We start from the raw sequence: 51162 nt of genomic DNA, 5'->3' as shown, positions 1-51162 counted from the left end.
TTCACATTTCACTGTGTTTTGGCTTTGCTTGTTTTTAACTTTTTGTGAGGTAGAACAACAATCTGGTTTTTGGAGAGACGTTAATCATGAGAGCTAAGTTCACATTCCTACTGATCAGTATTGTCTCCTGATCTCACCTCCATAGAGCCTCCTCATTTTGTCCATAAAGGAGCAGCGTTGGGTCAAATGAAACGTGTTCCATAAAGAACTGTTCCCAGCATGACACATTTTCCATAAGGCTTGTTGCCAGATTCCAGGGCAGAGAAGTTAAGGTAGAAAAGGAAAGACAGATCCTTTCATACAAAGACAGCATTTAAATACGGGGTCAGATTTGCCCCTGCTTAGCAATCTCTGGCAACCCCTCTCCTATTGAAATGACCTCTTTTCATCAGAACTCGGCATTAAAATGATCCCTTTTCATCAGAAAATTACTTACAAATAAAGTAAATGTCCTATGCATCTAAAAGATTCCCATGAAATTTCAGTGATTGGCTTCAAGTGCAGAGAAAACACGTGCAAAAGGCAAAAGCAACCACAGAGGTGAGGCTCCAACCATTGTCGGCAGTGCCGGGATGGAACCCCCTGAGTGTGGACTGAAAGGCTCCTTTGCTTTTACTTTTACAACAGTCACCCCTTCCAACTAATTCAGACAGCAAGGAAGAGAACTGTTTCTTCTGACTTAACTCTGGTCAAGAAGGAAAAGTTATTTGGTGATACAGTGATGGGAGAGAGCGACCATGCCACTGTAGACGACTCCTTCCTAATCATCAAGAAAGTCACTATAAGCACAATCAGACTTATATTTAAGCTTTAGAAGGGCTGCTTTAAAAAAAAAAAAAAAGTTTAAGAAAAAGTAGGTCAGAGCCCACACATAGGCACTCAAAAAAAGAAGAAGTTTAAGAGGGGAGGAATATTGAAGTATGAAACTCTGACAAGGGAGCCACAAGCGAGCCCTGGGAGGAGGGAGAGGGATCCCACTTAATGATCCCAGAGGGGCTGTGCTGGAGCTCTGAAAATGGACTTAGAAAGAACAGAACAACAATGAAAGGCGAGCCCAGGAACCAGGAAGGTAAGAGTCTCTGGACCAATAAGAGCAGCATCTCAAAGCTAAAGCGAAGAAGAGTGACTTGAGGCTTATTTTAAAAAAAACAAAAAAGAGCTAAGGGCAAATAAGGAGAATTTTAATGTTTAATACTATGTCTCAAACAAGAATAAAGGAAGCAATCAGGGCAGATAAAGAAAGCAGAATTACTCAAGTCTTGTTTTTCTTACATCTTTTCAATGAGGAAAACTGTGGTAGGTCAAGAATGGATAGATTAAATATTGTTAAGAAAAAGCTGAATCCTAATATAGGCTGAAAGATGGTAAGATAGCAAGTGGCAGGTTTTGGTGCTAGCAAATATATTCTGGGATACTGAAAGAACTTGCGCTGTGATTGTTGATAACCTTAGGAAGTAGAGAGGTGCCCAAACAGTGGAAATGAGCAGCTATTACCCCTCTGTCTGAAAGGGCCGCGGGGGGCCTGGCCTCTTGTGAGCTTCCCCTCTCGGAGGGTCAGTGTAGCACCAGTGAGGAGAGGGTTGCTGCTCTGCACAGAGGCCAGATCAGATCATCTGAAGCCTCCATCCCAACTGAGGAGCTGCCTGAACCAAATGCCACCAACTATTTTTTTAAACTGAGATATAATTGACATATTAACATTATATTAGTTTCAGGTGTATAACATAACAATTTGATAAATGTGTACATTGCAAAATGATCACCACAATAAATCTAGTTAACACCCATCACTATATACAGTTACCAATTTTTTTTCTTCTGATGAGAACTTTTAAGATCTATTCTCTTAGCAACTTTCCAATATGCAATACAGTATTATTAACAAAAGTCACCGTGCTGAACATTAGAGCCCCAGGATTTATTTATTTTATAACTGGAAGTTTGTACCTTTTGACCACCTTCACCCATTTTGTCTACCCTCCACCCCCTGCGTCTGTTCAATGGGTCTATGAGTTCAGTTTTGTTTTCGTTTTTAGATTCCACATATAAGTGAGATCATACAGTATTTGTCTTTCTCTGACTTATTTCACTTAGTATAATGCCTTCAAGGTCCATCATCTTGTCAAAATGGTATAATTGCCTTCTCTTTTATGGCTGAATAACATTCCATTGTATATACCACATCTTTGGCCGCTTATCCATCGATGGACACTTAGGCTGCTTCCATGTCTTGGCTATGGTAAATAACGGTACGATGAACATGCAGGTGCAGATGTCTTTTCAAGTCGTGTTTTCTTTTCCTTTGGGTATATACCCAAAAGTGGAATAGCTGAATCATATGGAAGCTCTATTTTTAATTTTTTGAGGAACTTCCATACTGCTTTCCACAGTAACTGCACAGCTTACATTCCAACTGAGAGTGCACAGGGGTTCCCTTTTCTCCACATCCTCGCCAACACTGGTTATTTCTTGTCTTTTTGATAATAACCATTCTAACAGGTGTGAGGTGATATCTCGTTGTGGTTTTTATTTGCATTTCCCTGATGAGTAGTGATGTTGAGCACCTTTTCACGTACCTGTTGGCCATTTGGATGTCTTCTTTGGAAAAATGTCTATTCAGTTCCTCTGCCCATTTTTTATCAGATTATTTGTTTTTTTGCTGTTGAGTTGTATGAGTTCTTTATATCATTTGGATACTAACCTCTTATCTGATATATGGCTTGCAAAATTTTCTCCTATTCTGTAGGTTGCCTTTTAGTTTTGTTGTTGGTTTCCTTTGCTGTGCAGAAGCTTTTAAGTTTGGCATAGTCTCACTTGTTGATTTTTGCTTTTGTTGTGCTTTCAGTGTCATATCCAGAAAATCATGGCCGAGACCACTGTCCAAGAGCTTCTTCCCTACATTTTCTTCTAGGAGTTTTATGGCATCAGGTCTTATGTTTAAGTCTTCGATACATTTTGAGTAAATTTCTGTGAGTGGTGTAAGATAGGGGCCAGTTTCATTGTTCTGCACGTGTTCATCCAGTTTTCTCAGCACTATTTGTTGCGAAGATTACCCTCCCCTATTAGGTATTCTTGGCTCCCTTGTTGAATATGAGTTGACTGGTTATGTGAGGGTTTAATTCTGGGTACTCTATTGTGTTCCATTGGTCCATACGTCTATTTTTATGCCACTACCATACTGTTTTTATTACTATAGCTTTGTAGTATAGTGTGAAATCAGGAAGTGTGATACTTCCGGCTTTGTTCCTTTTCCTCAAGATTGCTTTGACTATTCGGGGTCTTTTGTGGTTCCATACAAATTTTAGGATCCTTTTTTCTATTTCTTGAACATTATTTCTTTCAGTGCTCATGAAAACCTTCTCCAGTAGGTTCTATTATTCTTATTTATCCAATTAAGATCTAACCCAAAGAGAGGTCACATAATTTGTAAGGTCAAACATATAGTACAAACCAGAGCCAGCATTCAAATTCACATTTGTCTGACTACAAAATCCACACTCTTAATCATTAAATGTGCTTCTCGCATAGCTCTTATTCCGGGCTTTAGCTAAGCCTGTTGAATTGTTATATCATCTTCAGCCTTCAATCAAATTCAGCACATCAAAGTAACACCTAACTTTGCATATTGCTTTACCATTTCCAAAGCATTTTTACATCCCTCATTGATTTCAGCTGATGCTCTGAATCGATCTGCAGAAATCTGAGCAACATTTACTTCCTGCTTGGACCAGAGGCTGTGAACACGGGTGTTAGTTCAATAAGCCTGAGTTAAAATGCCACCTCTAACAAGGTCTGCATGACCTTGCATGACAACCTGAATCGGTCTGGGTCACAGGTGTCTTGTAGGTAAGTTAGTATATTAATACATATGCGTGTTATGTACTTTGTTCAGTTATTGGCAATAGTAAGTACTCAGGAAATATAAGTGCCTAGATATAGTTCTTTTGTAATTATATTCCAAAGGGCAGATAACGTGTAAGTTGACCACAGTAATTCTGCAACAAGGTATCTACCTGTGGAAAATGAAAACGTACTTCCATGCAAAGATTGGTACACAAATGTTCATGGCAGTTTTATTCATGATAGGCAAAAATTGGAAGCAATCCAAATATCCACCAGCTGGTAAATGGATAAACAAATGGCATATCCCAACAATGGAATACTACTTAGCAACAAAAGTGAGAGAACTACAATATAATCACTAACATAGATAAATCTTCAAAATATTGTACTGAGTCAAAGAAGCCAAATCCAAAAGCTACATGCCACTTGCATAACCTTCCCAAAAAGGTGAAATTATAGGAACAGAAAATACATTAGTGTTCACAAGCCTATTGGGATGGAGGAAAAGGAATTACTATCAAGGAATGTGAAGAAACTTTTGTAGTGATGAACGTATTCTATATCTTGATTGTGGTGGTGTTTATATGATTGTACACATTTTCCAAAATGCACTGAACTGTATACCTGTAAACAGATGAATTTTATTGTATGCAAATTCTACCTCTGATAAATAAATAAATAAAAACTTAAATTCAATATTAGGTACCACTTATCACCACCCAAGCTGTCTAAAATTTAAAAAGACATAATACCAAGTGTTTGTAAGGATATGGAGCAACCAGAAGGCCCATACACCACTGATGGGAACATAAATTGATACTATCACATTGAGAAACTTTTGGCCTTGTCTACTAAATCAAAGATATACAACTTATGACTCAGCAATCCATTTACAAACATGTGTCCAAGAGAAATGTAGGCACAAAAATGTTCATGGAAGCCAAATGTATATGCACCTCAAACGTCCATCAACATAAGAACAGATTAATAACTTATGGCACATTCTTCACCATAATTCTGTATGGATACCATACAGAAATGAAGTTCATCCACAACCACTCCCAACAACATGGATGAATTTTACAAATATAATCCGAGCTAAAAAGTCACATTCAACACAACAACAAAAAGAGGAGAAGCACGTAGGGCTTAAGAGCCCACCCACCATGTCCTGCCTGGTCAAAATGTAATTGCAAGAGGCACCTTCACACCTCTCCCACATGGCTGAAGAGCAGCCAGGCTATTACTGAGCAGCTGTCCTGTGTGCAGGGAACAGTTCCTAACCTCCCTGTTTGGCTTCTGCAGGACTGGGAAGGCCAGGACAGGGAGCAGCAGAAAATAGGGACAGAGAAATTGAGCATCAGCATTAAGGCCAGAGGACAGGGAATACCACCAAAGTAGAGGGAAAAAGGATGGATGCTGCAGCCAGTTTGGGGTTTGAGACACTGGGGGAATGTGCCTAAGTCTAAAATGGAGTTTGAGAGCATAAGGAGGGTTGAAGTAGATCTTCAGAGAATGGGCAGTGTACAGAAGCCAAACACAGACTCCGAGTGGCAAAGCGCTCAAGTCCAAAGTCACGTGTAGCTGGCAGAGTCAGAGCTCCAGTGCATAGGTGTCTCACTCCAATGGCCCTGCTCTTTACCATAAGGAGGTCCTAGTACGTGGAGAAAGCTGTAAGTCACCCAGAACCCTGCACTGCCCTCAGGAGGCACTCTCAGAGCTACCTGCACACAGCATTATCAATTTACCTGAGCAGAGTCCAGACCCCCGCACCTGGCAACAGCTCAGTCCACTAGTCAGGGGTAAAAGCCTGGATGTGGAATCTGAGAAAACTTGGTTTAACACTTTTGAGATCAGGGCAAATTATTTCCTGTCTCTGAGTGTCAGTTTCCTCATCTCTACAATGTAGGTAGTAGTACTTCCCAAAGTATTTTAAGGATTAGATGCCAGGATGGAGGTAAAGTTGGGCACAGATTAAGCACCATAAGTGGTGCCTATTGACTGTGGGTTCCATTTCTCTCCTCTAATGCCTGCTTCCTCTGGGGAAACAGACTTGCTCAGCCTGAGCCAAAAGGTGTGCTGACCGATGACCTCCCCTGCACTTTTCCTTGCCTCCTTTCTGTTTGTCTGTTACTAATTAGCTCTTCCACCTCTCAGTGTCCGCTCTGCCTCTGTCTTTATCACTGCCAGCTCTTTTTCTATCTCTTTCCTTGTCTTAAGGCCTTTCCCATTCCTCCCCTTTCAAACTTGACTCCTTTCTTCCTGCCTAGACTTTCTCAGGCTTCTCCCACCTTTCTTCTATTATCAGACTCTTCTCTAGGACATTCCCTTTCAACCACCTAGCATGAAGTATGTGCTGTGCTGCTATGTGCAAATCACAGTGAGGAATATGAAGATGAGTAAGGCACAGGCCTCAGTTCTCAGAGGCTCACCATCTTATGTGGGAGAGAGACACACATTCCCGCCCTCACCAGGCAATCCCTTTCACTTTCTCCTGGTCACCAGGTTATATGCCATTTGCCCAGCCTCTCGCCATTTTGTCATATGGCTACTCAAAATGTACCTGTCCTGTGTCACATTAACTTTTTACCCTTTCCAGGATCTTAACTAGCTAATATAATGAACCAATTTTCTGTAGCGTGCTCAAGAGACAGGGTTAGGTGAGAGGACCCAGTCTTCTCTGGGATCTTCTCACTTGTCCAAGGTAGAGATTACGGATTTTTAAAACAGCTTTATTCACAATAGTCAAGATATGGAACTAACCTAAATCTCCATCGACAGATGAATGGATAAAGAAAATGTGGTACATATACCTACAATGAAATATTATTCAGTCTTAAAAAGAACAAAATCCTGCCACATGCGACAACACAGATGAATCGAGCCAATCACAGAAGGACTGCATGATTCCACTATATGAGGAGCTAAAATAGTCCAACTCACAGAAGCAGAGAGTAGACCAGCAGTTGCCAGAGGCTGGGGGCAGGAGGAAATGGGGAGTTGTTATTCAGTAGATTTAAAAATCAGTTGTGGAAGATGAGTAAGTTCTAGAGAACTTCTGTACGACATTGTGCCTATAGTTAACAATACTATATTGTGGCCTTTAAAAACCTGTTAAAAGTGTAGCTATTATGTTCAGTGTTCTTACCATAAAAATAACAACAAATGAGGGATGAAGAAACTTCTGGAGCTGATGGATATGTCTATTACCTTGATTTTGGTAACAGTTTCATGGAGGTAGGCACGTGTCCAAATTCATCACATTATATACATTACATATGTGCAGCTTTTTGTATAACAATTATACTTCAATAAACCTGTTTTAAAAATCCGTACTCCTGCGTTGGACAAGTCATCTCCCAACTTGTTCATCAGATATCCACTGTCCTAAGTGCAGTCTGCTATCTTGGATTGGCTATTGAAACAGAAAAAAATGACATTAGTGGAAGAACTGTTGAAATCCAAACAACTGAAGATCAGTCACTAGTAATGTGCCGATGTGGGTTTCTTAGTTTTGGCAAACACAAACATACCTCGGTGACGGAAGCTGTTAACATTAGGAGAAACCGGATGAGGGGTCTACAGAAACACCCTGTGAGAAGCAGAGTGATTTTGCAACTGGGGCAAAGTTAAAGAGGCACAAAACCTGGTTTTCTATAGCACTGCTGTCCATAGGACTATAATGTGAGCCACAAGTGTAATTGTCAATCTTCTGGTAGCCGCATTAAAAAGAGTAAAAAGAAATAGATGAAATTAATATTAAAACATTTTATTGAACCTGATACATTCAAAATGTTATCATTTAAAGTGTAATCAATACTCAAAATTATTAATTGGATATTTTACCTTTTTTGTATCAAGGCTTCAAGATCCCAAGTATGTTTTCCACTCAGAGCACATCCATTATTTTGGTCTAGCCACATGTCAAGGCTTAAGCCTGGTGCCAAGGCCTTCCTTAAAAATGCTAAATGTTAAAAACTTCAGAACAGAAGTAAATGTGTTTCTAAATGTCTGTGTCACATTCCTCAGTTACTCCTGGTACACAGAGTTTACAACAGCTTTAGCTCCCTTTTTGTCGTAATCGTTGTAAGCTGTGTCGGGCAGGCAGGCGTGGTGACAACGCAGTCTTGCTTCAAACAGACTTGGGTCAGACCCCTGACAGCATTACCAAGTGGACTTGGGAACATTATTTAGCCTCTCTGAGCCTCAGTTTTGTCCTCTATAAAATGAGAATAATAATATCTAATAAGAATAATATCTATCTCAAAATTGTGAAAATTAAGTGAGATAATCCACATAAAGTACTTCATGCAGCACTGACTGATGTAAAAGCAAGCATTTGATAAATGCTGTTATTCTGTTATTATCCGGCTGACTAGAAACCGTCTTCTCTGATGCCTTTTAGACATCTAAGTGGAGGTATTCAGCAGGCAGTTAAGCGTATGAGAAAAAAATCAGGACTGAGTAATCCCCAAAGAAGATGCAGTCTAGGCCTTTTTTGCGCTCTAGGAGCCAGTGCAAGATACCACATTGCATTTAGGACAGTTATTAGTTAATGGATAAATCTTAGTTCCTCTATGGAGGTTGCACAGGACAGGAATGTTTGATGGACAAGCTGGGAGATGACAAGTTTATGTGTTTTGGATATAAATGTATAGAAGTTAAGAGCTCAAGGGAATAAGATGTTTTTACCCAGTCTATTCTTATGAACATGCTGACACAAATCAAGTGACAGTAGAATTTGACAACCAGACCTGGAAACGTCTTCCTGTGTGAATTATGCTCGAGGTAGAGTTGGGTGGGTACAGCTATCTGAAGTTTTGAAAAGCTTTCTTTACAAGGAGGCACATAGCAGAACAGCATTCTAGATCCCTTTTCTCAGGATTAAATCAGCTGGAGTGGCATCTGGAATTAAGTTTATAAGAGACAATCAATTTGCATCATAATGAAACACACAGCAGATGATAATAAATTTTACATTTCAAATTAAAACGTTTGTTCTCTGCTGGATGGCCCTCCCTCCTAACTTCCTGCCTTGCCTAAGGTCTCAACTTCAATGCCTTCTCGGAGAGATGTGTTCCAGCCGCCCTATCTCCCTCATGGGACCCTGTTCTTTTCCTTCATGGCTGTGGCAGACACTGCTGTCTACCGCCTTCCTTGTTGACTGACACCCCAGTTTTTGTCCAGGGCAGTGACGAGCTCAGCTAAAACGCAACATTTGTCAACCTTCCATGAGCGAGAGGCAGCTGCGCAGCGTGGTCCTGGCCCAGGAACTGAGGCAGAAGGCTGCTGAGGATTCCTGGGATGTGGTTGCTTTCTCTGCGTTAATTGCCACTGCTTCCTCCAGGTTGCTTTCATCTCCTCTGTGGAATGCAGAGGCTGGGCTTGGAGGTACAATAGCCCCTTAGGAACAAAAGACACAGGCTAATGATGGTGGATTAGGAAGAGGGAAGAGGGAAAGAGCCTGTGTCCCATGCCGTCTCTAACAGGAGATTATCTACCTAACATCACATGGCAAAGAAAAGGGCCTCATTTGTTTAAGCCACTGTCTTTAGAAGTTTCTATTATTTGCAGCCAAACAAACTTCAAACTAATATAAGTTTTTTCTCCATTTGTAAACATTCGTTTATTTATGCATTTACTTCTTCAATATCTGTCTTCTTCACTAGACCATGAGCTTCGTGAAGAAAGTTTTTGTTCACCACTGTGCACCCAGCACCTTGCACAATGCCTGGCATATAGATTTTTCAGAGAAAATTTTGGAAAGAATGAATGATACACAGCATGTGGAGTGAAACATTTATTACAACAAAATATCATTGACAGAAAAGTAAGAGAAACAGTAAAAGGCAGCAACACAGAAGCCTCAGCTACAGTGAGAATAAAAGCTGAGAGCAAGGAAGAGACAGCAGTGAGCATGGCTGATGCTGAGAAGGAAGCAAAAGCCTGAGTTCTTTCCAGTTTCTCTTTCTCTAAACTGCCCTTCTCATCACACTCAATACAGTGGACAACTGCAGCGTCTCCTGCTCCTGATTACCATAGCCAGTCATCACTCATCGCCGTTCAGACATTTATGCATACATTTCAAGAAATCTCTCCACCTAGTTTCCCTTTGCTGAAAATAACAGAGTGTCTTGGGCTGGTAGTCTATTTGTTACCAAGACAACAAGGACACACATGCTGCCCTGAGCTGTGCAGCAGAGCAACCTCTGTCCCTTGGTTCTGACAGAACTGCTGCAAACTGTGCCCGATCAAACCAGTTGTACCATTTTTCCTAGTAATGATGAGAAAGGTTCCCTGGGTCTTCATACAGGGAACATAACGGAACCATGGTTATGTAGCCAGGGGCACATCTGCTGTAATGGACTCGTGGCCCTCTCTAAGGAAAGGTACAACCACACAGTGTGTAGACACCTCCTCTTACACAGGGGTTGTCAGGTCTGTGACAGAGACTGCTGTTTATAACCCAATATACGATTCCTCCCTCTTTTGTTAGTAGCCAAACCCCTATTTTAGACAGGGGTGGAATGTGCCCTGTGGAGACACTACCCTTTCTAACCCCCCTTGCAGTAGAAGTGATCAATGGATCTAGGTCGTCTGGGACTCAAGGACGTGAAGAGGAGCACATCGCTAGCATGGGCCCTGGCCTGCCTTTACCCTGCTTTCTTCTGGTTTTCTGCTTGGACTATGGATTTGATATCTGGAAAGACAATAGCCATTTGGATGACTGGAACTTCAGGAACCATCTTGGACAAGAGAAAACTTCAAGAAGGGAAGCCACATATTAAGGAGGATGGACCCAAAATGTGGAACAAGCCTGGGCTCATAATGATACCATGGAGCTTCCATTCCAACCCTGGACTGTTGAACTCCTTCATATGAGGGAGAAATAAGTCTCTGTTACTTGCTGTGTAAGATACACTCCTAACTGTTACAAACTGTGGAATGAAAATCTCAAAATGCCAAAATTACCTTAGAAAATCCTTTAAATCCCCCATAAAACACACTAAAGTAGTGTGGCATGTGTCGTGAATGGGTTAAGGCATGGGGAGATGTTGAGCCTTTAATTCTTGGGGCCAGTCAAGAAAACAGACTAAATTAGGCTTTGTCCTTAGAAATTATCTACATTGCTTTCAGAGACTGTAATTCAGAAATTGAAAGTCATATGTTGTCTGAAACGAAAAATGCTGGGAAGCAGCAGTACATGTAGTCCCGGTGGCCGACAGCGACATGTGTGTATATGTGCATGTGTGTATGTGCGTATATGGAATTACTATGTAGGACTCCATCTTCACTTCTCACAGGCAATTTTGTGACTTTCACAGTATTGCTTAATGTTTCTTTATGACTTTTAATTAACGCTTCAATTTTTTTCAAGGCTGTTGAACAAGTCATCAGCACAGACATCCTGGCTACTGGAGCGGGAGGCCTGGGATGTCTTTAAAATCATTCTCACTTTCTCCCCATAGGTTTTGGATGAGCTAAATTTGATTACATCTGCATGGTATGTGTTTTGTTTGTTTGTTTGGGATTTTTTGTGAGGAAGATCGTCCCTGAGCTAACATCTGTGCCCATTCTCCTCTATTTTGAATGTGGGATGCCGCCACAGCACGGCTGGTGAGTGGTGTGTAGGTCTGCACCTTGGATCTGAACCCTCGAACCCCGGGCCACCAAAGTGGAGTGCACGAACTTAACCAGTACACCACCGGGCTGGCCTATGGTATGTGTTCTTTAAGTAGATTTGTGGGAAGAATTATAAATATGATTGAAATTGCTCTCTTTTTTCTTTCTTTTTCTCTTGCATTCAATTCAACACTATTATAAATTGAAAACTCTGAAAGGTCACTGCCTCCGCGTGGTTTTGTCAAGCTGTGGGTACGTGGAATGCTAAGAAGAATGGCAGGTGGGGAGGTTCCAGAACTCAGATTTTGCTAAGGAATGTTGCCATGTTGCTAAGCTATGTAGTGTATCTTAACAACCAGGGAGCCACCTAGGCTCCTTGGAGCAAGAGTGGGAGAAACTGGAGGGAGACAGCTATATTCTTTTGTAAGCAGTAGACTTTCGGCTGCTCTACCAATTAAAAATTCCCAACTCAAGTGCGAAGATTTAAGGAAATCAACAACAACTCAGTATAGACCCATTATGAGGCTTGGAGGGTATCAACACCCTTGAGTTCCTATCAACCAGAACACCTTCTTCTAAAACTGTCTTCAGGTATAATTTTAAATTCATCATTAAAATAATTTTCAAAAATTTTAGGTATAATTTAGTTTATGGACCTCAAGTTCATCTTCTTTTCAAGACTATGTAAAAGCCAAATAAGCCTGTTTTGAGGAAAAGGGGTGTCATCTTTTAAAATAAACCACCTACTTTTGAGGAGATCATACAAATGAAATATGCTGAGTTTGTGGGATAAAGACATTTACTCTGTAAAAACATTTAACTTTAATACTTATTGAGCATATACTGTGTGACAGGTACTGTCAGTGCAGAGGTGAAAAAATGGACTGGATCACTGTCTGCTTATTACATCCTATTGAGAGAAGCAGAAAATAAGCACAGAACTGTAAAAAATGATGGCAGGGAGTGACACAGGTCACTTTAAGCTACGAAGACAGCTTAAGGAGGGTGAGGACAGTGAGTGAGTGAGGCTGGGATGAGGGTGGGAACTACGTTAGAGAGGGTAAGGAAGCCTTCTGGAGAAAGTCTCCTTCAGAATAGCAATGAACGAAGGAAGGTAAGAGGCCACAGGAAGATCTGGGAGGCGTGGCTTCCAGGCTAGGGGACCAGCAAATGCACAGTGGTTCAGCACCCATCACCTAAATCATTGTCTTGACACCCGTTGGAGTTCAGAGTAATCTCAGCTGTGGATGGATCAGATATTGTGTTCTCCTTTTGTAAGCATATAGTTTTACATATGTGCTATTTGGCACTAAAAATATTAATATTTATTACAGATTTGCATAGTATTTTCTAAATAACAATGGCCAGAGTTAGGACTAAATAGATTAATAATGCTTTTAAAACCACCTGTTTTGAGAGTTTTGTGTCTGTAGTCTAAATAAAATTCAATAATTTGCTAATATATAGGTAGATTCAAGAGGCTGCAATAAAGAAAATATTGCTCCCAGAAGCGCTTACACGATTCCTTGAATGGTAAATGGTAAACCAGAATTTCCCACAGTTACCTCTATATGAGTTTTTCTTTTCCTCTTCAGAGTGAAAGCAGAGTTTTAGCATCACAGTTAAAATGGAATTATAAACAGAACTGGCCACTTTCACTCAGCGGGTCCTTAGAGTGTTCCTCTGAGTCAGGAGGCCTCAGCCTGGCTTTCTCAGCACACAGGTAGGTAAGCGAGACGCCAGGTTTTTACTAATAGTGGCTAAAATGTTCCAAATTGTTTAGTTTTTAAAAGGAATTAATACAAAAAAAGGTAAGTTCTATAACACTGCCTCCGGCATTTAGTTGCAATGCCATGTGCTTACCTGATTGCAAAGACGGGACTTAGAACCTGTTCGTACAGCTCTTCTGAGCGACAGATCTGACACTCTGTAGTTGTGATGACTGAAAGCTTTTTTTAGTATTTTGCTTCCGCACAATTTTGGGACACAATCTTTAAAATCTGAACATGTAGTGGGAATGTGTCTTTCACGTGAACGTCATCTGTCATGTGTATCATGGTGGGGAAAATGGGCTGAGAAATGCTGCTCTCTATTATGTAGCAAATACCTATTAAGCGAAAATACTGGAAACAAGTATGTGCTTTTTGTTTTCCTTTGTTTTGGGGGTTTTTACAAATAACCTATTATTTTTCACAAAACCATCCTTAGGCCCTAGTGAATAATCCACGGCACATTCGTAGAAGCACTGTAACTCCTTCAGTCTACAGAACCCATCCGTGGCCTACCGTGGCCAGCTTGGCACTGACCTGCCTCTCTGACATTGGCTTAGGAAAATGTTTAGTCACTTCAGCACAAAAGAAATGTTATTTCTGATTCTCCAATAAAGATAGTATTTATCTATCAATAAGTAAATTATTTATTGGTCTCCACTTCGATTAATTCATTATTTTAATAAGTTCTTTTCATATTTCTCTTCTCTTTTGGGAAAAAACTACCCTTTTGTATGAGAATGAATGATTCACTCATTTCTTCTGAGTTTATAAATCTTAAAAAGTTACAGAGAAAAATCAATGCTTGTTATAAACAGAAATCTTAATAGAGAAATATTATTCCAAATCAATTCATCGCATTTGAAAAGGTATCCATTAAAAGCACTGGGCAATGACTTATCAATCAATTAAAGAGTGTTGAAATCAATATAGGTAACAGATGGAAGAGAAAGATGTGGACAATTATTAATAGTAACCAAATAGTTCTGCTATTCTTCAAGCTTGAGGTAGCTTCTTTTTAATTAATGGACTTTATTTTTTAGAGCAGTTTTTAAGCTTACAGAAAAATTAAGCAGAAAGTACAGGGAGTTCCATACATCCTCCCTGCCCAGTTTTGCCTATTATTAACATCTTGCATGAGTGTGGTACATTTGTTACAATTGGTGAACTAATATTGTACACTATTATTAACCAAAGTCCATGGTTTGCATTAGAGTTCACTCTGTGTTGTACGGTTCTGTGGGTTTTGACAAATGCAGTGTCATGTATCCATTAGGACAGTATAGGACAGCATAGGAGAGGTTAGTTTCGCCGCCCTGAACCCCCTGTGCTCCACTATTCATTACTATCCAACTTCCCCTCTGGAATTCCGGCAACCACTGATCTTTTTACTGTCTCCATAGTTTTGCTTTTCCTAAAATGTCATATAGTTGGAGTCATACAGTATGTAGCCTTTTCAGATTGGCTTCTTTCACTTAGTAATATGCATTTAAGGTTCTGCCATGTCTTTTCATGGCTTGATATCTCACTTCTTTTTAGTGCTAAATAGTATTTCACTGTGTAGATGTACCACAGTTTATTTGTCCATTCATTCACCTATTGCAGAACACCATAGATGCTTCCAATATTTATCAATTATGAATAAACATTCATGTGTAAGTTTCTGACTGGACATAAGTTTTCAACTCCTTTAGGTAAACATCCAAGAGTACGATTGCTGGATTGTATGCTAAGACTACGTTTAGCTTCGTAAGAAATTGCCAATCTGTCTTACAAGGTTGCTATACCATTTTGCGTCCACACCAGCAATGACTAAGAGTTCCTTTTGCTCCACATTCTCTCCAGTATTTGACGTTGTCACTGCTTTGGATTTTAGTCATTCTAGTTGATGTATTAGTGGTATCTCGTTGTTTTAATTTGTAATTCTCTAATGACAAATGACGTTGAGTACCTTTTCACGTGCATGCTTTGCCATCAGATAATCTCTGATGAAGCGTTTGTTCAGATCTCTTGTCCAGTTTTTAATTGGGCTATTTGTTTTCTTACTGTTCAGTTTTAAGTGTTCTTTGTATATTTTGGATACAAGTCCTTCATCAGATATGTGTTTTGTGAATATTTTCTCTCATATTGGATTGTATTTTCATTCTTTAACAGTATCTTACACAGAGCAAAGCGCTTTGCTTCAGATTTGAGGTAGTTTTACTCTTCCATCCTTAGATCACTTGCTAGAACAATTCAAAGTACAACTTTGTCTTGAGTCATTCATTTACTTTATTTCTGATAATTTAAGTTTAAATCAGACTTTCAATAGCACATAATGTATATTTTTGATTTTGTAGAATTTTTAATGATATATGTGGGTAAAATATTTATATATCGCCTTTGTTCCTTTAACATTATTTTGAGACTTCCAAGAGAAACAATAAAAGCCATAACATCAGATTATTAAACTTTCTGTAATCCAAGAGTAAGCACTACAACTCCTTTTTAAATAAAAGAGCAAGATGAATTTCAGACTTCTAGGAGGCACTGCAATTTTCATAAGAGGAGGAAGAATTCTCTGCATTGTTTGCTGTTGACCTTTTTTAGCAGAATTTAAAGTGCATCAGTATCCTTCAAATTAGCCTAAGAGAGCTGATGTGAGAAAGACACACATAGTAGAATAGCTGAACATTCCAGCTGACACCTAAGTCAGTCCCATCAAGTTTCAGATGAGCAAATCAAAACCTAGGAAATAAAGCAATTTATCTATGATCACTTCGTTCATTAACGGCAACACTGGGACCATAAATCCCATTTTTTAATTCCAGCTCAGTGTCCTTTCCACTCCTCAGATTACCTCCCGTAACCTTTTCCTCCAGTACAGATAAAAAATGAATTTACTGACTTCCTTGTACAAAAGGTCCCACACAGAAAGAAGAATGAATAAGTCGAACGTTCGAGTTACACCAAGAGGTTAGAACCACCTCCTCATTCTTCATATGGAGCAATAAGAAAGCATAAAGCATACTTTTTATTGTTAGGTAATAGTATTTTCTGAACTCAAAATATTTGAGTATATTTTATTCAGCCTAAAATAATTTTAGAGTGTATGAAAATCAGATGTTTTGTGCCAACAGGGCTGGTAATTTACATACCATACACTCTGAATATATACCGTGAAAAATTTGAACACAGATTCTCTGGTCTAAAAAGATAGTCAATAAACTGCAAGTATCCGACCCAGCAAAATCTTGAGATCAATTTCTAGAATATGTACATATTTTGACACTACAAATTATTCTGACCAGAAAAGCTCCATACCATGGTTAGAAATAAAATGTATATTTCCCAATACTGCTATGATGAATAAGATTTCCACATAAGATAGAAAATATACAGCAAAAACCAGAAAAAACATCCTCCTTACATTTCAAGGATAGTATACCATCTTCAAGAAAGTTTAATTAGCTCTTTCCTATGTTCCTAACCCAGAAATTTTCTTTCTCACGTTTGTGAATTCCCTAAGAGCAGTAACATCATCTTTATCCCTTAAGCCTACGCCACTGTAGGTGTCAAATAAAAGATTGCTGAGTGATTGAGGGAAAATCATTAAATATTACTGAATATTGCAAATAACAACATGCCAAAGGTTCTCCAGTTTATCATCTGCAGACCCAATATCATTCTTTTGCTATTGGATTTTTTTTCTCCTTCTGGTTTTGCCACCTGCTCTGAGGATGATACAAATTTCAGATGCTGGTTTTCTTAAAGTACAATGTGAAAGGTCCTCATTTAAAGTTAATTTAATGTAAAGCACGTTTGTGGTGCTGTATTTTAAAGTTATTTTAATTTACTATGTCAAAACTGATGATAACCATGTTATGTACTTTTATGTTGGTAAGCCAACAAAGCGACCTTTAATGTAATTAAATATAAAACGTATTTTAAATTTCCCACAAATGTTTTGATTTTTCCAGGGAAAATTTTTCTGTCCCACCCATGCCTATGTTGATTTCAATGTTTACAAAAATTTGGTCTGAGAGTAAACTAGCCTCACGATGCTTTGACCGGAGAGATGGCTCAGTGCAAACAAAGGAGATGGAGAAATGTTGATGGGCAATGCCGAAGAACCCATCAGAACTCCTGCCATTCTGTTTTTCAGGGTCTGAGCACCTCTGGAAGGGATCAACAAGACAGACCCCAAGACCTTTTGTGGCAACAGTGGAGAGGGAGGAACCAACAGTCCATGAACATAAGCCTCAAATCCCCGATGTCTGCTCCCCAGTTTGAGAGCAAAGGCAGCCATATTATGGCTAGAAATGGAAGTTATTTTCTAGTCAGGCACACCCCTCATCCGAGAAGGGTCTGCCACATCAAAGGTAAGGTGGCGCAAGGTCCTGGAATGTCTCTTTCTTCTCTGCGTTTGGGCTACTTGATGGTTCTGGTGGGTAAACACAGAGGTACTATTCAAAATATTTAACCACTGGTGGGGCACAGGCATTGACTATTGGGACCAGATGCCATCATTGCAGCAAGAGCAGAGGCCTGCAGGCATCCCCTGTGCAAGGCATTAACCTGTGCATTAATCCTACTGGATTGTTAGGAAAGGGGCCTTGAGAGGCGCCAAAGGGGCCGCTCAGGGTGCTCAAGGCAGCAATTGACCATTTGGTATAAAAGTATTTCAATATTTCAGCAACCTGCATAGCCATGCTAGCATCTACATGCTAAGTATCAGCCCTGGAGAAGCAGACATTTTATCCTCCCTCCCTGTCTCTCTCTCTCCTTCTTTCTTTCTCCCCTCCCCTTCTTCCTTCCATCCTTCCTTCCTCCATCTTTCCCTCTTTCTCTCTCTCCTTCTCTCTTTCTTTCTTTCTTTCATATTTTTAGTTTCTGTAACACCTTATACTCCTAGGGTTTTTTCACCTACCTCTGAGGGTTCTCCATCCGAGATTTTTTTTGGGGGGAGGGGTGATTCTTCTGTAAATATTGGAGTCCCTCACAGCTCAGTCTTTGTCCACTTTCTCTCTTTAATCTATACTGTGACCCAAATCAAATTTACTCATTCACACGTTTCAAACACCAACTATATGCCAAATACTTTCAAATGTGTGTCTCAGACTCCGGCTCCTTTTCTAAAGTTCAAACCTCTATATTCAACTGCCTTCTGGGCCTATGCAGGAGGCTCTGGTGCTTCATGGGCACCTTGAATTTCGCTCTTTGAAACCGAACTCTTGATCTTCCCTCAAAAGTGTGGTTCTCCAACTAGTCTACCCCAACTAGTAAAAGGTACTATAAATTTGGGGCCCTTCTTTAATTCCTCCCTCTCCTTCCCTTCCCCTTGCAATACTTCACTTGATCTTGTCACTTTTTCTTCTAAATATTTTGTAAACGAAGTCACTTCTCTCCCGGCCACTATGACAGCTCCCTCCGAGGCCACTGCTCTCTCTTGCTCTGATTACTTTTGCAATCGGTAGCCTCCTAACTGCTCTACTTCTACCCTTGCCCTCATACAATCCAGTCTCCACAGAACAACAGAAAGATCATAGTAAAATGTAAGTTTAACTGTTGAAACACGCTCCTCAAAGCCCTTCAGAGGCTCCCATGCACCTAAGATAACATTGTGTACCTTGACATGGGCTAAAATGTCCCTTATGATGAGGCCTCGGCCTCTCGAGCCTCCTAAGCCTCCTCTCCTACCAATACCCTCCCCCCACATTATATACATGTCACGCTGGACTTTTCTAAGTGCCTTGACCATGTAAGAAGCCCTTTCCACCTCTGGATTTTCACTTGTACTGTTCCCTCTAGCCATAAAACTCTTTTTCCCATTATTTGTTATTTCTCATTTTTCAGGTATTGGTTTAAATGTCACTTAAAAGAGACATTCCAGGCTCCACATCCTCAGTCTAAATTAGATTTCCTTACAGCATATTTTCATAGTGCCCTACATTTTCTATGAGAGCCGTTGTCTTAGATCAGGTTCTCAGGAAATGGATTCTGGGATAGAGATTTGTGTGAAGGGGGTTTCCTGGGGACTGCTCTTGGGAACAATGTGTATAAAGAGGCAAGGGAAGCTGGATTGGGCAGAAGCAGAATTGCGATGCAGATACAATAGAGGCCTCAGTCAGTCCCGCAAGGAGCAGTGGATGGCTCTGGAGAGGTCTCAACTGAGGCAAGGGTGTCAGGTCTTTGAAACCCCCATCAACCACTCATTGGCCGAACTCCCAGTGTGGCCTGAGAGCTCCCTTCAGCGGAGAGCAATTCCCAGAGGGGGGCCTCAGCATGAGCCATCGGTAGCTGACACCACGGCAGGTAGGAGATGAGTGCCTTGGTCCTGAAGGCATGATCTAGGTGGGTGGAATGTGCACCACAGCATCCACTACAGCAAATATTGCAGCTTATGACTAAATATTTATTTTTATTTGATTACTATCAAATATCTTCCACTAAACCGTGAGCTCCTTGAAAGTAAGAGGTATGTCAGTTTTTCTCACCTCTTATTTCCATTTCCCAAGGAGTGACTGCCACCTGAGAGGTGCTAAACTCTTATGGAAGGAAAGACATTTAAATTACATCCAGATGAGATCGCAGAGCCACTAATAGGTTTTAAACAGATTTTGTATTCTACCTAAGCTATCTAGTAGTCGTGTGCCCTTGAACAAATGATTTCATTTTAAAAAATAATTCTAGCTGTATTAGAAAAAGTGGAAGAGGATCAGGGGCCTCACTAGAGGTTGGGAGATCAGATTAAAGACTCAGACATTCAAGTGAGAAGTTCTGAGGGATGGGAAGAGAGAAGAGCAGAGAACTGAAGATTGAACTTTGCAGGGAGAGCAAGAGGAAAGTCCAGACGAGCAGCACAGAGACAAGTGTCTGCTGGTTATGCGATAAACAAGATTCAGGAGAACGGCTGGGTGCCGTTCCTGGGTGTCCAAAGACAAATTCCTAAAGGAGATTAGGAAAATGAAGACCAAACAAGAGCAGACAGATGTTATAATAAAGAAGTCATAGATGGCCTTAGAATCTATTGTCTTGGCAAAATCTGAGGACAGGGTTTTTCATAAACCACATAAGAAAATCATTGCATTTAATTAGAATTGTCTTTTTTTTTCCTAAGAAGAAGCATAAATTTTTCTGACTTTGAATATTTGAAAGTACTTGATATATACCTCTTCCATATTTTTTTCACATTCTGCCTTGAATTATCTTATACCTGTAATATTGTATAAAACTGATGGTAGGCAAGGGACTGAGCTTTGTGTCTTCAAATTCCCTACAATGCCTACCACAAAGCCTTGCTCATGGTAATATATGTTGACAGAGAAACATATGTTCAACTGAATAGAGAATTGTCTTTGGCAATCTTTCAAGGATATCCACGCTAATTCTAGAAGCCTAGTAAATGGAATTGTATGAGAAAGAGGAGAGCAGCAGGCTGCTCTATTTTGACTATTAACAGCTACGCTAAATTCAACACGTGCTTTGAGCCTATGCTTAGCACAAGGACACTACAACTAGTTTCACTAGTTTTACCCCAAAGATAGTTCTTATAATCCATTTTACCAACACTCAAATGTTTAGTCTATGAGATCTAATGTTATTTTCATAAATAAATGCTTAAAATATTAAATCATCCATAAGTTTAGTCAGTCTAAGAAACACCAATTTAAAGTCTGCTATTTGTGGTAGGTATACGTACTTTGCTGAAGGACACAACATAAGTTAATTCCTGCTCACAATGTAGTTGGAAGAGACAGGAATACAAGGAAATAATTATAATGCAGTGTGATATGTGCAATGATATAAGTGTGTTGGAAGTTCAGATGCAGTACAGCGACAGGGAAATCATTGGAGGGTGACAGGGGTGCATTTCACAGAAGTTTCGATTGAGAGATACATATGATAAACATTAAGAAGAAAGAATCAGCAGAACTTGGACCTTTATTGGATTTGGGGGATGGAATAAGAAGTCAAGAATTACTACCAGGTTTTTAGGTTGGTTGACTGGGTGGACAGTGGATCAACCCATTAGTCCTGGGCATATAGGAGGGAGAACATATGTAAGAGATAAGACTCTAAACTTCATTTCAAGATTGCTGTACTTGATGTACTGATGGAACATTCAGGAGGAAAGGGCCAAGCAGAAAAATGGATATGAGGACTTAAAGCCTAAGGACTGGACGGGGCTATAAAATAGATTTGAAAGACAGGAGCAGAGAGGTTAAAACTATAATGCTATTGTCCAAGAACACAAAAACAACTCCAAAGAACTCTGACAAACACAGGGCTGGGTGGACACAGAAAATCCAGTGAAAGAGACAGAAAAGAATTGGCAGAGATGCTGGGGTAGAACCAGGAAAATGTTGTCTCTGAAAATGGACAGAAATGATTTTAAAGAAAGAAGGAACAGTAAACGAGGTCATCCATAGAAAGATCAATGCATATAAAAGATGAAAAATTTCCATTTAATTTACGAATTAGTGATCTCTACAAGTCTATTACATAGAATAGGAAAAGCTTGAATTTATAGACATGATTATATTAAAATCTTACATTCACTTGGCAGAGGTTTTCAAGCTGTATTCTGAAGAGTCCTAGAGATCCAGGCAGGCGACAAAGATGGAGTAAAATGTGTTCGAACAAAGGGCACGGTAGTCAAAGAAGTCTGAGCACCACTACTGTGGGGCGAAAGCATTCTATTGATTCATAGGGTCAAATGAGGCTTTTCTTCTTCCATAATTTTTGCTAAAGCCAAATCGTGAGATCATCTATGCCAACTTGCTAAGAGGTGATTAAAAAAACTGGCCCTACCACAGCAGTCATTGCTACCTGCAGGCTCTCCTCTTACTTTAGAGAAGAGTGAAGGTTCATAGAAACAAAAGAGTGAGGATTTCCTTGAAAAGAGTCATTGGGATGCTGAGCACTTCCCCTGCTCTCCTGAGGAGCCTTAGCAGCTGCCTTCGCCGACACCTGCAGGGCTCTCCAGGGAACCGTTTATAAGAAGTGTCTACAGGGAGGGAGACCAAGGTCTCACTGGCTAGCCAGATCCTTGTCTATGCTGTTCCTTGTCTGACTACACTGTTTCTGCATCGGAATAAGGGGAGACTATTCTTGGGGTGAACTCGTTCTGTATCTTGTATGCTATAGAGGACACAGAGAATAATGTCTTGTTCTCTCCTAAGATCTAAAGACAAGAGCTGGCAAGAGCTGGCTGAAGCTGCCTGTGTCAGCAGTGCCAAGACTGGGATCAAATTGCTCTCCCACTTGTTACATTGAAACATTCTGGATGCTTTCCAACATCTAAATCTGATATTCGTGAAGAGGCTAACATAACCCCCCTGGTCAGTAGCAAGACTCGGGAAATAGAGGTCTGTCTGGGATAGAGGCAGATCTATTCCCCTTGACTCTCAGACCAAGATCAAAGATGAGGGCCTGGTTCTCAAGGCTGACAAGATGGCAGGACATTTTAAGGAAGCAGGTGTTGCAAATGGAACTCGCTACATTGACTTTCAAAGAATGTCCACCTAGCACTGGTTCATACAATTTGAAGTCTGACATCTTATGTATATTTAACAATATGTGGTTGGGAAATTGCTGATCATTCAAAGAAATCTGGTCATTTGGTCTTTTTATCCTTACTCACTTAGGTTTGAATAACATTCCAATCTGTACTGTGAATGATGATGAGAAGTTATTGTGGGGTGTTGGCCAGTTCGGCCACTTAGAGAAGGACGAGATGCCATTTGCCAAATGCAGTTACCCACCTAGCACTGCAGCCCTGGAGAGCCCCGTCAGAGAAGTCTCCCCAGCCCCCAACAGTGTCAAAGTGCCCCCACGGCCTCATTCTGGTGAGTCCTCTCCACTGATGAAATCTTTCCTGAGGCCTCCTGAAAACTATCAGGGGGAAAATAATGTGTGTGCTTGCCAATATGGCTGCAGTGGCTTTTAAATAGGCATGAAACTTTCTTGCTGCGAATTAGGTTATTCATTATAAAATGTTTTCACTCATCTAATCTCAATTCAGTAGTTCAATAATGTTAATAAATACTATTATTATTAATTGTGCCCAAGACATATTTGGTGTGGCTCCAGTCTCTAATTCCTACGAAAGTAGCTAAGAGATACCAAAAATGAATGTTTACCTAACATTGATAGGGAAAGTACTTCAGACAGAAAGTGACTTGGAGAGATGCAACAGGGCTGAAAGTATGTATTTGCATCCTCCCCACTGGACAGTCAAGCCCTTAAGGTCAGGGCCCAGTGTTATGGCCTTTGGTGTTTTTGCTATTCTCAGTATCTCCCCAGGTCCCAGCACACTGCCTGGTTTTCAGTAAACAATTCAATTAATTAACTGTTTATTGAACTGAAGTGAAAAGGGATTAATCAAAAGTACAGCAAGATGACTATAATATACTGTACTACGTATTTGAAAGTTAAGAGAGTAGATCTTAAAATTTCTTACCATAAGAAATAAAAAAAATTTGTAACTGTGAGATGATGGGTGTTAACTAAACTTATTGTGATAATCATCTCGCAATATATACATATATCAAATCATTATATTGTACACCTTAAACGAAAGCAAAAGCCCAGTATGGCAAAATCTAAAAGGCAAGGTAAAACAGAAGGCATTCTGGATGGTAGGAATTATATCCGGTTCTCTTTCTCCTGCCCTATTCACTTGCAAGCTATTACTAAAGGTTTCGGGGCACATGAAATTATTTTGATATAGTGTGGAAAAATCTTTGTCTCTCACAAGGTAATGGTAAGAGCACTTACGCTGTGATTCCATTCTAAGGTCCTCACACTTGTGAACTCCTTTCGTCCTTTCGAGAGCTCCTCTTCCCTCCTTTCCACTAGCAGTGAAGAATCAAAGCCAACTTATTTCACCCGCTTTCTGGTGTCTCTTCTTACACTGTGAAACTTAGAAACTTAAAAGTTACATTTGCAAGAGTCCCTTAAGGGGAATCAGGTGTGGCCATCCAGTGAGATTTGTATGGCAGACATGGGGCTACGGTCATTTTTTTGGTTGCTGGCTGCTGCCAAGCACGCCTGGAGTCACAGTGTCTTCCTGCTGCAGTGCCCCAGTGTTCAGATTCCGGATTTATAGGTGTCAAAAGGCGAAGTCAGCAGATATGGCAGCTTTCTGCTTGCAGCCACGATCCAGCACCTAGGGTTCAGCCTCATGGACGTTGTGACAGCCGTTGAGGTGGCATGGCCTGATGACTTCCCTTCCTCCCCATCGTGATAAAGCCTGTGCCCCCTTAGTGGGCCAGGTGCAAAGTGTTGTTCTTGAAGTGATCTGTGAAGGTCAAGACCAGCCCACTGCCCCAGACCTCTCAAGACTATAACGACTGCCTAATTCCCTGTGTACAATCTTGCTTAAAATAGCTGGAGTGGTATCTGTTTCCTGCAAGTGAACACTCACTTAAACGGATACACTGTCTATAACTTTGTTCTCACTACTTGGAGAGAGGTAACATTTTTCTATCTTTCTTCAGCTAGAACTAATTAATTCAATTACCCTTAGGTATATGCACAAAATCTTTAAAAATTGTTGTGTTAACTATGGCTTCAGTAAAAAGATAACATTGTTTACACAGAATATATCTTTAAATTAATGCAAAAAGAAATTAAGCAAATGTTTAAGTGGTTTTAAGGTAATTTAAGGACATTTAGTTAGAAAGCTGTATGAAATGGGTAGGGTTGAGAGACCAATGTGATGAGAAATAAAACAAAGAATGTAATTATAGCTCAGCACATTCCTTCTCTTTCTGTTTGCAGGGCAAACAGCACACATACAATCTCCTTAATTAGAGAAAGTGACAAGAAACAGAGAAAAACAAGTCTTATATGAAATATGTACTTTTAAAAATCAGTTTACCCAGATCAAAAAAGCTCCTGCAGTGTTTTTTTACATCATCTTTCTTGGCATAGAATTAGTTTCAAATATAAATATGCTTTTATGATGTTATTGTAGTACAGTTATACCTGAAAGTTTTCTAATATTTAGAAGTAGATCTTAACTGAAATTCAGATGTACTCTTGGCAACTGACATATATGTCATGTGATAGGAATTTTTTTCAGTTTGATCTAAATATTTTTCTTCCATATCATTTCAGAGCCCTGTAAAAAAATCAAGGAGTGCTTCAAAACTTCCAGAGAGAATCCCTTAGCGATTAAAAAGGTAGAGAAACAACTATTCACAGTGACCTATTTACTTTGACTTCCATCGTTTCTTCTCCTTTTCTTCACGTACCTTTCTGAAAAGGCACATTTCACAATATTTTTTACAGCTTTGTTTAAGTATAATCAACATGATATAAAATGTACATATTTGGAGTGTACAATTTGATGAGTTTCGACAAAGATCTATCCACAAATGGGAAGCCACCGCTGAAATCAAGAGAATGAACATATCCATCACCCCCAAAGTTTTCTCATGACCCTCCTGCAGGCACACATTTATCTGTTGTTACTAAAGATTAGCTTGCAATTTTTAGGATTTTATATAAATGGAATCGTATATTGAGCTTTCTTTTTTAATCTGGTTTCTTTAACTCAGTATAACTATTTTAAGATTCATCCATGTTGCTATGTGCATCAGGGGTTCATTCTTGTTTATTGCTGAGCGGTATTCAATAGTATGGGTATCCTACAGTTTATATGTTCGCCTATTGATGGGCATTTAGCTTGTTTCCAATTTTTGACAAAGCTGATATAAACATTTGTGCATGAGTCTTTGTATGGCTATATATTTTCTTTTCTCTTAGGTAAATACATAGGAGTGGAATGACTAGGTCTTATAGTAGGTATCCATTTAAATGTTTAAGAAACTGCCAAAGTGTTTTCCAAAGTTGTATGATTTTACATTCCTGCCAGCAGTGTGTTAGAGTTTCCTTTCCTCCACATCCTGCTAAAACTTAGCATGGTCAGTATTTTTAATTTTAGCAGATCTAGTCAGTGTGTAGTGGTATCTCATTTTGGTTTTAATTTGCATTTCCCTAACAACTAGTGAGGCTGACATCTTTTCATGTTCTCATCTGCCATCCATATACCTTTTTGTGAGAAGTATAGGTTCAAATCTTTTGCCCACTTTTTAAATTGGGTTGTTGGTCTTGTTGTTTTGAAGTTTTAAATGTTCTTTATATAAAGAACTGAAGCTTTACTTTTTTTTATAACAATGTCTTTTGAAGAACAAAAATGTATAATTTTGATGAAGCCCAAAATTTTCATCTATCTATTATAGTTTCAAAGCCACATGCTGCTCATCTCTCTGTTGTGTCTTGTTGCGATGGCTAACCTCCAGGGCAGTGGTGAACAGTGACAAGAGCAGGCCTCCTCGCCTTGCACCTGATCATAAGGGGAGGCATTCAGACTTTCACCATGAAGTACAATGTTAGTTTACTCTATTCATAGCCTTTTATATGGCTGAGGAAGTTCCTTCCTATTCCTAGTATTCTGGGAGTTTTGATCAGAAATAGGGGTTGGATTTTGCCAAATGCCTTTTTTGCATCTATTTGAGTATGTTCACATGATTTGTCTTTTTAGTCTGTTAATATGTTGAATTGCATTGGTTAGCTTCCAAATGTTAAACTAACTTTGCATTGCTGGGAAAAAGCCCCCACTTGGCGGAGATGTGTTATCCTCTTTATATATTCAATTTCATAAAATATCGTTTACCATTCTTGTATCTGTGTTCATAGGGAATATGTGTTTGTAGTTTACTTGTAATGTCTTTTCTGGTTTTGGTATCAGCATAATACTGGCTCCATAGAAAAAGTTGGGAACTCCTCTTTAATAATCTCAGGGATTTAATGTAGAATTGGTACTAGCTCTTCCTTAAAAGTTTAATAGAGGGGCTGACCCCTTGGCCGAGTGGTTAAGTTCGCACGCTCCGCTGCAGGCGGCCCAGTGTTTCGTTGGTTCAAATCCTGGGCGTGGACATGGCACTGCTCATCAAACCATGCTGGGGCAGCGTCCCACATGCCACAACTAGAAGGACCCACAACAAAGAATATGCAACTATGTACCGGGGGGGCTTTGGGGAGAAAAAGGAAAAAATAAAATCTTTAAAAAGAAAAAGTTTAGTAGAATTCTTCAGTGAAGCCATCTGGGCCTGCAATTTTCTTTGAGTTAAGGTTTTTAACTACAAATTTAGTTACTTATTTTCATAAATATAGGCCATTCGGGTTATCTATTTCTTCCTTGGTGAGCTTTGGTACTTTGAGTTTTTCCAGGAATTTGTCCATTTTATCCAGGTTCTTGAATTCACTGATATAAAGTTATTCACAAAATATCCTTTTAATGATTGTATGATCTGTAGAGATGTTCTGTCACTCATTACTAATATTGGTAATTTGTGTCTACTTTTTTTACTGATGTGTCTAGCTAGAGTTCTATTAGTTTTATTGATCTCTTAATGAATCAGTTTTTCTTTTCATTGATGATCTCTACTGTTTTGATTTTCTGTTTCTAGTTCATCGATTTTGGTTCATGTTTTTATATAAGTTGAAAGCTTAAGTCATTGATTTGAGACACTTTTCCTGTCTGATATAAGCATGTAGTGTTATAATTTTTCTATAAACACTGCTTTGACTACATTCCTCAAATTTTCCTGTATTGAGTTTTCATTTTCGTTCTGTTCAAAATACTTTCTATTTTCGTTTTTAATTTCTTCTTTGACCCATGAGTTACTTAAAATTATGTTCGCTCATTTCCAAATATTTGGGATTTTTAAGATATCTTTAAGTGATTGATTTCCAATTTAATTCCATTGTGGTCAAAACATACTTTGTATATTTTGAAACTTTTAAAATTTATTGAGACTGGTTATATGGCCCAGAATATGGTTGACCTTGATACATTTTCCATGTGTCCATGAAAAGAATGTTCACTCTGCTATTGTTGGATAGACTGTAACAGAAATATCAACAGGTCAAGTTGGTTGATACCGTCATTCAAGTCTTCTGCAGCCTTACTGATTTGCTGTCCAGTTTTTCTATCAATTATTGGGAGAAAGATGTTGAAATCTCTAACTATAACTGTGGATTTCTATATTTCTCTTCATTTCCATCAGTTTTTAATCATGTGTCTTAAAGCTCTCTTTGTAGGAGTATAACTATTTAGGTTTGTCATGTCCTCTTAATGAAATGACCCCTTTATCATTATAAAATTGCTATCTTCAACCCTGACAACATTCTTTCCTTTGAAATCTATTTCATTATGGAACCATCCAGGTTTTCTATTTCTTCTTGAATTGATTTTTGTAATATAGTCTTTTCCTAAAATTATCCATTTCATTTGGACGTTCAAATTTATTGATAATGTTGTACATAATATCCATATATTCTTTTTTAAATATCTGCAGGATCTGTAAGATGTACCCTTTTACAAATCAGTTTAATTTGTGTCTTTGTCTTTCTTGATAAGTTTTAACAAGTTTATTAATTTTATTAGTATATCAAAGAGCTAATTTTTGTGGGGTTTTTTGATCCTCTATGTTGTATATGTCTTTTCTGTTTTATTTACATTATTCTTTTTTTTCTTTCCATTCACATACTTTTTGTTCTTTTTCTAACTTCTTTTATCTTTCTAATACACATATTTTAAAGCTATAAATTCCCCTCTGAGGATTGCTTTAGTTGCTTTCATAATTTTTGCTATGTAGCATTTTCATTAGCATGAAGTTAAAATTTTTTCTAATTCACATTATAATTTCGTCTTTGACTCATGACTTAACTGCTGAACATTATATATGAAAAATTACTTGTAGGAACCTGAAGTTCATGATAAATGGACTTTCTTCCAGAGAGAACTTGTGTTGCTTCTGTAGGAACCCAGAGTAGTAGAACCTACTAGCCTAGACCAACTTCAACCAAGCTCAAGCCTTGATCTCGGGCTACTTATTCTTCAAATCCTTGCTCTTCTAGGTTACCTTCACCTTGAGGGTATAGCCCTTTGTTGGCCCTTATTTGGGTCCTGAGATTTGAGTCCTGTCTTCCAGGACCTTGAAGACTTTCGAAAGGAAAGTTTTCATTTTCCAGGATCGGACAGTGACCTAAGGGCAAAACGGCTACTGCGCTGCTCCATCTCAGGCTTCTCATTTCCCCTTCATTTTCATCTGTTAAGTCCTATCTTATTCACTCCTTGACGGTTTTATTTATTTATTTTTTTAATCTGTCTTGTTAGTTGTGTTTGGAGGGAGGGTTGAACAAAAAAATATATTGCTATTCCTCAAGATAAGAAGTCTACATAATAAACTTTAACAGAAGAATGCATCTATATATAATATAGCTTTATTTTGACTAAACATCAATAGTTAAATATTGTTGTGTCAATTCCAATTGTCAGTTCCTGGTTCTTGACACATTCAGCCACTAGCTTCTGTGTTTGTTTGTATGTCACTCACTTCTAAAGGTTAAAAAATGTCTTTCTTGAAATAGGCACACCGATCTAAGGCTTCTATAACTCTTCTTGGACTTAAAGCTCTTATAAGCTCTTTTTAAAAAATTGCAAACATTATATTTGCCTCCCGGAACAAAAAATAGCCCTTCTATTTCCTCTTCCAACTCGTTAGGGAAGTTTAGTTTACCTCTTTCATTCTCCAGCTCCCAGCTGCCATTTAGCAAAGCATGGAAGCAGCAGTTCACACCAGGTAGTTTCTTCACAGACATGGCATAAAACCTCTCAGCTGGCTTTTTCCAGTCCTAGAATGCAAAGCTTCCCACTCAACAGAAAATCTCATGCCATGAGTTGGTTGTTATTTGGAGCAGCAAGATAAATAAAGGTTACACATTAAACATTAAAAACTTATTATCTTGATGTTTAACCAAAGATTTAAAATGCGTTCATGAAAAGTAAATAATATATCACCTTTGTTTTGTCTCCAAATGCAAATATTTGATAATTAGATTTTTAAGGGAGGATTAAAACTAACCTCCTTTTTACTTTCACGTATGTTTCTCATTTAGCTACAATATTTCTCACTCTTTTTACATTCAATTTTCAGAGAAAATGTAAGTGGATACCAATGCATGTTGATTATATTATACCTTTGATTTAGGAAGAAATTAAGGAAAAGGATCCACCATCACCTCCACAGGCATGGTCCACTTCCGGCTCCTGTTCTTCGGAGGCGATACATACCAAGACTGACGTCAAAGAGAACACTATTCGCATACCAAGCTATCTGGATCAGGAAATCAAAGTAAGAGGCAGGTGTTTTGGATCCATAACTTGGGAACTGCATAAATATACAAAAAATCACGTCATAAGCATCCTTAAAACTCTTTAATGTTCCCCTTTGACATCTGAATTGATTTAAAACTACTTAGCCTGAAACCCAAGGCCTGCTCCTGTTTTTATTTCCAGTGTTACTTCCCCCTGGAATCCTGTCGGTATTACAGAAACACAATCTTTGGTTTAGACCTAATGAAAAGCTTGGTGTTCGCCTAACAGACTCGGCCCTCTTCTTGCCCTGTCTTTCTTCATCATCCTCCTAATGCTTGATAGGCACTGCCTCCAACTTCTTGCCATTGCCTATACATTTACTTCACATGTTTTAAGGCAGAGATTCCTCCAATCAAATTCATCTCTCCTCTTATCCGTGAAAAACTGTTTCCTCAAACTTTCTCTGCCTGGGTTTATCAATTTAGTTGTATTAATAGTAAAATGTCACATCAGACTTCTGGAAGGTTCTCGCCACAGTTATTGCTGAGAAGGGCATACAGTCAAGAATCAATCAATCAGCTGATGTTTGTCATCTGCCATTCTTTGTTTTCCTCCTTTGATCCTTTGGGTAACTTCCACATCGCCTCACTGTAAGACTAATTGCAATGAATCAAGGGTCAAAATATTGTAATGATGACTCCAATAGTGGCTTTAAATAAGTATCTGTAGCAGCAATTACAAATAACAGAGCATGCTATAAGGATTGTTATTGAATAATCCTGATAAAGAACTATTTTAAAAGTCAAGCATAACAGTGGCATTGGGTATAATACTTTATGCTGATGACTAAAATTGGGAAGGAGAAAAAAAGGAAAAGAGGAAAAGAAAAGAGAGTATCTGCAGACTTGACTTGTGTTTATATGTTTCCTGACGATTCTGGCTAAAGACCTTATATTACTCGGAGTCTTCAGAATTACTGTCCACCTTACCCACCACACTCTGGCACCACTGATCTTTCTGTACTTTGCTCATTCCCACCCTTAGGGGCCTTCCCCTACTAAGAATTCTCTTCTCCTTGATCCTCTCAGTAGTCACCCTCTTCTATTGTGGTCTCAGTTTAAATATCACTCATTCAGAAATAATTTCTTCTCCATCCAATCTAAAGTAGCTCTCTATCCAGTCATACTATATCCCATTGGCCTTTGTTATTTTTGGCATAGCACATTGCCATATCTGATATGTTCATATGTATGTATTTATTTCAATATCATCTCTGCCTCCACACACCACTCACACTAAAATTTAAGTCTTATAAGATCTCATACTGGTCTGTCTTGATTACTGCTTTATCTTCGGTGCCTAGAGAGGTGCTAGGTACCTAGTAATTATTAAATAAGTATTTATTAAATGTTGAATACATAAATTAAAAAGAAAACTTCTATCAAGACCAAAGTGAAGCTGTAGAAGATTAGCTAACCACACGGGCCCTCAACTCAACCAAACCACAAACTGAGACCAGTTTTGGTAAGGCTGTCTCACTTCCCTGGGCACATCAACAGACCAGCATGATCCTGTAGAACTGGCCTTGTGGGCATCTGTTAAAGAGTGCTCCTCTCAAAAGCATCTTCCACCTTACAGATATTGACTTAACTGGACATCAATTGATACAAAATCTGCTAAAATGTAGACTCTTTGAAGGAAGGGATCTTGTCTGTCTTGTTCACAACTAATTCCTTTCACTAATTCCTAATTAGTGAATCACTTTGCTTGAAAAATATTAACTGGCACACATAGCATGGCATTTTATCAAATAGTTGTTGGCAATTTGTTAAATAAATGAAAGGAGAGGGAGTAAAGTGAGAAAATAGGTCTTACCAAGATTTTTTGAGTCCTAAGCATAGCGCTTGTCTTGGTGGTATTCCATCCCTCCATACTGTCCACAAAAAAATCTGAAATATCTTCCAATTTCCTACCATACAGGCTGGTAACTCTGAATGGGTTTTGACATCAAGAAATGTTTGTGCTGGGGTGTGTATGAAAGAGTATGCAGCTTCACAATTACTTTAAAGGGAAAGAAAAACAAAATTCTGTGTCTATTAGTATTTCGTTTTTAGCCTTCCTCCCAAAGATCCTGAATTTATAAAAATAATAGTCTCTTTACTATGGACATCAAAAAGTCTACCAAACGCATTCACTTGTTCTATAAATATTTAGTGTCAAACAACAAAATACTAGAGTTGGGATCCAACTGGCTCCTTCATTCACATACCTTATTAGAGGGATTGTACAGGCATTCTAACAACTTACAGGAGGAGATTTTGGGCTAAGAGAGTCTTCAGGAGAAAGAAACCTAAAGAATGTTTAAGACAGAATTAGAAGATGAAGAGAAGTGTGGAAGAGATAATTCCCAGTCAAGAGACCTTTATCTCTAGAGGCTAAGAGGTGAGAGCGTTGTTTACTCGAGGAACTAAAAGCAGTTAGTACGGCCGCCGCAGAGCGTGCAGGGAGAAGGGTGCCGTGATGTGGCTGGAGACTGCAGCAGAGACCAGATGATCAAGTCCTTCACGAGCCATAGCGAGGTATTCAGATTTCATCCCAGGGCTGTGGGATGCAGTGAAGAATTTTAAATTCTACTGAAGTCCTTCTAAGTACAAGAATTACATGGTCAGAGTTGTACTTTAGAAAAATCACTGTAGATACAATACACAGAATTAATTTTGGAGTTGGAGGCAAAATTGCAGGCAAGGTTCTCTGCTTCCAGAATAATAGATAAGGTTCAACACTTAGCTTCCTACTATAAACAACTATATAACTGAGGAAAATACATAAAAAAAAATTGTTTTTAGACATTGACAACAGACAGTATAGATTTATGACCATTGAGAGAAGGGAAACAATTGGGCTGATTCCTACATTCAACCCAGATTTCCACCTGCGGCACATTCCTAATCACAGAGAAGTGGAGCCCAAATCGAGAATAACCGCTTCGCTGGCTAGAATTTGGGGATGCTGAGGTAGTTGGAATTTATGAATTAAGATACTGAAGTAGAGGGATTTGTGGAGAGAAAGAGTTCTCAAAATCTACACCGGGTTCCATGAGTCTTTAGCCCAATAGAACCTGCACACACACGGGGTGAGATGGAGACCTGGCAGAAGAGAGCTAATGGGAGGTCGCACGCTGTTTAGAGATGACAGAGTTCTGATCTGCCAGAGTGGAAAGACTTTGCTGAACACACCAGGAATTCAGCTGAGACCCCAGAAACGTCACACTTTAAAAAAGAATAGAGTACTCTAGACCTACACTTTCAAATCCTAAAATCCAACTTCAACAGATCAAACTCAACTACCGATATGTTAACTACCACCCAGAATAAAACTCAATGAAGAGAAAGCAAGAGGTTTCCTAGAAGAGTATGTTACACTTCCTCTCACTGAAAGTATAATTGTATTCTCTCAAAGTTGATCAACGAGTGCTCTATGAGTCAGAAGAAGCTGGGAGTAATGTGCAATCACCATATTGATGAAAAATCATTAGAGGCAGACTAGTCTAGAGAATACCATAGGGCTCCTTTTCTATTTTTGCCATGGCCATTGATTCATTGTGAAATTACAAGCACTTTAACTTACTCTCTTCTGGGATATGGCATCATTGAGGACAGGAATCTTAATAATGTAACAAAGCTCAATACAGGCCAGTGGGTTTTTCCGCCCTTTAATTTCAGTTCTATATCTCCAGCATCTGGATCAATGACAGACACAAATATTTGTGGAATTAATAGTATTTTAAGAGAAGATTTTGGGCAGAGAGACTAAGAAAAAGGATGTTGCAGTAGTGTAAGTATTGATGATGGGTAGACTGGGTCAAGACTGTGGGGATAAAGAGAAACGGAGAGATTTAAAATTTAGAAAGAAGAATGTACTAAACTTGTTTGGCAGTGTGTTGTAGAAAAGGGAGTTGTCCGGGATGAATCCCGGGGTCTGGCTTGGACGTACGTTCAATGTATGCTGGTGCTGTCCACTGACACAGGGGAACCAGGAGGAACAAGAAGTTTGGAGCAGGTTTTAGGAAGAGAAAGATGGGTTTAGTTTTAGATATTTTGGGTTCAAAGTACCTATAGTATATCTAAGTGCATGCACCTGGTAAGCAGATGGATATGTAAGACTGAGGTTCAGGAGACACGTGTGAATTTCAGATATGTCCATGTTCCAAAAACAGATAGAATTTAGGGTCAAACTGGAAATATCATTACATGTGTTTAATACTTGTACTTTACTGCTTATTATAGTCCATTTTATTAGAATTATTGCATATATCTGTCTCCTCTATCATCCACACTTCAGCCCTTAGCTCAGATAAAAAATGTCAAGGAATGACTCTGATTGACAAAATGGAATTATATTTCTATTTCATTGTGCCAATCACTGTCTTCAGGGAACCGAGGCACAATGATGAATCCAGCTAGATTCACCCCCTCCCAAGAGGAGCAGTACAGATGGGGACAGCTCTGTGACTGGAAGACCCCCTTTAGAGCCCCGCAGGGCAGTGGGAAAGGATCAATTCCCCAAGACACAAATAGTGAATTGCTCCTCCGGAAGATTTTGGTACTGAACAGACAAAACAAGAGAAACATTGCCTCGCCTAACCTAAACTATTACTTGTATTGGAGGTGTTTTGTTAAGATTCCACTGTGTATTATTTGAAATTTGGCTCCCAAGTTAAATCCCAATTGATTTAATTGAGCATCATGCACAGAGTGACATTTGGGAAGACGAGATTGTGGAAAAAGTAAAGGGAACCTTGTGGCTGTACGATTTATTTGCTCACCATGTAACTCTAATATTTTCTGTCAGATTCTGGCAAAGCTCTGCAACATTTTACATACCGATTCTCTGGCAGAAGTTCTACAGTGGCTGCTTCATGCAAGTTCAAAAGGTGAGATTAAAATAAGCATTTGCAAACACTGAGGAATGTGCCAGTATTTGAAGTTTTCTACCTTGGCGTCGCAATATGATTTTCCTAGTGTTTGAGTCTCAGAGTCTTTGCAGTCCTGTAAACCCAACTGCATGTAAGCTGGTCATTCAATGACCCAAAATTAGGTATGCCCCAAACTGAACTTCTTTGGGTGACTTGAAACACGTGTATCCAGGGCTGATTTGCCTTTCTCCTCTTAAGTCCACACATCCAGGGCTCTCCCTGAACCCAGAGCCTGTTTCCTTCTTTGGTATGCAGGCAGGAGCCCAGCCTTCCAAGTTCCAGATTCCAACAGCTCTGCCAATTCTCCACCAAAACCATCAAGTTCATCATCTTTAGGCCCTTCTTGGTCTGTTCCATGAAAACATACGACAGTTCCAGTGGGACAACCATAAATAGCATGGAGCAGCTATCCTCAAACCTAGCTGGTCATCAGACTCACCGTGAAAACTTCTGAGGGGGGTGGGGCCTGAGAATTTGCGTTTCTAACAGTTCCCAGGGGATGCTGATAATGCTGGTCTGGGGCCTCTCTGAGACTGCACTAAGCAAAGTCAGGAAATAGCAGTGTATTAGGGACAGAGTAATGTTTTTAAATGGGAAGCATTTTGGAAATAGTACCTTACCCCAGGAATTCAGGACAACTTGGCAGGCAATTGAGAAGTATTTTGGAGGTAGGGAATCTTTAGTTGCTCTCTATTTTTTTTTTCTTTTTTAAGAATGTAACAAAAAAAATTACAGAAATAATAAGTGCTTACTGTTGGGGGAGAAAAACAGATGAACTAGAAAAAAGAAAAAACAAAAGAAGAGCAATAATCAATTAAATTATCACAGACATCATTTCACTGAATACTTTGGTGTAAATCTTTCTAAATATACTTGTAACTATGTAGTAGTTAACTACTGGTCTGTATTTTAATGAGATCATATTGTACTTATTATTTTGTATAGGTATCCTTGTGTTTTCACTTGGCAGTGGCCTGTAAGGCTGGGTTTTGTACTCAGTATTTAAAAACCAGTCCACTGCCTTTCAAGGACAAGTACCTCAGTGAGTTAACTCCGCTGGGCAGTCCACAGGATCACAGGTCAACAGAAACTAGGTTGATGTGGACCAACTTTTCTGCAGAAACCTTGACTCAAACACAGGTGCCTACCGGGAACACAGATTACCAGCCTTTCACACTGGAGTGCTGGGCAAAAGAACTAATCCTGTGTTTCTCGCCAACGTGATAATAAGAACCTTCTTCCCCCTCCTTTTTTTCAATCAGAAAAAGAGTGGATCTCAGCTTTGATTCACGCTGAGCTGACTGAGATAAACTTATTGGCTCACCAGCGAAGAAACACCTCAGCAGAACCAGCAGCAGAAACTGGGAAGCCACCCAAAGTTAAATCGCCCCTAAATTCAACCGCAAAATCAAAAGTGCTGACCAGATCTAGGGAAGGACCTCACCTGGCCAGGTAATTAGACACGACGGCCACCTAGAGGCCATGCGGCCCACAACGACTTGGAATTTGCTTCTTGTTATCTTTCGAAATACTAAACACGCTGAGGTTATAAGTCTCCTCTTGATTCAGTGAGGGAATGTAGCATGAGCGTCGTTCTGAATCGGGTTGTTCAGAGCATCTTGGCAGGGCTGTGTCTTCCTTTCCCAACAACCTTTGTTTTGAGGAAAGCTCATTTTCCACAACGGCAAAGGAAGAGTAGCCACTCAGAAATCCAAGAAAATGTAGGGTTTTTTAGTTTACCTAAAAATAGAAGCAATAAAAGGAACCAAAATTGTATTGTTATTGTATAATTTGTTAATTGCCTATCACATAGGTATCACTTTTTTTGTGTGGAACAATGCAAGAATAAAATAAATGATTTCACTTAATTTTCTCTGAAATATTCCTGGGGGCTGCCAGAGGGAAAAATAACTGTTAAGGGAATTGGAAATTATTTCAGTAGAAATTTTTCTTAAAATTTGTAATTTCAATAACAGAAGAAAATACACATTTATGTATAATATCATGGTGAAAGAAGGCGGTAAGAAGTTATTTAAGCTGGGAGGGAAAATCTTGTTGCTTTAAAATTAAAAGTTGGGTAAAGCTTAAATTCAGAGAAAAATATTCAAAAGACATAATATGTCATTTTAAAAAGCACCATGACAGAGGAGAATTTTGTCTACAATTTGTCTCCACCTTAAAATTTCCATACAGTTGGAAACTGGGAGATAGTCAGGGTCAGTCTCTCTACCTTAGTGATGTACTGTTTAGATAGTTACTCAAAGTCAGAATCTTTCATTGGAAAGTAAATTTAATACTGTCTGCATTGAAAAACAAAGGGGTTTTTTTGTATAGAAAGTACTCGTTTCTATCTGTGAATTTCATTTTCTCTTTCTCCAACTGATTTAGAGTATCAAGTCAAGGATCTGAAGGAAATAAGGAAGTGCCGAAAGGTTAAGTACAGTTTGTGATAATTACTGAATTGGTATAAGGAAACCAGTAAGTATCTAACTAGTTAGGAACACAGATATTAAGGATCGATGGTTTTAAAGGCAGTATAATACTGTAGTGACTTCCAGCCGCACTTGAGGCACAGCATCTGCTGAATTTCTCATAGAGATAGATTTGACATAAATTAACTTTGTTTTGAAAGGCAGAGGGCCTTATCAGGGACACTCTTTGAGAAGCAGGACAGCAGGAACTCTAGGTTTGGTCACACCAATCCAGCGACAGGAGAAGCCCTGCATTGACTTCACAAAAGGACAATGATCTCAGAGTTTTGCATCTAGACAGCTTACCTGTCATTGAGCTAAATGATTTTCACTAAAAACAAAGTCTACTGGAGAAAATAGTAAAACGGCAACCGGCCACAAGCTGATGCCCCATGAGTAGCAATTTTGTGAAATCAATAGAGTAGCAGTTTTGTGTCCCCACCAGAAGTCCAGCCCCAGCCTACAATTTGAACCAAGAAAACTGAAGAATTGTGGAAAGGCCTACTTTGGCCCAGAATAGCCCAATTTGAATGTCCCTGTGGGTTTGGCAACTCCTAGCTTTAAAATAAGCACAGCAACAATGACTCCAGAGCCACAACCATGAAGTATGTCTGCAAGCCTCAAACAGAAGGCTGTCTCGTTATTTCTACAGGTTCACCTCTGACCAGGAATGATATGGTAACGAGTTAGAGCTCCTTGAGGTCACTCTAGACCCCAGCAATTTCCTTTGTGGTTAACCAGACCCAGAAGAGGCTCTATTTACTAATAGGGAATAAAATAACTGTAGTTTAGAAATTAGAAAATACTCCCTTACTCTGACACTCCGAGGATGGCCTAGCGTATCTGACTTCTCCTAACACACTCTTTGCCCTAGGACTGTAAGTCATGACAGTGAAGGTTTCTTTCTTTTTTTTAAATTTTTTTTTTTTGAGGAAGACTGGCCCTGAGCTAACATGCATGCCCATCTTCCTCCACTTTATATGTGGGATGCCTGCCACAGCATGGCTTGACCAGTGGTGCGTAGGTCGGCACCCGGGATCAGAACTGGCGAACCCCGGGCCGCCAAAGTGGAATGTGCAAACTTAACCGCTGCACCACCGGGCCGACCCCATGACAATGACGGTTTCTATTACTTATCTATGTCTTCATTATAGGCCCCAAATATATTCTACCCTGTCTAGATATTTGGAAAATTTTGCATTAGAATCCCCACATCATAGCCCTTTGTCTCCAGTGTTGATATTCAGCATCTCCCCAAATCCTTATTTCTGCTTGTTATAACCATGTAGGCCTTAGGAAAGTCTTAGGAGTACAATTGTTTTAACCTACTTGTCTATCTTCTCTTTTGTCTGTCAAGACCACAGATCCTTCTCCTTTCTCTCACTGGTCCCATCCTTGCCCATCACCTTTACCAGCTCTAAATCATTCCTACCAAAATAATGTTTGATTCTAAGAGTGAAAGAACATATACTGCATTTTATAGAACAAACAACTCATCAAAGATGAGCAGGTGTTAAGAAAGAAAGATAAGAATAGATTTCTTTATGAATTTGGGGTATATTTGATTCCTCTAAACTTCATGTAGTTTTTGTGTGTCATTTGCTACCAAAACACGACAGAAACTATATTTGATGTTTAATTATATAATGTCTTGTTTATATATTTTTTTTTATTTCAGAGGCTGAGCACAAGTCCCCATTGTTTATAAGAAGAAATGAGATGAAAATACCTATTACAGAATATTTCAGCAAACCAAAGTCTCCTCCTAGGCCTAAAACTCAGGAGAGCGTAGCAACAAAAGCAGGTTCAGCAAGAGCATACAACAAGGAGACGTTCTCTCTCCCCAGAGAGCGTTTTATCCTGTGAAATACCACAGGTAGAGATTCTCGACCCAGCTAAGTCTTTCACAAATAGGCTTCACTTTGTTACAACGTCAAATTATTTTAAAAAAATATTCTTGTGTCAAGGAATCAATACATCCTCTATGTGGTGGCACAGGTAAATCTCAAAGCATCTGTATATAATGTCACCAAATAAATATTAATGGAGACAATGTTTCTATTTGTAGTTAATTTTAATGCCATGTGTAAAAGAAATATGAGTATGTATATATTCCATTTCCAGTCTTGCACCCTTAGTATTAGTACATAAGCACAGGGCCCATCATCCATAACCAGAATTAGTCGTTTTAATCTGATACCCACCCCAGACTCTGATAGAAGAAAAACAAACAAAACCCAGAATTCTAACATCTGAGCTACTTTCCACAATTCACAGTGTTTCAATGTTGTTGGACTATTATAGAAAAATGCTTACCTCCCTCCAAACAAGAAAAGAAACAAAAATTATCCCTACCTTATGAGCCAGAAAGGAGCTAGTTTCCACTCATCGCAAATTGTGAATGATATTAGCAAATTTCCTAATATTGAACTTTCGTACTTTTAAAATAAACCACTCTTGGGCGATGACCATTATTCTTTCAGTGTATTGCTTGATTCTATCTACTAATTAGCCAAAATTTTATTTAGAATGTTTGCACTGACATTTAGAAAGATACTATAAATTGTGCATGTGTGAGTACATGTGTGAATGCACACAATCTTAATGATGACATATCACACTTCCAGTGCGTCAGGAATCATTTGATATAGTAACAATTTTCACAATAAATATTTAAGGTAACCACTATTGTTATTCTCTTTTTTTTTTTAAATAAAAAACTGAGGCACAGAGAGTTGTACTCACTGGGATGGGATAAACAGTTGTAACAAATGTCACCATTCAAATACTACAGAGGTCTATTGCTCACTCTTTAAAATCCTTAAAATCCTTTACGTCCAAAGCATATGTTTTCAGTCAGCAGATGATTTCACTTTATTTGGTGCTTCAGAGGCCCAGGATTCTTCCATCCTGTGGCTCAGCCATCACCTAAGTTTTCACCGTTAACTGCATCCTGCTGACAAAGGGGGAAAAAGAGAGTGGAGGAAAGTATTAGTTTCCTATAGCTGCTGTAATAAATTACCACAAACGTAGGGGCTTAAGCCAGCACACTTTTAATCTTTTACAGTTCTGGGGGCCGAGGCCCGAAATGGAGGTGTCGGCAGGGCTGCGTTCCTTGTGGAAGATTTAGGGCAGAATCTGTTTCCTTGCCTTTTTCAGCTTCTAAAAGTTGCCATGCTCCTTGGCTCATGACCCCTTTTCTATCTTTAAAGCCGGCAATGGCTGGTTGAGCCTTTCTCACAACTCATCTCCCTGACACCCTCTCTCCTGTCCCCTCCTCCACTGTTAAGGACCCTGTCATGGCATCGGGCCTGCCTGTTTTCCAGGTTATCCAAGATAAACTTAAGGTCAAATCATTAGCAATTTAATTGCACCTTACCATGTAATATCACAGGTTCCACGGAGTAGGATCTTGGGGGGAGGGGCATTATTCTGCCTTATACAAGGAGGCTACATCTGCTTAAAGTCTTGGACTTGAAGTGGGAAACATCACTTCTGGTCACGTTCCATGGTTGAGAACCAGTCTAGCTGAAAGGGGGCTGATAAAATTCTTAAGTAGAAATCATATCACAGCTACAGCTATATTCTACGAAAAGGAAAATTGGCCTTTGGTTGACAGTCAACGCTGACACAAAGGTTTAGTGACTGGCTCCCAGCGTGGCTGGAATCTACACGCTTCACCACTAGACACTGCCAATACGTATCAAGACAATGCTCACCTCACAAATTAATGTTGAAGCGCGCTCTCTCTTTTTCCTGTTAAGGAGAGGTGGTAACAGCATTGCAGATTCCTTCTCCCTGAAAACTTAATAAAATTCACCTATCTGACCAGGTAGCTTTGGAGGTTTGGGAGGTGGTAACACTTTGACAATTTTATTTCTTCTATGATAACTGGCCTGGTTATATTTTCTGTATTTTGGAGGATCAATTTAAGAGATTTTTATTTTCTTATAAAAGTAATCATTTCATCCAGGTTTCCAAATTTATTTTCAGAGTTGATAATTCTCATAATTCTTCTAAATTCCTCACTATGTTTATTCTGCAATCTCATTGTTATGTATTTGTAATTTTTTGGATTCAATTAGTGGCTTTTTACATTTTACTATCACTTTCAAAAAACCAGATCTTGGATTTAGTGCTATGTTCTACAATATTCCTATTTCTTATTTCATTAATACCTCCTTTCATTCTTTGTTTCTTTTAGTTTCTTTAGGTTCATTATTGTTCTAATGTCCTGAGTTGAATGTTTTACATATGGTTATATTCAGTCATTATGATTTATTAGCATAAGTTTTTCAGGTGGGATTTATACCTGGAATGCAATGATGGTTCAATATATGGAAATCAATCAATGCAGTACACCACATTAACAAAATGAAGGACAAAAGTCACACCATCATCTCAATCAATGCCAAAAAAGCATTTGACAAAATTCAACACCCTTCATGATAAAAATACTTAAAAACAAGGAAGAGAAGGAAACTATTTCAACATAATAAAAACCATATATGAAAAGCCCACAGCTAACATCATATTCATCGAAAGATTAAAAACTTTTCCTCTGAGATCAAGAACAAGGCAAGGATGCTCACTCTCACCATTTCTATTCAACATAGTACTGGAAGTTCTAGCCAGACACTGACAAAAAGAAATAAAAGGCATACAAATTGGAAAAGAAGGGGAAGAAGATAATTAAAATGATTTCTGTTCACAGAGGACATGATTTTTTTTTTTTTTCTGCTGAGGAAGATTCACCCTGAGCTAACATCCATGCCAATCTTCCTCTAATTTTTAGTATGTGGACCACCAGCACAGCATGGCCACTAATAGAGCGGTGTGGGTCTGCGCCTGGGAACTGAACCTGGGCCACAAAGTGGAGAGAACTGAGCTTAACCACTAGGCCACTAGGGCTGGCCCAGATGACATGATCTTATATGTAGAAAACTCCAAAGATTCCACCAAAAAGACCCCAGTTAGAACTAATAAACAAATTCAGAAAGTTGATGGTTCAAAACCAACACTCAAAAATCAGTTGCGTTCTTATACACTAACAATGACCTATTCAAAAAGGAAATTAAGAAAAACAATCCCATTTACTATATCATCAAAAAAGATAAAATACTTTGGAATAAACATTAATTAAGGAAGTGAGAACTTGTATATCTAAAACTACAAAACATTGCTAAGAGAAATCAAAGAAGAAACAAGTAAATGGAAAAACATCCCACACTCATGCATTGAAGGACGATATTCTTAAAACGTCCATCCTACCAAAGACATCTACAGATTCAACTCAATCCCTATCAAAATCCCAATGACGCATTGCAGAAATAGAAAAAAATATTCTGAAATTCGTATGGAATTTCAAGGGATCCCAAACAGCCAAAACAATCTTGAAAAAAGAACAAAGTTGGAATCCTCACACTCTCTGATTTCAAAACATACTAAAAATCAGTAGTAATTAAGACAGTGTGGTCCTGGTATAAAGATAGACATATAGACCAGTGGAACAGAATGGAGAGCCCAGAAATAAACCCTGAAGATATGGCCAAATGATTTTCAACACGGGATGTCAAGACTACACAATGGGGAAAGGACAGTATCTTCAACAATTGGTGCTGGGAAAACTACCTATCCACACGCAAAAGAATGAAGTTACCTTACACCATATACAAAATTAATTCAAACTTGATTAAAGACCTAAACGTAAGACCTAAAACCATTAAACTCTGAGACAAAACATAGGGGAAAACCTTCAGGTCATTGGATTGGGCAGTGATTTCTTGGATATGACACCAAAAACACAAGCAACAAAATAAAAGATAAGTGGGACTCTACCAAACGTTAAAACTTCGTGTCAAATGAAACAATCACCATAGTGAAAAGTCAACTTACGGAGAAAATATTTGCAAATCATATTTTTGATAAGGGGTTAATATGTAGAATATACAGGGAACGTCTATAGCTCAATGAGAGAAAAATGACTCAATTTAAAAATGGGCAAAGGACTTGAATAGACATTTCTCCAAAGAAGATATACAAATAGCCAAGAAGTACATGAAAAGATGTGCAACATGACTAACCACTAGGCAAATGCAATGAAAACCACAATGGGTTAACCCCTCACACCCATCAGGATGGCCGCTGTCAACAGAAAATAGGTGTTGGCAAGGATGTGGAGAAGTCGGAACCCTTATGTATTATTGATGGGAATGTAAAATGGTACAGCCATTATGAAAAACAGTATAGAGGTTCTTCAAAAAATTAAAAATAGAATCACCATATGATCCAGCAATCCTACTTCTGGGTATATATCCAAAAGAATTGAAAGCAGGATCTCTAAGAGATATTTGCACACCCACGTTCGCAACAGCATTATTCAAAATAGCCAAGAGGTAGAAGAAATCCAAGTGTCCATCAACAGATGAATGGATAAAGAAAATGTGGTATATACATACAATGGAATATTATGCAGCCTTAAGAAAGAAGGAAATTCTGTCACATGCTACAACATGGATGAAGCTTGAGGACATTAGGCTAAGCGAAGCAAGCCAGTCACAAAAGGACAAATAGTTATGATTCCACCATATGAAATATCTAAAATAGTCAAAATCATAGAAATAGAAAGTAGAAAGGTGATTGCCAAAGACATGGGGGAGGGGGAATTAGCGTTTAATGGGTATAGAGTTTCAGAGTCGCACGATGAAGAAGTTCTAGAGATGTGTTGCACAATGATGTGAATCTACTTAACACAACTGAAATGCACACTTAAAAAGAGTCAACATGGTAAATCTAATATGCTTTTATGATAATTAAAAAAATAAGTGGGAAAATATATGAATTGAACAGCACAGTTAACAAGCTTCATAAAATGATTGTTCTCTCATTTTTAATTTTCCACAAAAAATCTGTGTAAGGTGATTTTTTTGCTTTTGGTGTGTCTCATAGATATGCATATGGAACATTTGGTCATAGATTTCAAAATATATCAATGTAGTTAGAATTATAAAAATCTTTGGGGTTTTAAATATTTTTTTCTTGAATTATTTTTGGTAATTTTTATTTATTTTTATAACCTAGTCATTTCGTATAAACTTTCAAATGTATTGACATAAAGTATTTTATAACATCCATTTGTTTCCCATTTAATATCTCCATTATTCATTTCTATATCATTATATGTGCCTTCTCTCAAAATTTTTTTGTTTAATTTTGTAGAGGTTCATCTATTTTCTTAGTCTTTTCACAGAGTTGATTTTTGCCTTGAACCTCTTTACTGTAGGTTTGTTTTACTTTTCATTATTGCTGCTTTTATCTTTATTATTTCCCTCTTTCAATTTCAAATTTATTCTGCTGTTCTTTTTTATTTTTTTTGAGGAAGATTAGCCCTGAGCTAACATCTGCCACCAATCCTCCTCTTTTTGCTGATGAAGATTGGCCCTGAGCTAACATTTGTGCCCATCTTCCTCTACTTTATATGTGGGACACCTACCACAGCATGGCTTGACAAGCAGCACATAGGTCCGCACCCGGGATCCAAACCAGCAAACCCTGGGCTGCCGAAGCAGGAAAAGCAAACTTAACCACTGCACCACTGTTCTTTTTTTAACTTGTTAAATTAAATGCATAGCTCAATACTAGTCTTTCTTCTTGTTCTAACTTAAGCAATTAGGCTCTAAGTTTTCCTCTAAATGTTGCTTTAGTTACATTCCACAAGTTTTAATACATATTCATCAAATTTACTTTTAAATACTTTCTAATTTTCATTGTTTTCTCCTGTGACCCATAAGTTGTTCGGAAGGTATTTTTAATTTTTAAGATTTTATTTTTTCCTTTTTTCTCCCCAAAGCCCCCCGGTACATAGCTGCATATTCTTAGTTGTGGGTCCTTCTAGTTGTGGCATGTGGGACGCCGCCTTAGCGTGGCTTGATGAGCAGTGCCATGTCCACACCCAGGATTTGAACTGACGAAACACTGGGCTGCCTGCAGTGGAGCGTGTGAACTTAACCACTCGGACACGGGGCCGGCCCCAGGTATTTTTAAATTTTAATTCCACATAGATGTTTTTCAAACTTGTTATATTTTTAAATAATTTATGGTTTAATTGCATTGTGGTCAGTTAATGTGATCTATAAAAATAATCAATCCTTTGATTTTCTTGAGGGTAGCTCTGAGGCTTTGCACATAGTCAATTTCATAAACTTTACATGACTTGTAAAGAATGTGGATTTTAAAATTGTTGGACACAAAGTTGTAGATATATCCATGAAACAAAACTTGTTAATTATACTATTCAAATCTTACATATTCTACCTAATTTTTCTTTGTGCTTGATTTACCAGTTACAAAGATGTGTATTAAAATTTTCTAACTATTATGGTAGATGTTGCAGTTCTGTAGTCTTTGTAATTTTGTCTATTTTGATTCATATATTTTGAAGTAATATGTGAACATAGTTTACAATTTTGTAATTAAGTCATGACCAATTTTATTTCTAACACTGCTTTTTACTATAAAGACCATCTGACATTAAAGAAGTAGTTCTAGGTAGTAACGATTTCCTTCCATCCTACAAGTTTATTTTCACTTTAAGGTATTGTTCTCAGAGAAGTTGCCTGTATTCTTTCTCCTTCTGGAACTTATTTTCCTTTGTGGGCTAATATATAGACACTTACGAACATTCCTTGGGGCACTGGAAAACTGCTTTCAGCCTACAGAACTTGATATATGTCAATTATATATGTCTTATTAATTACAGCATCTAAATCTCCCATCTATTTGTTTTGTCCACTTGAGCTGTCATGGACCGGGAGGTTGAATTAGTCTCCTTACGCTAACGCCTTTCTTGCTATTTCATGTAATTCCTGAAGTTTTTTCCCAGTGAAATGGAATACTATGCTATTTGGTGCATAGATATTCATAACCATCAGATCTTCACCGAGGATTGAACTAAGGATCTTGAACATTACAACATGCCTTTCTTTTCCTTGTTTAATTGTAACATGTTGAACCTGATTGAGTGTTAAGACTATGCTTTCTGTCTTCTTTTTCTGTTTGCCCAATTGCCTGTCTCCCTTATTTTCAACATTGTTGAGTAACTTTATTCAAATACAGCATATATTGAGTTTTGGGTTTTTTAAGTCCAATTTGAATGATTTTAGACCATTTACATTTGCTGATAGGACAGAGACATAGTCTTCTGTGGTTGCTGCATTTTACGTCTGTTTTTATTGCTTTTTGGAACGGTTCACTAAATGATCTGATTTCAATATTTTGTTTAATGAGTGTTGATTCTTACAATATAAAAAGTTCACATTTTAAAAATATTATCTAAGTCTGGGTTGCTCAGAAAGGAGAGCCTGAAACAAAGCCTTATTTATCCATTACTACTTTTTTCAGATAGGCAATGTCAAAAAGGAAGAGTGAGAAACAAGAGAAATGAGGCAAGCAATGAAGACATGCCAACAGAGAAACTAAGTTAGCTGCTGCTTGGTTGCAAACCAATTGCTTGCTTAACCCTGACAGGATAAATGGGCTAACAGTCCCATTTACAAACGAGGACTCTGAGACTTGCAAAGGTTGAATAAGTTGTGCAGTCACACAATTAACAAGCGGCAGTGCTGAGATTTAAGCCAACTCTGCCCACTAACTGCATTACCTTGATTCTGTCTCTAGTTCTCTCCTCCATGTTCATTAAGTGCCTCCCCTATGTGTCTGGCAAGGAGCTAGGAAAACAGAGACAAATATCTGTGTGGTGAGGTCGGTTAATGAGTACTGTAGGCCACTGCTGTCATTAGTTCCAATCCCTGCCATTTTTTTTCACAACTGCTGTTTGTCCATTCTCAGTGTTCTATGGACAATGCTTGCCTTTTATCTGTATCATCTCAGTGACCTTTTCCATCTACAATGTGAAGTGATGTATCACTTTACTTTGTAATGGTAATTGGTGGGTTTCGTAATTGTTCATGCACCTCCTAAAAGACATTCTTTCAGAATTGCTTCCTTTTTCCCTTTTTGCTTTTTTCAATTCCAATTCCGAGCATTTTCAAATGCTCCAAGGTAGCAATACACTAATCTCTGGAGAATCAGTCTGAAGAGTGTCCCTTCCCTTAAGAATGTGCTTGCTTTATGAAGACCATAGGTTTTTAAAGAGATGAAATAAGAGAAAATCCCATTATTCCAGTAGAGATATCTCCTTCTGACGAATTTAAGTGCTAACTCAATTCTCAACCTTTAAGTTCCAATACAAGTGTCTTTAATATTACCAAGTTTTAAATACGGCACCTCAATAAAGGAAAACAATGTTGAGAGAAAAGAACACATTAAGAAAAATGATTACTATTATTTAAAAAACCAAATTTATAAATACCTCAGAAATGAGTTATTTTTTATTTTAATCTCTGCCTTCTTGAGGTGAAGACTGTAATCTTTGCCTTCTTGTCGTCAACAGCCTGAACATATGGACTTGGAGTAGACAGAATTGTGTCTACCCACAAGATGTTCAAATCATAATATCTAGTACCAGTGGATGTGACCTTATCTGGAAACAGGGTCTTTGTAGATGTCATCAAGTTAACGTGAGGCCACCGTAGATGATGACTGGTGTCCCTGTAAGAGGGACACAGACAGGCACGGAAGACGGGGTAGAAGGCCGTATGACGACAAAGGAGAGAGTGGAGGGACACAGCTGAGGCCACAGACGACCAGGGATTACTGGCAGCCACCACAAGCCAGGAGGTTGTTCCCTAGAGCCTTCTGAGGGAGCACGACTCAACCCAGGCCTCGACTCTGCGCCTTCAGCCTCCAGGCTCCAGGGACAGAACAAGTTTCGGTTGTTTTGAGCCTCCCAGTTTGCGGTAGTTTGTTACGGCAGTTCTAGGACACTAACGCAGAGTTTTCATAATGAGTGAAAACTAAACTACACAAGTGCCTGTAATGATTTTTCCCTACCTTTCAAAAACATTCCCTATGGAATAATTCAATTAAAAGGCATAATATTTCATGTTACTAAACCACATTTACTCACAAAAACTTGAAACTGAAAAACACAACTTAAGACATAGCTTTGTTCCTGAATTGTAGGGGCTTTTCTTTATTCGCACACCTTGCTCACATACCTTACTTTAAACGGATAACTATAATAGATTACTAAGAATAAAGCAACAAAATGTAAGGGACAGTGAACATCCATCCTAAATGCAGTGAACTCTCTACCAAATGTGTATATAATTTGAGACGCCAATGAATAAAAAGAACAGAAACTCACTTTATCCAAACTGAGTGAAGGCTTCTGAAATCTTACTTTAGCTGCAACAAAGAACAATCACTGTACTTTAAACATAACTGTTTACTAGTAGGAAACTGAAACAACTCCTTTCAGCCCCATCTTCCCTTGCCAACGTCCTCACACAAATGTTTAGTTATGGACTTTTGCACTTTATGAAATTCAAATTTCTTAGTGTTGTTCAACACAATCGTTCATGCTAATACAGATACACGGCAACTCCATCCTGTTATCAGTTAATAAGTGAGCAGCATGCAAACTGTGGACAGACGTATGTACAATTATATGCATATTTTCACACATGCTTATATTATTTACAGAAACATACATTTACATTAGCTTGAATATTATTACTCTATGATAGTAGGCAGGTACAGATATAAAGTTAACTTTATTCACTTTAAGAACCAATAGATATTTTATTTTAAAAAAGTACACATGGAAGGAAAGGATAGCTGCTATGAGCTGCTTTTAAATTTAGGTAAAGAAAAAACTGATCCTTTGATAGCCTTTTAAAGTAATCTGGCCTGAAAAACTAAATCTTGTAACTGAAATAATTTATCACCATTATTGGCAGTAAGAAAATACCTTAAAGAGGTTCTTAACTCTCAGTGACTGCTTTAGGACCACATAAAGGCCTTACAAAGGAGGAACATGGACAGGCTCCATAAGCCAAAAGACAGACTGTAGAGTTTATCAGTCTGACACTTCTCCCTAAAATCACTATATTCCTCTGAAGTAACTAAACTGAATATAAAACCTGCAAATAGAAGGTAACTTCCCACAGAGAACATCTTGGCAGACTTGCAGGAGACTTAGGAATACGTACCTCCACAAATAAGCAGACAGCAAACCAGAAAGGCACTGAGATAAACATAAACTAATAAAACTGAAGGTCAGAAGGCACATTCTAAAGAATACATTCCAGTAAAAAAAAAAGAGAATGAAGCTTTACTAATAAAATTCTCAAAAAACTCATTAGAGGCTTAGAAAACTATTTTAAAAATTACACATTTAAATCTTATGCAAAAGCAAAAAATGTTTTCTTATAAGGGCTTTTTATTTTAAAAGAAAGTTTTAAAAATTTACAACAGAACTAAGAGAAAACGAGGGGACTAGCCCAGTAGCATAGTGGTTAAGTTTGCGCACTCCCCTTTGGCAGCCTGTGGTTGGAAGGTTTGGATCCCAGGTGTGGACCTAGCACCGCTCATCAAGCCATGCTGTGGCAGCATCCCACATGAAACAGAGGGAGATAGGCAGGGATGTTAGCTCAGCAATAGTCTTCCTCAAGCAAAATGAGGAAAGTTGGCAACAGATGTTAGCTCAGGGCCAATCTTCCTCACCAAAAAATAAAAACAGAAATAGAGCAAATGAAATTTTCTTCCAATTCAAATATTCTCTGAAGCATGTCATTTTCTCCTAATTTGTCCTTTAACTAAAAAACAAAGATCCCAGATGACATTAGTGTGGTATAGAGTTCATGGCAGATTCAGTGCTGTTTTCTTTATCCCGATTTTCTTCCTCACGTGGTGAATCCAGTTCATTTCTGCTATTTTCCTCTTCACTGGAATCACTGTCCAGTCCACCTCCAGCTCTGGCAGACTTCTTGTTATGTGAGGAACTTCCACAGGCGTTGTCTGTGGGAACAGCTCCTTTCCGCTGGGGTAAGATGGTAAAAAATGCTTCCTGCCAGTCTCTGGTTTCCAGATATTCCAGAATAATCTCAAACACTGCAACAAAGACAAAGCCCATACATTTCTTAGCTGAGTTCATCACAATGCTGCATGCTGTATTTTAACACACATTGTGTTTGTGTGAAGAGTGCCAGCATGTCCTAACAACTACTCCGTCCTTACCACTTCCTTCTCCCACTGGCTCTCAGGGCCAGCTGCCCCAAGGTGCTCAGCCTGTCCTGCCTTGTCTGGATTCCCCTCAATCTAGTCCGTAGGCACGCAGGGGTTCACCACTACTCTTGTTAGTGATAATCAGCAGACAGAGGACCTTTCTCCTTTCCTGCCTATTCTTCTTTATCCTCCTCACTT

General features: G+C 38.7%; 2 protein-coding genes across 25 annotated transcripts in view; one reads left to right on the top strand and one right to left on the bottom strand.

Annotated features, from left to right (window-relative positions):
* Nucleotides 1–11767: 11767 nt before the first annotated feature.
* On the top strand, nt 11768–40310 carry C3H4orf17 (chromosome 3 C4orf17 homolog). Of its 4 annotated transcripts, none has more exons than XM_070263393.1 (10): nt 11777–12057; nt 13062–13189; nt 17380–17596; nt 22865–23065; nt 25341–25405; nt 30284–30427; nt 35242–35323; nt 36628–36817; nt 37754–37843; nt 39515–40310. In XM_070263393.1, exons 3-9 carry the CDS (start codon nt 17464–17466, stop codon nt 37800–37802), a joined length of 864 nt encoding a protein of 287 aa, XP_070119494.1. In that variant the 5' UTR covers nt 11777–12057; nt 13062–13189; nt 17380–17463; the 3' UTR covers nt 37803–37843; nt 39515–40310. The 4 variants fall into 4 exon arrangements, with proteins under 4 accessions (XP_001496866.5, XP_070119494.1, XP_023493431.1 ...); XM_023637663.2 differs by having other exon boundaries at nt 11787–12057; nt 37754–37797; XM_001496816.7 differs by lacking the exon at nt 13062–13189 and having other exon boundaries at nt 11768–12057; nt 37754–37797.
* Nucleotides 40311–48900: 8590 nt separating this feature from the next.
* Nucleotides 48901–51162, bottom strand: part of TRMT10A (tRNA methyltransferase 10A) — a 19544-nt gene continuing 17282 nt past the window's right edge. For all 21 annotated transcript variants that reach the window (XM_001498449.5, XM_070263390.1, XM_070263387.1 and 18 more), the window contains one exon: nt 48901–50850. In XM_001498449.5, coding sequence (XP_001498499.1) covers nt 50582–50850 — 269 coding nt within the window. In that variant the 3' untranslated portion in view covers nt 48901–50581. The remainder of the gene's footprint in view (nt 50851–51162) is intronic.

The sequence above is a fragment of the Equus caballus genome, chromosome 3, assembly GCF_041296265.1.
Source record: "Equus caballus isolate H_3958 breed thoroughbred chromosome 3, TB-T2T, whole genome shotgun sequence".
Lineage (NCBI taxonomy): Eukaryota > Metazoa > Chordata > Mammalia > Perissodactyla > Equidae > Equus > Equus caballus.
Note: the sequence above shows the minus strand (reverse complement) of the source record. Positions and strands in the feature narration are given on the sequence as shown.

Bases quoted from the DNA above. Each gene is read 5' to 3' on its own strand.
- C3H4orf17 (XM_001496816.7), top strand. From the start codon at position 17,464: ATGAACATAAGCCTCAAATCCCCGATGTCTGCTCCCCAGTTTGAGAGC. The intron at 17,597-22,864 runs GTAAGGTGGCGC...TTACTCACTTAG, and splicing joins AAGGGTCTGCCACATCAAAG to GTTTGAATAACATTCCAATC. The intron at 35,324-36,627 runs GTGAGATTAAAA...TTTTTCAATCAG, and splicing joins GCTTCATGCAAGTTCAAAAG to AAAAAGAGTGGATCTCAGCT.